We start from the raw sequence: 68461 nt of genomic DNA on the forward strand, positions 1-68461 counted from the left end.
GTGTTGAATTGGTCGTACCCCTCCCTGTCCATGTTCTAACCTCTCTTCTGTCAATTATGTCAACCGACGTGGATTTGTTTACATTTAAGTTGAGAAATCACCAATTTTCTAGTGCTTTTTCTAAGGTTTTCTAAGGTTTTAAGGACGAGAGTATTCGCTGCTTATGTTTCGGTTATTCGTCTTTCGTTTGGCAGTTTTCGCTGATATAGACGTGCAGCGATTCGCGAAGAGACAGAGCTTTCTCAAACCTCTAAATCAGCCGATTTTTCCCCCTTGCCTCTTCCATTCGGTTCTTACGAAATTAGTATTACGAGATTTTATTAGTGCTACGAGATTTTACTAGTACGAGATTAGTAGTACAAGACAATAAATAGTGCGGCAGTTTGAAAAATTTATACTATTGTCATATTCCACCCACTTTCATGAAATTTTTCGCGATGTTTTTCTATTGATGAGTGCTCTAAACTGTAAAGATTTAGTTACAAACTATTCATTCATTACAGTGGAAATATGCATAAGTTGAGATTGCACGGTGAGAACATATTACAATTTTTTGGAATAATGTTTGTTCCTTTTCTAGTGAATAATTTCTCGACTCGGTAATGTTGAAACCACGAAAAATATAACTGAAATTCAATGGATAACTGTTTCTTGAAGCAAAAGCAGATTTTCCATTTTTAATTTCCTTTTCATTGCACTATTTGGTGTCTTCAAATGTGAGGCTTTTTACGAGTAATAGAACCCATCAAAATATTAAATTTTTCCGAAAATCGTTGATTCAAAATATTCAATAGCAGACCAAATCAAATAAAACAAACAGTTTAACGCGAATGTATGAGATATCTATTCTGTATTTGACTTAATAGTAAACAAATACCAAATAATAATAAAGAACATTTGTGTTCCACTCGATTACCTCACTATTTCAGAAAGAATTTTGTTTGAATCGAGTCACTTACTGTTTTTGTTTGAGTATAGAGTTTTTTAATAGTGAAATTTATGTGGTTTTGATGAGGACGTGATTGATAAATTTTTTTGCCCGCATCCTCCCTGGATCTCAATTTCTGCTATTTATACCCGAGTTTGTACCTTTGGAATAACATATAAATATATTGTTGTAAAGAAAATAAAGTCTGTAATCAAAATCGATTGATGAATTTATTGCGGTTTTCAATTCGCCTTATTCATTCTTGAATTGAGTGGTACTCAATTGAATCAATATGAATTTAAGATGTTTCCTTAATGATAATAAACCTATCCCCAAATATTTCACTTCAATATTTCTGGTATAAAATAGTACCTACTCTTGGACAATATATACTATTCCTACGATTACGAAAAAATATCTTACCATCAGTCTCAATCGCATCTTCTGCATATCTATGTGTGTTTTCTTAACTGGATCTGGTATAACACATCTCTTCCATTTCTACATTACCACAACGAAATGAAGAAAAAAAATCAGATTTATTTCAATTTATCGAATTCTATTTCTTATATGTTTAAAGGACTAACTTACCATCACTCTATAGTAGTGTATCTTCGACATTTGACAGGTTATTTTCTCGAATGCAGATACCATTGTTATCCATTTCCAACATTGAGGAAGAGGAATTAATATTGATGAACTCTGAGCCGATAGAGAAATTGCTCATATCTAACGACAGGTTGCTTTCCTCTTTGTTGTCATTGTTGTTCTCTCCGATTGATATTCTAGGTGAAGAATATACAGCAGCATATTTTTCTAAATAGTCGTTCGATTCTGTAAACAAATATTGAATTCTGAATAACAAATTTATAACCTTTTTCGTCGATTGAAACTGTGCTATATCATGAGGTTAATTTTCCATATTGTAAACAGGGTGTCCCACGATGCGTGGCCTATTAGACGTTTACTAAGAACTGATCCTAGGATTCTTCTGAAAATTTGTGTACTCTGGTTTGGCTTTACGCTTCTGATCTATCTGAAATATTTTCATTATTGGGACGTTGCCTCTTATACGAAAAATACTACAAACTTCTTTATTTCAAATAAGACACCCTATTTATCATAACTTTTTTCCTTCTCTATCCCCATCTGAGTATTTTTGTCTGGTACTTCCCTAACCCTATTCCTGATACTTTCGGTTTTTCCCCGGGTTTTTCACAAAAAATTGCCAAACACATGGATCCAATGAAATAGGCATAGAAATATTTTAGCACGCTGAAATTCTAAAAATTGGTCACGGAGATCCTTCGGGTTTGATATATACAGGGTGTTCAAAATTCTTTGTCCCTTCACTCGATACATAAACGAAAAAAAAAGAAGCGTGAACCCAAGTGGCCTGAGACCCGAATTTCCAGAACAATCCTACAATCCATAAACGTCCCCACCTTAGATCTACATTTATACTTTTGAATGAAGAAGACTGCAGGAATGGCACCAAAAAATGTTGAGAGAATTTTCAAGGAATTGAATCTAATTTAGCACAAAATAAATCAATCGGAGGGTTGAATGACTATTATTCATGGAGGTTTTCTTCTTTTTGTAGATTTATTCCCGGTAACGGGATTCAGCAATGAATGAATGAATTAATGAATGAATTTATGGAGAATTCAACTTACCGTATGAAGGTAGCCTCATATTTTTACGGATATGTTAAGGGAAAATCTACAACTACAGCAGCATTCGAATTCATCCAAGACGCATTGAATGCTTTAGAGGACTCTAAAATCGTAATGGCTCTGATGCTAGATCTATCTAAAGCATTTGATACCTTAACACATGATTACATACTGGCAAAAATGGACTACTGTGGAATAAGAGGAATAGAGAATGAATGGTTCAGATCCTACCTATCTGACCGTAAACAACGGGTAGTTATTGAGGCTGATGGAACAAAAACTATATCGGAAGAGGTATGCATACAACTTGGTGTACCACAGGGGAGTATTTTGGGTCCTATACTCTTTATCATCTTCATCAATGACCTATCCAACAGAATACAGCAACATATGATAAATTATGCTGATGATTTCAATTTAACCTTGAGTGCAAATACCATCCCCGAAATTTTAGACCTAGTGAAAAACGCTCTAGAACAAACTATGCAATGGTTCCAATCTAACAGGCTATGTATGAATGTAGAAAAAACTTGTGCCATTCTTTTAAAGACTGCTCAGGCTTCACAGACACTATCTCACATCCAACTCGATAACAACAAAGTTACTCTACAAAATACTGGACGCTTTCTAGATTTCGTGATAGATGAAAATGTAAACTGGAGAGAACATATATCAATTCTATGTACGAAACTTACTTCCATCTGCTACTCACTAGTAGTCTTAAGAAATTTTTTGGACCTATCATCCATGAAAATGATTTATCAGGCGACATTTGAATCCAGGCTGAGGTATGGCATTTTATTCTATGGAAGTGCAAGCACCATGGGTCGTGTTCTGATGATACAGAAAAGAACTATTCGGACGATTATGCAAATGACCAGCAGAGAATCGTGTAGAGGAATATTCAGACAAAATAACTTGCTAACTGCAATTGCAATTCATATACAGGAGTGCCTTATTTTTGTATTCAATAATAAACATTACTTCCAAACTAAATCGGTAACAACGTACAACACTAGAACAACAAAGTTGAAATATCCAAAACATAGACTAACACTGACCGAAAAGGGACCAGAATACAGTTGCATTAAATATTACAACAAGGTTACAGATCACATGAGACAAACAACAGCACTTAAAATTTTCAAAAAACAAATCTTCAAACTGTTGGTACAAATAGAACCCTATACTGTTGATGAATTTCTGATGTATGAGATGGGAGATACCTCAAACTGTTAATTACATACCTTGACACTATTTCATTTCAAGAAGTAATGTATCAATTATGTTGCTACTTAATTTGAAATGAAGCTTATTATTATTATTATTATTTATTTGGCTCCTTTATGCTTCACAATACACCTATCATTCTCTTTCAATATTACACTTTTTCGTGGATAAATTTTCACAGAATTATCCTCGAATCTTACCAACACGAACATGGCGAATTTTCTAGAAATCTAACTGAGACTGAGAAATATTTCGTTGCAGCTGCAGTCCCGCACAGTGGTGTCCCCCCTCTTTCATGAACGGTCCCCAAAGTTCACATTTTTCAGATATACACTACAATCGTGTTACAAAAAATTCTGGCTTGTTCATATTACAGGAACTGTTCATATTTCTGAAGGTCAAGAAAAATAATTTTTTCACAGGTTCTCTAGGTTTTTTTCTTACTGAGCACAAAAATATCGATGATAATTATACATGAAAAGTTTACTGAAAACGAAAAACCATCAGATATTCAAAAAATAATGAATAAAAGTTAAAAATGACTTATCGTTTGTGGAGAAAAATTATGTTATTTCAGTCTTCTTCGCAGAAAATTTCGATAAAACCGCTTTTTCATGTATGTTTCTCGATCAAACTAACGATAAATCGTGAAGACAAATTCATCCCTTGAAATAAAATAGACAAGTTACAACAAGTTCATACTAGTGAGATTCTTCTTTGTTCATATTACATAGTAGTCCATACAAAAAATTTTGTGTTCATATTACGGGGTGGTTCATACGATCGCGATTGTACTGTATTAATTCATTTATTCCTGAAATATGTGGAATTTTCTTCGTCCACTAACAGATATCAAGAAATATATTCGCATAGCAACAGCAACTGAAGGGCAATTCCGAGGGAAATTCGTAGTTATATTCATAATAAGCAGTATTGTTCGAGAAATTTCATATAATGATTAAATAGTCCTCGAAGGAGTATTTGAAACACAACACAATTTATGGGATGCTTCGTGGTATTGATTTTTCCTCAGTGGATTTGTCCATTTATATCAGAAATCGTAGTTGAACTGATCTTAGAGTACAGGGTATCCTAAATTGCTTGATCGGCTGTTTCTGGTACTTCAAGATAATATGCTCGATAATATGTGAAAATAATAAAAGGCGTCATAGGCTCGATTTTTGCGAAAAATACTTCTGAGAAACTATTTCGCAATATATTTATTTGTTTTGAAGATACGAGTTCAACCAAATTCTGATGGTTTGTCCATTTCGAAAGTTCTCAATTTCCGAAGATATCCAAAAACGGTTTAAACTCTCTAGAGGCACTTCTTTACTGGAATCCTGGAGAAACGATATCATATTCAGTTTCTTTTCATCTCATCTATAAAGGGTAGAAAAAACAACTTCGTTATTTGAAATACGGAAGGTATATTATTTGACCTCATGTTATGGAAAAATAATCAATTAAAAAATAAATATATTACAACGAAGCAAAATCACTTGACGAGTGATATTAGTAATCTCTAACTGTTGAGTCTATAGTACATTATTCTATTAATGTAGCGGTCACAGAATACTTCAATACATTATAATAGCGAAGGTCATGGAAAGGATCAATTTTCAAAATTTTTTATGCTCTAGATCATTACCGAAAGCGAGCACTATCATGAATGTAGACAACTTTCAAAATCAGGACGATAAAGAGTCACAAGATTGCTTGAAATTGATTTTAAAATTTGCATCTACATTTCGAGAAATGTGGTATGTTAGTTTGCTTCATTCAAAGTGGCCGAAATGCAACACCAGGTTTGGAATTTGATTCGAGGTTGCTTCATAATCTCTCCATAATTTTCAAACCAACAAATGGAATATAAAATCAGTGGATATTTGGATATAAAAGCAAGGTCCTATTGGCCAGCCAGCAAGATCACTAGACCTCAATTCTTTACATTTTTCATGGGGATATGCGAAAGATACAATTTTCAAGACTCAAGACAATCATAAATAGTGATGATTATAGCCGAGTGTCAGGAAATCTATTACATATATTGCCTACATTACGCTGTTTTATGTAAGACTAGCTGACCCGGCAAACCTAGTTTTGCCATTTAAATTATTTCTAGGGTAGATAATAATAACTTCTAATTTACTCGATATAACTTGACTTTTCGTCCAAATGTCGAATACCTATGAGTACTCTATGATTGCTCGATTGGTGGTAAGAAAAAGGAATGCCTTTTTTTCTGTTCTGTACAATTTTTTTTGGGAATATTTTGTTATATAAACCTTGCCCTAACAATAATAAACCCAACAAAAAAAGAATTGTCCAATTTGGTGCGATCGTTTGAACAATAAAGCATTTTGAAGTAAACCATAGATCCTCTTTTATTAATATAGATATAGATGTCGAATTTGTTGATAGAATTACGGTACACTACTTGAGAACTTCTTATAAGTGAAATTGAAATTAAGCATGAAAATTTCTCTCCATATTTATTCCTTTCATGTGTAACGTGAATGACATGATTAAACTGGGGTATACAGAGTATCCCACTAGTGCAGCCGTGGCCGATATTTTCAAAGTGCTGAAATGTTAAATGGTTAATGGTTAAATTTTTTTATGGGAATGGGATTCACTATGAGAATAGCTTTCGAAAATTTTAGGTTAGGTTAGGTACCGGTGTGAACCTAGCAGATCGTTCAACGGAAACACCTGAACGCGGTGTTCAGTGGCGTACAGCCAAAATTTTATAACACGGAAAGTATTCATCGGAGCATAACCATATTTGGTGTGTAGGATGTTTATATCGATGTGATTAACTACAAAAAAATCAGCGACTCGCATAGGGATCCAGAGGTTGATTCGTCATCCCTTATATTTCGAAATTCGATAACACGGAAACTATTCTCCTGAGCATCATAGATTAAATGAACAGAGAATAGATGGACCACTCGAAAAACAAACTTCAGCGTCATCTGTTTTTACGGTACATGTACTAATTTTTTACGAAACCGAATAAAAAGGGAATCTGTAATGCTCATTTTTAATTTTCTTCCAATGAGCAAGGCAGAATATATTTGAAAATTTCTGAGTGAAACTCAGAGAAAGATTAGAAATAAATTGCTCATTAAGAAATTGCAGTGAGATAACGAAATTAGCTTTTAAATTCACTTTATTCTAATTACAAAACTTATTCATTATACAAAAACATTTCCCATAAAGTACCATAATTCCTAATCACAAAAACAATTCAATATATATACATAATATACACATATTCTATTGAATATCAGCAATACATTTTATCAAACAATAAAGCATATGTATATGTATGACATGAAAAAGTTTCAGTAGAAGTTGATGTAATGAGGTACCATACAATTTGGCGTATGATACAATAGCTCAGAGAAGAAACCTCAGTGAGAAAACCCTGCCTCCTCCAGAGTGTTGTATAAGGGCGATGCTTAATTGTACTTTGGGGACTCCTATGAACTTGTTCAATAAAGGTTTTAAGGTCTTTTGAATTCAATGTAATGTCGCATAATTACCTTTTTGCATCACGATTTTTGCACCCAAAAACACAGCAAGACTTCACTCTTGCAGACATTTCGCTTCGTCTATTGAATAATTTATTAGAAAATTATGTCAATTCGTAAATTGATAGATAATCAAAAATACATCTGTCGGTCTATAGATGTCTTGATTAGTCGTTTGAATATTCGGCGGAGATCACGGTCATTCACGAGTGATAACGATCGAAAGCTCGAAGTGCAGTGACACCTAACGATCAAATTTAGATTAATTTTTGTGATTAATGTACCATAACAATAGGTGGCGCCACTTGTCAGAGTGATCCATCTATATTTTAATTTAATCTATGCTGAGCATAACCATATTTGGAATGTAGGATCGATAAATCGATGTGATTAACCACACAAAAAATCAGCATAGGGATCCAGGGGCTGATTCGTCATCCCTTATATTTCGAAATTTGATAGCACAGAAACTATCAGCCGGAGCCTTAACCTTATTCGGTGTGTAGGCTCTTTTCATCGATGTGATAAACTTATATTCGATAACACGGAAGCACCAAATATGGTTATGCTCAGGCGAATAGTTTCCGTATTATGAAATTTTGAAATTTAGGGGATGACTAATCACCCCCTGGATTCCTATGCGAGTAGCTGATTTTTGCTGTAGTTTATCACTTCGATATAAAGATCCTAAACACCGAATAAAATTATGCTCCGGCTAATAGTTTCCGTGTTATTTTTTAGTTTCTGTTATCATAGAGTATTCAATTCTGAATTTATTTCTGCTCAAATCGATTTCTAATTTTTTAGTCGAAAAATGTGGAAATATTTCCTGAATTTTGAAAAAAAAATGTTGTGTCAAAAATTGGAATCAAGATTTGCCCATAACTTACGTTTTTCAAATGAGAACCCTATTCTTTTATGACTACGTGGAATTCTGCGAAGAAAAATAAAATAAGAGTGTTCTATCATATTACTGCTCCTAAAATGAATAATTCCTGAGTTATTCCGAATTTTCTGAATAGAAAAATAAAAATTTTTGTGCACTATCATAATCCCATCATCATCATCAGATTCCAAGTAGGTCCAGTTCTCCAGAAACGTCTAATAGGTCCTAGAACTTGGTACATCCTGTATATCATTACAAATTTCCAACAGATTTAATATGATGTTCTATGTTGAATTCTGATGAGCAGCTTGTAGAGTAATTTGGGAGAATATAAAAAAAAACAATACTGGATAGTAACTTTTGTATTCGAAATGATCACTGTTCAACGAAACAAATTGGAACAAATCCGGTATTAAATATGTATTGGCATTGAAATTTTTTCGAAACCGGAAAGTGTTGCTGCTGAGTGTGAACTGGGCACTGAAAGTTAATGGGAAGAAATAATTATCTACTTAAGATATTGAGATAGTTTCAACAGAGCAAATTGGAATATTGGCATTAAAATTTTTCCGTAATTTGAAAATGTCTATGCGAATTCCTCAAAAACTGAAATGGTGCTTGAGAAATTATTCAGAATAAATTGAATACTGAATATTAAGCTCAGGTTCAAAATTCAGAATTTGTTCTAGGAACTTTTTGTTATCCTTAGGATGGCAGAAATTATATCTTTTGTACTGCAAGAAAAAGTTTTCTTCATCACTGAATGTTTTTTTTTTCATATTCTCCAGTTGCTTCATATTTCCAATACCTAACTTACGTTGCGACAAATTGTACGAACAGAAAAAATTTGATATGGCTATGGAATTCATAATACCATTCGTGAAATCATTATTTTCCTATATGAAAGTTGAAAATTTTGAAGCACCTGTTGTTGCAGGATGTGTTTCAGGTAAGTTCTTGTTGGAACAACCTGGTCTTGCATGGCCAGGAGTGTTCCTTCCGTTTGAAGGAAAATATAGCCTTGTTTCAGATAGGTGTTGCAGGTTGTCATGTCTACCTCAGGTTGTTGAAGGCTATTGAAAAATCTGCCATGCAGCGCTTTGGATTTCCATTTTTTTCTTAATTTTTCGGCAGGGTCTTCTTCCAGTTTATTTCTGGATGTTGTGGCAATCCGGCGGTGCGCTGCTATCCATTGATGGAGAGGTAAGTTGTTTTTTTCAAAGTATTGTGTTAATTTTTTTTCCTCTTTCAGGCAGGTATGTTCCAGGCTGCTGAGTCCGCGTACGCACACTTGACGGACAGAGTGCTTCCCTAACCGTAGGGGAGAACACGGAAACGAACGGGAAAACTCAAGGAAGGGTAGCCACCCCAAAGTGCCTTATGTACCCCCCGGGTATCCACACCAGCAGGGTAGTTTATCGACAGTAGGGATGGAACTCAGACGGTGGCATAAGAGGGGTGGAGATGGAGGCTGAAGTTCCAACAATATATATATATATATATATATATATATATATATATATATATATATATATATATATATATATATATATATATATATATATATATATATATATATATATATATATATATATATATATATATATATATATATAAATATCAAAATTCACTCCAAACTATAATGATGTAATCTGACTAACGGGATTGTTGGAAATGAAAGGGCTGATTCTGAATACTACATTTATTCTTAGTCGACGTTTCGGATCTTTACAGATCCTTCATCAGGACTCTAAAAACAAAATAACGAAGTCACATTAACATTCATTGGTTGATTGAAATGGGCACACATTACCGAATAGTTGAGTTTCTCTGAAGCAGTTGGAAAGACGTACATCAGAATCAGCCCTTTCATTTCCAACAATCCCGTTAGTCAGATTACAACATATATATATATATATATATATATATATATATATATATATATATATATATATATATATGTTACGGCTAACGATAGGTGTGAGCATAAACTTAAGATTAGAAGGCTAAACTTAGGTTTATATTCGACGATCGGCTAAAGTTCGATAAAATATTCATCTACTTCAGGGCATTTCAGCTTTAGCCGGCTAATATGCACATTACCCAAAACGGAACGGCTGAAAATGTATTCGATGGACACGCGGAGAGGTGATGTGTCATGTATGGTCGGATGGGAGGGGACGAACGCACACGGCCACTTTTTTCTTTACATTTTTAGAATTGAAATATGCAAAAGAGCATCGAATGTATTGGGGTTGTATTACGTAACGCCCATGGGTTTTCAAGTTAACATTCAACGAGTTATTTTCATCAGTTTAGGAGATTAATGCTCTTCAAATCGAGCCCAATTTGTGAAAAACCATAATATGGCCCCACAAGGAAATGTGATATAAGACATAGAAATTTTTTTCTGTAAACAAAAGTATATTTTCCCTATAATTCAATAATTGGGTTTATGGAAAAATGACGAAATAGGAACTATAGTGTTTCTAACGTTGCAATTTCTTTCCAACCAATTTTTTCGCAAAAAAGAACAAAAAAAAAACCATGAACATGAACATAGATGAAAAAACTTTCTTTAGCTGATTTCGTTGAAAATTTCTTCCCGAGTCATTGAACATACGGGTTCCAAAATAAGGCCTGTCGCTACCCTTGATGAAACATCCCGGGGGATACAAGTGCATTCATCGTAAAGCTTATCAGCCAAATAGTCCGGTTAACTAAAACTAAGATTGGGTACTTCTACTCATATTTTTCTAGAATTTGACCTTTGGTGTTTTGATGATTTCTTGTCTTCATTCTCTCCTTTTGCTCATTCAGTTCCCCTCAAATTATGAATAATAACAAGATGAAAAATAATCATTAACACTACAGTTTTCCCTCACACTCAAAATAGCATGTCTCGAATTTTGTCATCAAGGGTTTAGATTTTTAGATTCGTCAATAAGAATTCGTTGAGACACAGTTGAAACAAATATGTTCATTTTCCAATTTCTCAACTGCTTGACAGAATGCTTTTCTGCTATCAAAATATGTGGAATTCATACAAAAATGCATTACTATTTCTTCACATTCTTTTAATTGCCGAAAATTTGCACCCCTCAAGCCTTCTATATTTTTAGCCGATGGGATGTGGTTACACTCCTGAATTGGAAACTGAACATATTTCTCTCAAAATTAATTCAAAAATAAAATTACTAAAATGAAACAAAAAGATTATTCTAAAATGAGGGGGTATTTTTGCCAGAAAACTACCCCTTCATTACAAAACTTCCATTATACCTCTGGAAGTTTCAAACCCGATTCCAGGTAAAATCAAAACGAATGTCATTATTCCAAATCTTAAGGATTTGAAGCATGTGCCGTATTAGAAGGAGAATTCACAATAGATAAGAAATTGTGGGCACAAATTCATGAAGATGAAATACTAGATACTTACTCATACCAATATGTTATGAAAAAATACATCAATGAATATGTTGTACACTTATAATTCGTTATAAAGAGCGTATTCTGAGGACTTCATCAAGCTATGTATATGCTGATTGCGCACATCAACACTGAAAAAAGTATAGATTAATAATTTCTACTTTGTCCGCGTTGATTAAAGTATATAGTACATCTACTAATTACCATCATGAAGGATATGTTACGGGTTAAAGGTATGGAACGAGAGAAGTTCAAACTGCAACTACTCAGGCCCAAGCCTTTAAGTTATAAAAAAGAAACATTACTAGGAGTATTCAATAAATGATAACGGGAATTTGTAATTTTCAAAAGGCTTATAATTCTAAAACATCTATAACTTGGCCAACGTTTCGGACATTATTTGTCCTTTCTCAAGGCTGCAATAATACGAATATATTAAATCAGGTACTCATTTAGACGAACAGACCTAACTCTCACCTCGTTATAACTCTTAAAAATATAATCTCGGCAATGAATTGTGGTTTTGTGTTTTCGATCAAAGGTTAATTATTGTTCATTGTTTATATCATCTGTTTTATGTCATCAACAATAATCAGTGACCTGGTGAATCTGTTCTTTTCCAACAAGTGGTCTTGGAAGTTCACAACACGTTAAAAACCATACAAAACATAACATTTTAAGAAGCAATAAAAGCTGGCGAAGCACAGAATCTGATTGATATCATTTATTGATTTATTTATTCATTATGCTTCGCATAATTTATGAACGGTACAACCCATTTGATACATAATAATATAATGAAAAATAGAACAAACTGCATACAATAAAATTTAAACTCTACAACAAACTCAAAACTAACACCTTAAACAACGATGATGATAAACCAAAAAACTGAAGAGTAGGTGACATACTGTTACAGCGTGTTAAACATCTATTAATATAAAAATGCTTGCGGTAGTTGGTACGGACAGGATCATTCAAGAGCCTGTAAAGGAACACAAGATCGAGAAGTGTCCTTCTGTCGCTGAGAGATCGCAGACTTAAACTAGTTCTGACAAACTCATAGTTAACGGAGACGCTTGGAATTCTCAACCTATAAGCCACCAGACGGAGAAATCTATTTTGAACACCTTCGACCATTCGGATGCGAGAACTATATGAAGGGCTCCATACAACCGAGGCATACTCAAGGATGGTCCTAACGAGAGAGCAATAAAGATATCTGAATATCTCAATGGAGAACTCTCTACTATTCCTCTGAACAAACCCTAACAACTTCAACGCTCTTTTCTTGGCATAGGTAACATGTTCATCGAAGATTAAGCACGAATCAAGCACCACACCCAGATCCTTGACAACGTGAACCCTTTGGAGGGTGACACCACAAAGAGAATAGCTAAAAGAAGGCTCGCTCCCTCGAGAAAAAGTGATCACATTACATTTTGACAAGTTCAGTTCCAGTCTATTGAGCTCGCACCAATCAGAAAATCTAAGCAAATCTGCTCGCAAACGCAAAACATCTTCGAAACAAGAAATAGATTTGAATATCTTCAGGTCATCGGCAAACAAGAGAAAAAAACTATAAAGAAAAACAGAGGATACATCGTAAATGAACAAAATAAAAAGGAGTGGACCCAAGTGGGAGCCTTGAGGAACACCCGAGGGGACGCCACTTGATTCTGAATAGCAACCACGGTAACGCACAGAGAAGGAGCGTCCTCGCAAAAAACTCTCTAGCCAATTCAACAGGGGACCATCGAATCCCATCTTACATAACTTCATCAGCAGAATGCTATGATTGACCCTGACGAAGGCCTTGCAAAAATCGGTGTATACTGCATCTACACGACACAGATTTTCCATTGATGAAGTCACTTCATCAAGAAACACTAACAGATTGGTCGAAGTCGACTTTCCTCTGCAAAAGCCATGTTGTTCCCCGATGATTAAATTATTACAGTGCCAGGTCAAACGAGAGCAGACGAGTTTGTCAAAAACTTTTGGAATAGCAGATGGAAAGCATATTCCCCTGTAATTAGACACATCGTGCTTGTTGCCAGATTTGAAAATAGGGACAATGAAAGTTTTCTTCCATAAATGCGGAAACACGCCAAGCCTAAGGAAGCATTGAACAAAGAGGTCAGTGGACCAGCTAGAGAAAAAACACATCTGGTTAGCAAATAGGAAGGCACACCATCAGGACCACAAGAATAGCTAGGTTTGAGACTGCCAAAAGAATCGAACACCTCAGGTGAAGTAAGCTTCAAGAAGTTGAGGTCCAGGACCTCGGGGATATCAAAATCAGGTGGCACAATGTCTTCACTTTTAAACAGTTGCCTGAAGAACTCCGTAAATAGCTGAGCTATTTCGTCTGTATTCTCACCCTGTCTCGATTCAAAAAACATGTTCCCCGGTACAGTGTTGGACTCCTTGACAGAATGCACATACTTCCAGAATTAATGTGGATCAGATGAAATCTTAGCCTGTATATTGAGCAAATAATTATTATGAAGTTCCTTGCTCAAATCCTTGCACTGTCTTCTGAGATCGCTGAAAACCTGATAATCCGCTGGCGAACCCGAAGTCCTGAACCTGGCGTGCTCGCCTCTACCGCCCAATCAATCGAATCAACCTACTGTTAAACCATGGAGGGTTGGCTTTCTACGTGGAATAAAATATTCCATACCCCGATACAAAGATGCATAAAAATAACTGACCATATCGTTTACATCGGTACAAGTCTCAAAAATACTCCAGTCAACAGAATTCAAAAAGATAGCCAGACCACCATAGTCGCCATTCCTAAAATCATAAAAGTATTCTTCACAATCATCCCAAGAAACAACAACTCTTCCAGAAAAAGGAATGACGAATTCATAGGCGCTATGATGAACCGAGTTACAGAGCAAAGACTCACTGGCATAATCAACTACAATATCCGAAATCGATGTGAAAGCAAGATCCAGATACGTGCCACGGCTGTTCGGTGAATGAATTACCTGTGAAAAGTCCAACAAATTGGCAAGGTCCATCAATGACTCACTGGCACCACCAGGTGTTGTTAATACGAATTCATTGTTGGTCCACAATGCCTCAGGTACATTATAATCACCGCAGATAAGGAACTTCGCATCCGGGTATCTCATGTAAATGTCCTCAACGACATCAGAGTGGGATTCATACATATCTCTAGGGGATCTAGGAGGAAAGTAACAGGCACCTATAACAACTTTGCTGACGGCACCATTCACAATAATGAATAAATGATCAACATTGTCCGCTGCAACATCGATAGCAGTCGGATTCAGGGAAGACCTCACCAACATCAAGACACCACCACCTATTTTCTTTTTCGATAAACTGAAATCTCGATCTTTGCGGAAAGTAAAATAGCCCGGAACACAAAGCTCACCATCGAACCACAAGTCACTAAGAGAAGACTCCGCTATAACGACAATGTCAAAGTCATGAGCCAACACTTCACTCTTGAACACATCCAGTCTAGTTCTCAATCCCCCGACGTTGTGGTAATATAGGTTCGAATGGTCTTTGATTCGTTTTTTGATCGACCAACCGGGACAACCTGTGGAATCCCCCGTGAATATCTTATGGCAACGTGTTCACCATTATCCTTGCGCCTACTCAACTCCTCTCTCAATACACCCAACTGCCGGCGCTGCGTCAATGTCAAGTCTGGGGCTATATTTATTGCAGAATATCGGGAGGAATGGCGAATTCTGGATTTTTTCTTCAGATCAGCAACGAGGGTTGTTGATGTTGTGACCACTTTAATTGGGCGAGGACCGTTCTCTGCTTTACCAACTTGTACGATATCAACCAATCCATCAGGTCTCACCCCACTAGGATACGATGAAATCTCCAATTCGACTAGGATATTATGAACGTGGTCACGGTCTCTGCACTTACGCTCCTCCAACGAACCAGATTTACTCTCCTCCAAATTGTAAATCATAAAATTAGATGACCGGGTTTGCCGTTCATTTATCTCAGCAATCATATTATCACTCGTTTGCTTCATCTCCCTCTCCATCTCGGAAATCCTCTCCTCAAGAACCTTGACCTCCCCCTTCAGCTCCTCAAAGCATCTTATAATATGAGGTACCCTCTTCAGTGCAGCCTTACAATCGTTGCAGAAAAAAACAGTGATCTTTGCTTTTTCAACTCCTACACTCGACTTTCGGTACTACCTATATCTAAACATTTGTAGTGGAATACCATGCCGCATGAGTCACAACACACGGCGCCGGGATTCTCGATATCACACTTCCTATCACACTTTGAACAGATGGAATCCATTGTTTAATTGTTGTATATTTGTACTCAACAGAATAATTATTGTGAAATAAATTTCAACAGGATACGGAATCGGAACTATTGCGATGTCAACTCAAACTCCTGGCACGTACCGAACAGTGAGATGTATTTTATTCGCTAAATTACAGGGTAAACTCCTCAATAATCGTAAAAAGAACGGAGCAACAAAGTATGTGCAATCTGTATGTTCTGTCGTATGAATGAATTAACAATGTAAGTTAAAAATTGTAGGCTAAAAGTATCACGGGGATGAAATGGTAAAATAATGGTGAAAAACGACTACAGTCTATTTTTAATGAACTCCCCTCTAAGTAACCCTATCGTTTCCTATTATTAAACTGTTATATATCACACTAAGATGTTGGGTATCTTCTCTGAAATTCACAGTATTGTGTGTTTTGATGTTAATCATTTCACTTATCAACCTTCTGTTGTAGTGTGGCTCAATGTCCAGGAGGACATTGAGGATGTCAACATTTTGGACATTGAGCCAAGACCACTCTTTGGGAAAGAACAGATTTACCTGCCCACTGATTTTATTGTTGATGACATAAGACAGATGAGAGGGTTAGTTGAACAGACGTTCTGGGTATGTAATACTCGGAACGAACTGAACCTCGCCCTCTATAAATGTTGGAATAGATGTTGAAACTTATTTTGTTCAATAAAAGACCTTTATTATTATTATTATTATTATAAACAATGAACAATTAACCTCTGATCGAAAACACAAAACCAAAATTCATTGCCGAGATTATATTTTTAAGAGTTATAAGGAGGTGAGAGTTAGGTCTGTTCGTCTAGAGTACCTGATTTAATATATTTGTATTATTGCAGCCTTGAGAAAGGACAAATAATGTCCGAAACGTTTGCAAAGTTATAGATGTTTTAGAATTATAAGCCTTTTGAAAATTCCAAATTCCCGTTATCATTTATTGAATGTAATGACTATGGATGCGATCACTCAACAAATTATGTAACGATTCATAAGGAAGACTAAAAATCTGGATAATATCGTGTCAGACCCTAAGATAAGAAAAATTAGATCAGAAAAACTGGCCCAATTCGATAGAGAAGTAGAGAATAATTGTAACTTTTAGCATTTGTTTGGGATGATGAGGGCAGCTGGAGGTTGCAATATCCTTCCCGAGTCTATTCAGGTTGGACAAATATTTCGCCTGATGTCTCTGTACTCCCTCTCAAAACCACCGAGAGGTAGTAACGTTACAGGCGGAGACATGATGAAATCTCTTATCAGGATTGGAGACCTGAAAGGAAAGAAACAAAAGTTCATGTTTGATCTATAGAAATCGAGGGAAATTTTTCGGAATTTCAAGAAGAATTTGAAGTGGAAGAAGCATTTGCGTATTTTTGCGGGTATGTGACAAAAAAAAATCAAAAATTTCACAAATTGCCAGTGTTGCATAAACACAATTATTGGAGAGGGAAATGAAAAATTCAATTTGTTCATAAAAAATATCAGCAGTGGATATTAAACTTTTCCATCTCAAAACTTAATCAATTTTCTGCAAGAAATAGAAAACCAAGTATCAGACATTTTCGAAAAAGATTTGCAATTTTGGATTTGGAAATTTTGGAACGCTTATCTTTTTTCTCGCCCAAAAGTGTCGTAGGTTGCAATGAAATTTCAAAAAATGCACTTAATGCATATTTAATATGAAGAATGAGTATTTCTTGTGAAAGGGAACATAATGAGAGAGCACAAAATAGTAAATCAAAGCATTATGCAAAATTGGCGAAATTGTATTGACTTCTCTGTACTTTTCTCTCAAATTTCATTTAAACTTTTTTTGGTTTGTTCTTCCCTTATCTGGAGAATAAGGAATGAAAATGAAAAATTGTTAATATGAAGTTACCCTGGGGTAACTTTATGAACATTCTTTTCTATTCCTTATATTTCAGATATTCGGAGAGAAAATTTCTAGAAAAATGCAAGCTCCTACCAAAATATCCTCAAATCAATATTGAAAAAAATTCACAGTTATTCCAACCAGTCACAAAGAAACCAACCAGAAAATAAAAACAGCTACAAGAGAAATATGACAAAACGATGGTATCAAAAACCTGATTCTACTAAAAAATGACAAAATAATGCTGAAATACAAGGATAAGAACCAGCAAACAAGAATTAACGAACTACTCGTAAAAGAAACAGACATAGAGGTAACTGAATTTAAAGATAGACAGCCCACGACCATGATCACAGGGGTCATGAAAGGGTACAAAGACGACGAACTCATTGATCATTTAATATATGTAAATGTTTGGGACCAAAATTGATAAATCCGAAGATACTGCTGCCTTTATTGATATAATAGTTAAATGGTGGAAAATCGTGAATGTTAAAACTCCTCTTAAAGGAAAACACTTGAACGACGAATTTCAAGAGCCTTTAACGGCAGAAACTTTTCTTTTTGATGAAAAATTTCTGTTTTTGAATCGAATGTTAGCCTGGTTAGAAAAATGGAAAGCTACACCTTTTTCTAATAAATTATCACCCCAAACTCATAGGTAGGGGAAGGTGGGGTAAGACGGGGTAGCGAGGTAAGATGGGGAACCTACCAAAATAGATAATGCAGTGCCACTAGAAAATTTATTTTAACGCTATCTGACGGTATTCATCAGTATTAGTTAGTGTTAGTAAAATTTAGGCGTAGAAGTGCGGGGACCCACTTGGTAAGTATGTTTTTCGAATTTTACGTGGTTTTATCTAATTATTGGCTCATATAAAGTGCGTGACTGTTCATAACATATGTTATACAAGGTGCGTGATATATTTTTTTATTAATGTTTGTTTATTTTACAATTCTTAACTCATTAATTCGTCCCGGTTTGCTTTGGTTTATAACCTCAAAAAATACAATACACCTCATTAGTCCAGTTTGGGAAAGATGGGGTACCTACTTTGGGGCAAGACGGGGTTGGGACCCCATCTTACCCGCTTCTTTGCTATTCTTTATGGATTTAGATTCCATTCAAAATTATAATTATAAGTTGGGTTAATTTGATTATTTCTTATAGATTATGGTCCGAAATTATAAAAGAAAAATAGAGGAGAGTAGAGTGAAGCACAAATGAAAATAGCCATTCAAGAAGTTTTGGATGGAAAAAAAGGTTACAAATCGGCTAGCAAGGCTCACAATGTTCCTCAAACAACACTCGAGCGTAAAGTTAACCAAGCAAGAAGAAGAGAAAATAGTGTACAGAATGTCAAGGTTCCCTTAGCTTCAATTACAACAGTGTTTACCGAAGGAGAAGAACAAATAAAACAACATAGGCTAACAAAAGTTAGCCTATGAGTTAGCAGTTCGTAACAACAAACAACACAAATTTAATGAACTCAAGGAAAAAGCTGGTAAGGACAGTAGGAAACCGAAACCTGATGTCTCAACCGAAAAGAAAATGAAAAAAATCAAATAAGGGATCTCGAAAAACTAAGAAAGCTGAAGAAGAAGCTCAGACATCAGAAGAAGAAGATACAGCATGTCTATAATGCCACGGCTTGTATTCCGAGTCTACCGAAGGATGGATCACTTGCCAGGTTTGTTCTAATTGAGCGCATTGTGGCTGTGCAGGAGTGGAAGACAATGATGATGAAGCTGTCCATATCTGCCCATTATGTGAAGATGACGACTGTTGAATATTCTGTACCTCATCATACCCAAGGGGGTACCCCGTCTTGCCCTATAGTTGGGTAAGACGGGGAGATTTTGTTATTTTTTAAAATAGATATTTAAATGAGAAGAATTTTTTTTTTTTGTTTTGACTGATTGTTTTTGAAAAAAGAAAGACTGATTATTTTCTTCATAAAAATTCCTACATTGTGCAATTATAAAGAAGGGTTTTATTCAAGAAATGCCCCCGAAATGTCCCCGTCATACCCCACCTTCCCCTACAGCATTAACGCACACATTGTACGGAATAACAGAACTCGTACAGTATTGTTTCAGTGAACTCGAAATGAATAATATACTTCTAGGCAAATTTCAAACAGATGATCTGGAAAATAGATTTGGTCGTTACAGGCAGCTTGCAGGTGGACAATATCATATTTCTTTGCGACAGTTATATGAATCAGAAAAGAGACTAAGAATTCAGTCATTACTCACCCTGAAATCTCGTACCTTTGGCCACATTCAAATTAAACAGTTTTGCGAAAATATTGATAACTCTGACGAAAATGTAGAAAACCATTGATTTAATCCTGAGATCATGGTAATCGAAAGTGACGTAGACAATGTCAGTGATGAAATTCCAGCAATCAACTATTTAGCAGGTTACGGTTGTTACATCACGCAAAAAAAATCAAGTGCAGTGTATGTAAGGAAAATATAACATATGATGATAATGAGTTGATTGTTGAAGATGACTTCAACCTCATCAAAAGTTTGAGCCGGGGAAAATTGCTTTATCCCCACGACGTTATCGTACGAATAGTTTTGAATGCATATATAATCTTTACGAAAACTTAGGATGATTTTGAGGAAACTTTCCTAACGGTTCATAATAAACGTGCATTTCTCACTCAATATATTATGAAATTTCTTTCAGAAAACGAGCATTTGAATATAGATCACAAATGTAATATTCATACGATTGTTGATATTGCAAAAATTGTGGTAACCTGCACAGTAAACACTCTTCTTAAAAATTACTGTGGGAAATCAAACGATCGATTAGCGTCATGTAAAGGTAGTAAATTACAAACCTTGTCAAAATAGGTCGCATTAATGCCTAATTGGTCTTTGCTTTGAAACTTCGTTTTTCCATAATTGAATCGAATGGGGTGCGAAGAAGTGCTCAGTTGACGACTGGCACCCTCTTTAAACTGGAAGCACTTCAAAAATTCCAAAATGCCTCTTTTTTGATACTTAAACAATCCAAAATCCTGATAGCTTATGAGCGAGTTTCGCGTGGTCTGATGCGAGGTCCAACGCTCTGCCTGCCTGTGGTGACGTCACACGCAAGCGCCGAGTCCTTGTGTTCTCGGTGTTGTTGACAAGTGTCGAAATGGGTAAAAATACTCTAGGTCTAGCACTTTGCTAAATCTCATAAGCGTCATCAGGTTCTATTATATTAACGGAAATGCTTAAATATTAATCAATAACAACCGTCCTGAAGATAGTCCCAATTAATTTTCGGACGAAAATTTAATTTTGAGCTGAAAACTTAACAGTATGCAGACAGAATTCTGGAAAAAGTAATGTTAATAATTGTTTACATGCCCTTAATTTTCCACTTTAATTTCATACTCTGACTGAAACGTATCTTCTATGTATATAAAATTTTGAGATCAATTGTTGTTAGAACCCGTTCCCTCTACGCCGCTGATCCAAGATCCAAGCGAGACATCGATGCGAGCGATTCGCCGAAAGGAGGGGATACGGCAGGCATCGACAAGAAGCGCGGCAATTTTATTCATTCGTCTGCGATCACAGATTACAGAGTAGAATAGATCTGACACTCACGTTCTACGATGCAAAATACAGTTTATCCCGCCCTCAGCGCCCCCATGCGGCTGCCACCCAACTAACCGGGAGTAATGTCGGTAAAACAGGAAACTGCAATTGCAAGGCGCGAAATTTAAATTGGCCCATTCACTGGTCTTTTAGACGTCGATAGAATAATATGGATTATTAGGGCGAATTTAAAGGAGAAATGAAACATCTCATGAAAAATATACATATATTGATATTTCCAGCACAGGAAAAAAAAATATGGAAATACATAAGCTATAATTATGGCAATGAATATATGAGCAGAGGTAAAATGTCAATAGGGTCACATATCTTCGTAAGACAATAATTATAATAAACAGTAATAATATTGTTCATAGGAAATGAGGTTGAAATTATTATATGTTCAGAAATCTTCAACATTATCCTAAAAGGACACAATGTTTGTTGGGAGTCGGCCATAGAAATCAAAAACAGCATGCCAAAGCTTAGAATGCATGAATAATTCGGAAAAGAAAAAATTAGTTGCCCAAAGACCTATGTGGATTTTATATTTTCCTGCAGGAAAGATTTCAAAGTCTCTAAACAACGACTCCCTGTTTTATCTTCCTCACAGTTAGATCACCAGGAATGCACTGACATGAAATTATTAATAACTAAAGTTTTGAATGATGAAATAAAGTGTTCAACATTTGGGTTAGTACTCCTTACTCCATGTGCTCTAATGTACCCAAAAAGGTTTTCTAAACAATCTTGATTGAAAGCCCCAGTTAGAATATATTTAAAGTGATAATCATTGAACAGTTTAACAGGTAAAGGAATGCTTTCAATGTTGTCACTATATTCTTCAAAGTGGCACCACAATGGATCTTTTCTTTCGAGGGCAATGAAATGAAATATGTACTGTTGAAAATTTGTATCGCCTGCTCCCAACAAACATTGTGTTCTGTTTGAATACTAACCGTCTTCTTTAAGAGTTTCGCAGTGGATGTCCAAGCCCTGGATACATTCAACGAATCAAATAACTCATCCAAGAATAGTATAAAGTCAGCAGTGTCGATAGCCTCTCTGTGAAGCTGAACCGGATGCTTGATTTCTAAAAAGGAAAATAGTAAATTTTTGTATTATTATGTTTGAAAAAAATACTTACCCCATTGAGAAATGAGCTTCATCATTGACCCCACGGAGTGGCTTAATAACTGACTACACAGTTTGACTTTCATTTCCATTAACACAATTTTTAAAGGGTTTGGTTGGATTGGTTTAAGTATAAACGATTAATGTTATAATTACGTGGTTCTTTGAATCAAATATTTCTTACAAGAAAATTGATTTCCTGATAAAACTGTCGAGTTCAATAAATGAGTATTTTTAATTTACTCTCGTATAAGATCTCGTTTGTAAACAAGAATTTGCATTAAAACATATTGACATTGACAGTGTTGGCGTTCACAAATCCAATATGTCAGAATACAGTAATCTGTGGAGAATATTTTCGTATGCAGTGCCACATAGCGACTGATTGCAGAACTAAAAACCGTATTTGGGGTGGGGGTAAGGAAGTGTCAAGCCCCTGTCTGCGATACACGCTAATGTAAACATCACGTTGAATAAACGTAATTGTTCGATATTTGTCTTTTGTTGTTTTTTACAAATAATTCAGAAAATTGGTGTCGTCTACACACAACACACATACAAAACATATGGTCCTTCGTTCCGGATAACATTTTCATTGAAAACAGTGGAAATTAGTTGAAAACACCTGCACCTGATCCATCGTAAGAGCCTGTTCAGCCGCTGCGTCCATCTTCACAGTCAAGACACGTGATCAACCCCTCGACCGGAGGCAGCTACATACACTTTCGCTTCGACAACGTCTACCATAGAAGTCGTTCACACAGCTGGTTGAAATTCTTGGAAAAAAGGTCAGTGCGCAATCCTTTTCTATACCAATCCTTTGAAAATACAAGCAAGATTTTATTTGACTCTTTGTTGTTCACATTTTTAATTTATCGCTTTACAATTCTCAATTAACTATGTCAAACCCTAAACAAAAGAGAACAGCCATTAAAGGCTCCCTTACACGTTTCACGACTTACTTCAATAGCATTAAATCGCTCACACCCGATCAAATAAATATCTGTGAACTGCAAATCAGGTTGAATGCAGCTGAAAAGTTGATACATGATTTCAATAATGCTCAGTCGGAAATAGAAATCGCGGATCAACAATATGACAATAACATAGATACATTACACGCTAAAGAACGTGAAACTTTCGAAAATCTCTTTTATACAGTCACAGCAAATGCTACAAAATTCATATTTGATTTCAATAACGATCAAAATTCAGCTAAGGCGTCTACCTCCAATCAAATTTCTACCAACGACATAAAATTACCTTCACTCAATTTACCTAGCTTTGATGGAGCATACGACCAATGGCTTTCAGAACTCTTCCTTGTCAAACATTCAAAAATTTCATTATCTGCGCCTTTCTTTGAAGGGTACTGCCGCAGAAACGATCAAAGCCTTAGAAATATCTGCTGATAACTATGATGTTGCCTGGAAACTCATCACTGAACGTTTTGAGAACAAACAAATTTTAGTAAATAATCACATAAAGCATCTTTTCAATTTGCCTAACATTTTGAAAGAATCTAATCAAGGGCTTAGACAACTTTTAGATGGATTGCAAAAACACTTAAGAGCACTTGAAGCACTAAAACTTCCCATTGATAAATGGGATGCATTAATAATTTACCTAATATCCACAAAATTAGATCACGCTTCCAGGCGTGAATGGGAGCTATCCAACAATTCGACAAAATTACCGTCACTTAGTGAATTCATTGATTTTCTAAAGGGTCGCTGTAGATTTTTGGAATCGCTTGAGTTGAATAATGAAAATATGCAGCATAAGGTCCATAACAAACAACACACTAATGTGAACGTAAAAACATCCAGGTCGTTTGTGACCACTCATAATCATTCCTGTTCATTTTGCAAAAACGATCACCTAATTTACGCTTGTCCTGAATACTTGAAAGTAGAATCCACTTCGAGATTGGATGAGGCCAAACGATTGAGATTGTGTGTAAATTGTCTACGAGTGGGGCATTTAACAAGAGAGTGCAGATCTGCTGGTTGTAGAAAATGCAACAAACCTCACCACACTCTTCTTCACTTTAACAGTGAAGCAAATACTTCCACATCATCTGCATCCACACAACGCTCTTCCAATTCTGAAATTCAATCTACTGCATCTAGTTCACAACAAAATACTTCCGTGAATAACTCGGAAATAGCTCTCACATCCATGAATACCTATATGAAACCCATTGTTCTACTTTCCACAGCACTTGTCGAAATCTTAGACAAACATGGTAATCCACATGACTGCAAGGTTCTGCTCGACTCTGGATCACAGAGTAACTTTATATCCGAAAGAGTATGCAAAATACTAGGTTTACAAATGAATAAAATTAATTTCTCTATCTCTGGAATCAACCAAGTCAAGTCCAACATCAACTACAGACATTTGCGAACATTCACTCCAAAACAAACGATTATCAAACAACACTACCATGCTTCGTTCTCTCAAATATTGCTGGTAATTTGCCTTCCTTCACATTCAATAAAAATATTGTGAAACTCCCGCAAAATATTACTTTAGCTGATCCAAATTTCCATGAATCCACCCCTGTTGATTTACTAATAGGAGCTGAAATCTTCTGGGAACTTGTCAGTATTGGTCAAATAAAACTTGGCAACGGCCAACCAATTCTCCAAAAAACCAAACTAGGTTGGATTCTTTCGGGACCAATTCACACGAAAGGGCAAACAAATCCTGAATATCAGTGTAACCTCAGTATTAATACCCTCGAATTGAACGAACAACTATGCAAGTTTTGGGAGATTGAACAATGTCCGGAGGTGAAGTACGTTTCCGAAGAGGAAAATGCTTGCGAAACTCACTTTAAACAAAACATAATTCACAGACCTGATGGACATTTTTCAGTATCTCTTCCCCTAAAAGAATCACCTGTAAAACTGGGCGATTCAAGGACATCTGCTACCAACAGATTTCTTGCCCTGGAACGAAAACTACTGAGAAATCCAGAATTACAGGCCCAATATCATGATTTTATGAAAGAATATCTTACATTGAATCACATGTCTCTAACTGACAATCAAACTGACGAATCTGGTTTTTTCCTTCCCCACCATTGTGTCTTGAAAGACACCAGCTCTACCACAAAGCTACGTGTTGTCTTCGATGGCAGTGCCAAATCCTCTTCTGGTCTGTCCCTCAATGACATCTTAATGGTAGGTCCAACAATACAGGACGACTTATTCTCAATAATTCTACGATTCAGAAAGCATAAATTCGTTCTTAGTGCTGACATAACCAAGATGTATCGGCAGGTCTACATCAATCACGAACATCGTTTTCTGCAAAAAATTCTTTGGCGTTTCAATCCAAATGAGAAAATCTCAACCTTTACCCTCAACACTGCTACTTACGGAACTGCCTGTGCAGCTTTCCTGTCTATTCGATGCCTACATGAAGTAGCATATCTTCATCAAGTTGAATTTCCGAAAATTGCTTCAATCATACTGCAGGATTTTTATGTAGATGATCTACTTACTGGAAGCGATTCACTCGAAGAACTTCTTTACATAAAACGAATTTTATCCAATCTTCTTGAACAGCGCGGTTTTACCTTGAGAAAATGGGTATCAAACTTTCAAGAAATACAATCACAAGAAGACTTTCTACTCACCATCGGCAGTAGAGAACAAAATAAAACCTTAGGCTTACTATGGAACTCTTCCTCTGATGTTTTAACCTATACTATCTCCAGTAATAATTTTACCGAAAAAATCACAAAACGTCAAATACTGTCATCCATTTGCCAAATTTTCGACCCACTCGGGCTTCTCTCACCTGCTACGATTGTTGCCAAGATCATCTTGCAACAACTGTGGAAATTGAACATCTCTTGGGATGAAAGCATTCCCATGGATCTACATTCGAAATGGCTATCTTATCGTTCACATCTCAACAAACTGAATGAGATTGAATTCCCTCGACATGTTCAATGCAGCGATTCTACTTCGATAGAACTACACGGTTTCTGTGACGCCTCAGAAGCTGCATATGGGGCATGTGTATTCATTCGTTCTATTGATGCTTTCGGCAATTATACTTGCAACATTCTTTGTGCAAAAACGAGAGTTGCACCTTTGAAACAAACCACAATACCCAAACTGGAACTTTGTGGGGCCACACTGTTGGCTGATCTCATGAACAAGGTGAAGGACTCAATCAAAATATCATTCAATAGAACATACTATTGGAGCGACTCCACAATCGTATTAGCTTGGATAAGGTCTTCTCCGAGTTTATTGAAAACCTTTGTTGCCAACAGAGTAGCTCAAATTCAGAATTTAACCGATCCCGATTGTTGGAATTACATAAACACCGCAGAAAATCCCGCAGACTTACTGTCACGAGGAGTAACCCCTACAAAACTCATTAATAACAGTCTTTGGTTCCATGGTCCCAAGTGGCTTGTCCACTCGGACAGCGATTGGCCAATGAATAAACTTTCAATCCCTACACCAAATGATCTTCCCGAAATGAAACATATCAAAACTTTTCTCAGTATCGATCACAACTTCCTGGAAAATATCGGCAGATTTTCATCCTTCTTGAAATTACAAAGGACATTCGCCTGGATAGTCCGTTTTAAAAATAACCTCAAGACTGAACCCAATTCCAGAAAACTTGGTGTTTTAACGCCTTCAGAACTCCAAGAATCCTCGAATCTATTGATACGCATTGTCCAAAGGCACGCTTTCCCTCAAGATCATAATGCTCTTTCCAAGGGACACGACGTCAATTACAAAGGTAATCTCGCAGGTCTGAACCCATTCTTGGACAGTGAGCAAATCATCAGAGTTGGTGGTAGAATACAAAATTCGAACTTCCACTTCCACAAAAAACACCCAGCCGTGCTACCAGCCAACAATCATTTCACGACTCTTTTAGCTCGACATGAACATATTCGCCTATTGCATGCCGGTCCACAGCTATTATTAGCATCTCTAAGAGAAAGATACTGGCCAATCTCTGGTCGAAATCTCGTAAGGAAGGTCGTACACGAATGTACACGATGTTTTCGCTTCCAAGTAAAATCCGAAAAATATCTTATGGGCAATCTTCCCAAAGAACGAGTTTCGCCATCGCGTCCATTCTCGACATCTGGTATTGACTATGCAGGTCCATTTTCAATCAGAGACAGAAAAACAAAAAATTATAAAACTACGAAGGCTTATATAGCTCTTTTTGTATGTCTCAGTGTTAAGGCAATTCATCTAGAGGTTGTGAGTGACCTAACCACCGAATGTTTTTTAGCTGCTTTGAGGAGATTTTTTGCGAGACGTGGAAAATCGGCTATCTTATTTTCGGATAATGGCACTACCTTTGTAGGTGCGAATAATGAAATAAAAAACTTCTTCAAACATAATAGTGAAATCATTGCAAACAATTTAACCTCTGATGGAATCTGCTGGAACTTCATTCCGGCAAAGGCACCCCACTTTGGTGGTATATGGGAGGCTGGTGTGAAATCAGTGAAGCATCATCTATACAGGGTGATGGGAGATTCAAAATTAACCTACGAAGAATTTTCTACGGTATTATGCCAAATAGAATCTTGCTTGAATTCCCGCCCGCTTTATCCTCTTTCTAATGACCCAAATGATACATTACCTCTCACTCCTGCGCATTTCTTAATTGGTGGATCTTTAAACACCATACCTGACCACAATCTGCTAGATATGAAAATGAATCGTCTCTCACGATTCCAAAGATGCCAGCAAATTCTGCAACAATTCTGGACCAAATGGAAAAGCGAATACATATCCAGCTTGCAACAGCGTACGAAATGGAAAGAGCGCTGCAATGATTTGCTGAAGATTGGTGTTCTCGTACTGTGCAAGGAAGATGGGCTTCCTCCTCTAAAATGGAGAATTGGGAGAGTCATCGAGATCCATCCGGGAAAAGACAACATCGTCCGAGCCGTCACCATCAAAACCGCCACTGGTGTCTTCAAACGACCAGCGGTGAAACTGTGTGTCCTACCAAATCAAGAATAGCCTTATTAAAAGCCTGGAGGCTTTCAAGGGGGGCGGTATATGTTAGAACCCGTTCCCTCTACGCCGCTGATCCAAGATCCAAGCGAGACATCGATGCGAGCGATTCGCCGAAAGGAGGGGATACGGCAGGCATCGACAAGAAGCGCGGCAATTTTATTCATTCGTCTGCGATACACGCTAATGTAAACATCACGTTGAATAAACGTAATTGTTCGATATTTGTCTTTTGTTGTTTTTTACAAATAATTCAGAAAATTGGTGTCGTCTACACACAACACACATACAAAACAATTGTAAACTCCACTCAGAGTCACGAATCTGTATCTGTATCAAGAAGATCGAGTCGAAAGCAGTAACAATCTTATAAAGCTCAATTTACGAGAACTCTCTTCTGAAAACTGAATTCTGGTAACCCTGTTATCGCAATAGACTTCAGATCTTAAAATATAGAATAACAGGAAGGAGCATATTTCAATTTGACCGGAATAGAGGAGAAATATGGCCGACTTATATTTCCGTTTCAACAGTGGCGTAGTTTCCAAAAATCTTACTTCAATAGTCAGTTGATTCTGATTAATCAAAAAAATTAGGAAAGCACTGACGTAAAGTCAGAAGCTTTTTCACGCTCGTTCAAATTGATAATCAAAGCGGAAATTCACCCCGCCTATCACTGTTTGGATATATACTCAATGGTATTATTATAAGGTCTAGGACTTAACATCACCTACGCCCATTGAGTGTTATTGTCATAACCTTGTTATGTCATAAAACTCAGAAACTCTGAATATTCTTATATTCAGCCTACCTATGAAGTATTCGATTAGTTTCAATTTACATTCCACAGGTGAGGGAAATAAATAAGTTGCGAGTTCGCCTTCCAACAAAGATTCATCGAAAAAATTTTTTTGTGATAAATTTATATTTCCATCTGGAATGTTCCGACAGCTCAATGTAAAAATTTTGGGCCTCAAATCCCAACCAGTTTTTTTCAAATTATGTTGGAGGTTCCTACGAGATATTTGGATATTTTTCGATTCTCTTTCCATATTCGTGTTAGGTATAAAAAGAAGTACAATCGGGTAACATTTCAACAATTTCTGGTGAATTTTTTTTCGCTATGGACATGTAAAAAAAAATTTTGTTCGATTTATGGAAAAAATTTTTCACGGAAATAATTAGAAAATTGTATTCATTCAGAAAATGAAATTCAATTTGAAAACCGAAAAAAAACACGAATATTGAAGGTTTTCCGCCATTTCGAATTTTTTTTTTCGGGGTTCTTCATCTTTTATGAATTGAACACTCCAAAATACTCCGATGAGACCAAAAACCGTTACTTCGAGGTTCATACATAACTGTCCACATTCATTAGAATATTGCTCAAATAAGATTATGCGTCGAAAACGGGGTATATGTCATAAGGCAAAAGTGATTCTCCCGGTGTCATTTACCCAACATATATGCTTGTCCAATTGATGATGAAACACCCGGTATAGGCTCCATTTTTTTCGATGAAATTTATCTTTATATAGTCATTCCCTTTGAAGAAGTCAATTCAAATTATTGAAATAATGTTAACGAATACTAGCCTTATTCAGATAATCCCTAGAACGCACGAATCTTTATATTAAATGAAGAGAAATATAAGGTACGCACGGAATATATACTTACGTAAAAAAATTAAAAAAAAATTCTTGATTATAGTTAATGTGCGATTTTTTTCACAGATGATGACTTCGCGGATACTTTTGGAGATGACACTTATGAAGATAGTGAGTACCTAGGTTCTTCTTCGAATTCTAAATTTGAGAAGAACTCTTCTACACCGAAACGTAAAGAGAATTCTACAACTGTTAGAACAACTCCCAACGATGACATCAGACGTTCCTTGGAAATATCGTTGACGGCCAATGAATATGGAAAATCGTCAAAGGATGATAATGATATGTTCGTTCGTACTAGTGAAGCTACAAGAAATCCTAAAAATAAAAAGCTCTATTGTATGTTTTGCGGAAAATTCCAAAGTAAATTCGCTAGGCATATTGAATTGGTGCATTCGAATGAGACAGAGGTTCAAAAATTTATAAATTTGAAGAAAGGTTGTACTGAGAGGAGAAATATCATCGAGACCATAAGAAAACGGTCTCAATTTTTCTACAATACAAACCACAACGTCAACGATGGTGAACTGATAGTAAGTCGAAGGCCTGGTGAGAAATTGAACAAGACAGCATCAGATTATATTGCATGTCAGAATTGTAAGGGTTTCTACACGAAGAACAATATTAGACATCATGCAAAAAAGTGTTTCAACTATGATGGCTCCAGAAGCCGAACCGTTATAGTGACGGGGCGAAAGGTAATAGGAAGAATCCATTCGGATGCATCCGATATCTTGCGAAAAGCTATATTTCCTGTTTTAAGAGAAGATAATGTTATCAAGTCTATCCGACACGATAGACTTATAATTCTGTATGGAAATAAAATGTGCTGCAAGTATCGCTTGCAACACCAACAAGACATGATAAGGGCTCAATTGAGACTCTTAGGAAGATTCCTAATAAGCTTGAAGTCCATTAATAGAGACATATTGGAACTGGAGGATTTATACGTTCCCAATCATTTTGATGATGCTATTTCGGCCATAAATATCGTAGCCGGTTTGGACCCGAACACTCTTATGTATAGGGCAAAGGAAACTGAAAAGAAACAAAATGCGGAAGATTTTCTTTAACTACTGGCTGAGGAAATAGGAGTGACGGTGAATAAAACTTTTAAGGAAACTCAGACAAGAAATGCGAGGAGGAAAGTCATTGAAATGCCTTCAACGGAAGACATTAAAACTTTCAAATACTCATTCGAGAGAAAGGGGGCAACTCGCTCTCAATGAATTACAGAAAAACTTCAGCGAAGAGTCTCGGTTGGCACTGGCAGAATCAACTTTAACTTCGGTTCATGTGTTCGACCGCCGTAGAGCAGGTGAAATAGAACGCATATTTATAGAAGATTTCAGGAGTTATGCTCAAATATGTCCTTATGAGTTAAATAGTTTGCCTTCTGATGCTCAAAAGTTAGCTAAACCTTATGTTCGGTTTGTAATTCACGGCAAACTCAACCGAACAGTACCTGTACTCTTATCTCGCGAATAAGTAAAGTGAATCGAAAGTATAATCGAACATAGAGATGAGATGAGGGTCCATCGAGAAAACAGGTACGTTTTTGGTATCCCTGGTTTCGAGAGAAGTAGACATAAGTATTTACGTGCTTGTGTTCTGATGCGGAAATTCGCAGAGGCTTCTGGGGCATGTTTTCCAAGTAGTTTTTATTATTATTATTAACGGGGGAACGAAACTGAGGAAACACATTGCCACCAACTGCATCAATCTCGATCTCTCTGAAACTGAAGTCACAGATGTGGCTAATTTCATGGGACAAAGCAGCAAAATTCACAAAGAGCACTATCGTCAACCTATAGCTAGTAGGGAGATATTAATTAAGAATATCTAGAATATTAGAATTGGCACAAGGTGGCAACGACTCTGAATCAGATAAGAAAAACTCGAATGATGAAGAAAGGGGCAACCGAGAAGGTGAGATAATTAATTCAATTATATCCATAATTTGAATCAAAGCAACTGGATGCTATAGAACTGGTGCGAATGAACACTTCTTCAGATGATTTTAGTGGAATACACAGGGTGTCCCGGGAAGAATGCGAAAAATGGATGCCATGAATTAATGTCATCAGGCTGTACTCGTATCAAAAGGTTTTAATCGCCTGAATGCCTTCGCTTGGGATATTTAGGGTCATGTTCATGTAAAATGGCGCCGAACGAAACGGACGTGTCCGATCGCGAAGCTGAAGAAAATTCTTCAAAAAGTGGTTACGAGAGAGAAAAATTGTTCTCGTGCTGCTCAACAGCATGCAAAATCTATGTGTGCAAGAACTGTTATAAATTGTACCACGATAATTGTCTCAAAAAGGTGAAAAACGAAACATGGGTGCTGTGCTGTCATGAAAACTCCACCGGGCAAACAGCCTATGCAAGAAACGATGGTGAGGCGATTTCTAAACTTGAAATGGAAGTTAAATACTTGAAGGAACTATTGGAGGAAACGCGTGATAAGAACAAAGTGTTAACCATAAATAATTCATTACTGTTAGATAAAATCCAAACAATACAAAAAAATTCCAAAAACAATGATAACAAAATTGACAATATATTACCACAAAAACAAATGCACACCACAGAACATTATCAATCAACAAACGCATTGCAAGTAAACAGTTCTATGAACTACGCGCAAACAGTGCGAAGAAACCTGCAACTTGAACAGAAAGAAGCACCGAGGCAGAAACAGTTGACATTGATGACGACAAGAAATGAAAATAACATAACCACAAAAGGTGACATGTTGTCCTCGTCGGAAAATAAACAAACTCCTACTACCTCAAATGTAAATCAACCGAAACTGAAATAACAACAGACCGTTTTCAGGAAGTAATATATCATAAAAGAAACAATAGAACAAAAATCTTGGAACAGCGAAAATCGAAGAAACCGATAAGAAAACAGGCTTCTCTGGTGTTGAAAAGAAAGTATGGCTTTATTTACATCGCATCAATAATCACGTCACATCTACTATGATAATGGAATACATTAAAAAGCAGCCAAATTTTGATTCCTGTGAGGTGGAAGTGAAAGAAATAGAAGGAAACCCCAAATTGAATAAAAGATTTTTAGTTGTAGCCCCGTTCAGCAAAAAATATGTATGACCCATCTTTCTGGCCTGAAAATGTAGGAAGGAAGCGTTTCAACTTCACGAAACATAAACAATTCCTTAGCAAGAACCAAGGAGCTACCTTTTGTGAATGAAGAAGCAAAAAAAGAATCCCTAAATATTTTACATCAGAACATAAAATGTATCAGAAACAAGCTTTTAGAATTTGAACTATTCATACACTCACTTAGGTACTGATGTTCCAGATGTAATTTGTCTTATTGAACACTGGATGGATAAAGATGAAATTCAATTCTTGAAGATTCCGAATTATTGTCTAATATCGAGCTATGCAAGGAAGATGCATATACATGGTGGAACAGCAATCTTAGTCCGTGATAATATTACTGACTTTGAGAACGTCCAATGGATCAATGACATGAGTATAGAGAAGCAAATAGAAATATCATGTGCTATTAGTAATGCCAGGAGAATACTAATCCTGTCCTGTTATAGGACCTGTTTGGGTGATGTTCAGGTATTTCTCCATAACTTAGACCTAATACTTCACGAAAAAAGTGAGAAATTCATTAAATATGTTGTAGTGCTCTGTGGTGATTTCAACATAAATATATTGGAAGATAACCATATAAAAAGATATTTTTTAGATATCCTCTCCACATATGATCTACAGCCAACAATTGATAAACAGACAAGAATTACAAAAACAACCAAATCGTTAATTGATAATATAATCACCAACAACACAACATTCAGAAATAATCATAACATAGATCCACTATTGGCAGACCATAACACAGCTCAGTTCATAACAGTTGATAGTGATGGAGTCACTGTTAAGGATACATGTGTGAGAAAGAGGATTTTCACTAATACTAAAATGGAGCAGTTTTTTTGCAGTTTGAGGGAGGTATCATGGCAAGGAGTCTTGAAGCATTTGGATCCAGATGAAGGAAATTTATCAAATAGAGGACAGAGGACAATCAGTAGAGGAAAAAACGAAAACTTAATATTATCTGATCCCAAAGAAGTATCATATGGGGTACTGCAGGGTTCAATATTGGAATCATTACTCTACATAATCTATACCACCGATCTGATACAAATTACCAAAAATGATGTCATAATGTTTGCAGATGATGCTTCAATAATATGTAAAGCTGAGAATCAAAACCAGTGCTCAAGAAGTCTTGAGAGTGACATTATGAATATGAGTGAATGGTTTCTTAAGAACAACTTAATACTGAATCTGAAAAAGACAAAACTTTTATTACTATGGGGATGGCTGTGCACACCAGAGGATAAATTATTAAATACCACACCGTAGTACTCCTGATTGATTTATTTATTAATAAAACTTTTATTATTCAGAGAAAAAAATGAAATAAACCTGAGATACCAAGGCTTAAAAATTGAATCAGTTGAAAGTCTGCCCTTTTTAGGAATAAATATTGATAAGAATCTCGACTGGAAGAGCCATGTTGAAATGATTTCACCTATGGATATGCTTTGAGAACCATACGAATGATAGAAATAGATGCTGCTCTAACCGCCTACAATGCTTACGTTCAGTCGAGAATAAAATACGGAATCATCTTCTTATGTCCCAATCGAGCGCGAGTTACATATCCCACATATCCCAGCACGTGGCAAGGATGCTGACCAAGCACCTACGGAACATTCGTCCATGAAATCTTTCCGTTATCGAATTATTTTTCATTGTCTTTATAAATAAGGTTCAGGGCCACTAATTAGTTAGTCTTGACTTAGTCTTCGCGATTTATTGTACGAATCTTCTTTATCTTCTTCTTCTTTATCAGCCACATCTTGTCCACTCCTGAACGTAGGCCTCCTTCAAATTTCTCCATGCTGTCCTATCTTGTGCTGTTTGAAACCACCCTATACCTGCTTGCTTTTTGATGTCATCGAGTCATCTTTTCTGTGGTCTTCCTGCGCTTCGCCTCGATCTTCTTGATCGCCAGTGCACTAGTCTATAAGTCCAATGTGTTCCATCTTTCCGCGCCACATGTCCTACCCACTGCCATTTCAGCTCCGCGATCCGCTCTATCACATCCATCACTCTAGTTTTCTGTCGGATATCCTCGTTCCTCTTCCTGTCTCTGAGACTAGTCCCGAGCATAACTCGTTCCATTGCTCTTTGCATCACTCTCATTTGATTCGCTGTCTTTTTGGTCATTGCCATCGTCTCCAAACCGTAGGTTGCTACTGGGAGTATACAGGTGTCAAAAGCTCTTCGTTTGAGGTTAATGGGGATGCTTTTATTTTTGAATATATAATTCATTTTCCCAAACCCTGCCCAGGCCAATCTGATTCTCCTTTTTATTTCTGCCGTCTGGTTTTTTTTTACCTATTTTAATCGCATGCCCCAAGTATACATATTCCTTCACGTTTTCCAGTTTCGTGCCATCTACATGTATCGTTTCTTCGTTGTTACTTATTATTTTAGTTTTGGCGATGTTCATCTTCAAACCGATCCTCTTCGAAGCTTCGTTTAGTTGTTTTATTATTTCGCTCAGTTCTTGCATACTACTGCTTATAATGACGATATCGTCGGCAAATCGGAGATGACTCGAATATAATCCGTCGATATTTACTCTTTTTGTTTCCCACTGTAAGGTTTTGAAAACGTTCTCTAGTGCTAGAGTAAAAAGCTTGGGGTAGATTATATCGCCCCGTTTTACTTCGATCCTATCGGTTTTCAGATCTTCGTTAATTTTGACGTGAAAAGTTGCGTTCTTATATATGGTATATATTGTACGAATCATTCGTCACAATTATCATACATTGTAATATTTGAAATAAAATAATTTTTTCTAATCACAGTCTCTTCCACAAAACTCAACTCGCGCAAGTACTGGAGTGTTAACCCTAAACTACTAACGTACTAACGTAGATATGTAAAGTTGTCACTACCTATGCGTCTCTCAGACGGCTTCATATAAATGGACATTTTTTTTTTGTTTCCATAGTTTTTACTTTATGAACTGTTTATACGTTTCCTTTGTTATTCTTCAGGTGAAAATTATGCTCAAAAATGGAAAAAAAAGGTCAATATTCAGTGAAAATCACAATTTTCCAATGTAGTCTGAAATATTCAACATTTTGGCATCGATTCTTTAAACAACTGAAATTCAATTGAAACACTATTATAATAAGTAATTTTTTTATTTTTCTTGATATAATGAGAGTTGAACTGAAATGTATGAACAAAATTTGTTTCAAAACAGGTATTCTGAAAAAACTGACAATACCTGTTTATCACGAATTTGTTACACATTCCGGACATACTTTTTTTGCACACTCTAGGCAAATTGGGTTCTGGCATTCATAACAAACATATGCCTTCCCTCTTTTCTTCTCATGAGAGCAAATAGAACAATTCTTTCGTTTTTTTAATGTTTCCACACTAGTTTTAGGTATTTTGTTTTCAGCTCCTATTTCACCTTGTATTTCCAAAATACTGAGTCATAATTTTTCCTGCCAGCTTTGGATTTTTCGACTTCTTCTGTTAATTGTGGCAATAGGTAATAGTTTTTGTGAGAGTTTTTTTTATTGAATCAGATATTTCTATCTGCGAATTTTCTGGATATCTATTATATAAAATTAACGAGTTGACATTTCCTGTCTCGAGCAGTTATGCCTGGAGCTGTGATAATGAAGACAATAATTCTGATTGTATTTTGAAGTATGTGCTGGTATTGTGTTGTGTATACCTATGTTCACTTTCTCATTCAGGTATGGTCGAGTAGACCATAAATAAAAACAAATAAAGAGTCTATGAAATATCGCGAGTAGCTACCGACGAGACCTAAGACTGGAGTCACTTCCAGCTTCATCAAACCACTGAAACAAATGTATTTCGGAATTTTTATGAGATGGTTTCACAATTTTTGACGAACTAGGTCGGCAATCTATCGTTATTTCAAATCACTAATGATACGACTCAGAGAAGGTCTCGTCTTTTTATTATTACGTTAACGCTAACTATACGTCTGAGAGACGGCAATCAATCTTTCAATAGAAATATCTAGAAAAGTAGAATATATACGACAAGCAACATTAGGCTACTAAGTAAGAGTGGAACAATGACAAATACCGTGGAAGGGCAATGGCATGAGTTGAAAGGGAGAGGTCATCATTGTAACAAAAAAATTTTCGTTTCTAACCTAACCTATGATGGGAAAATGACACCCCCAAAATGTGAAGTTAGCACCCACATTTGCGAAAATTACGAAATTATTTTCTGCATTCGTTAGTAACTATTTGTAACACCAAAATTTTTGTTTGTACTTGAAAGATACTGGTAGAATAACACCGTATTCCGCTGAGTGCTTACTTCACGGGCACCCACTGTTCGATTTTTCGTTAGTAACGACTCGTAACACACAAATTTTTGTTTGCAACCTCACCTATAACGGGAAAATGACACCCTCAAAATGCGAAGTTAGCACCCACATTTTCGAAAATAAAGATAATTTTTTTTTGCATTCGTTTGTAATTCGTTAATAACTATTTGTAACACAAAAATTTTCATTTGTAACCTAACCTATGATGGGAGAATGACAACTCCAAAATGCGAAGTTAACACCCACTTTTTCGAAAATTAAGAAAATTCGTTCTGCATTCGTTCGTAACTCGTTAGTAACTATTTGTAACAAAAAAATTTGCGTTTGTACCTCAAAGATACTGGTAGAAAAACACCGCATTTCGCTGGGTGCTAACTTCAAGGCCATCCACTGTTCGATTCTTCACGAAAAATAAAGTACGGCTGAAAAGTTCATCGTTAGTTACTATTAATTTTTTTTGCATTCGTTTGTAACTCGTTAGTACCCTGTTACTAAATGTTCGACACACATAATTTTTCATAAGTAACATACTCTTCAATTGACAACACCCCTAAAGTGGAAAATAGGCGTATACACATTTTGGAGAATTCTGAATTAGTGTATTGCTTCCGTAAAATGAGTACTTCCTCTGTAACTACATATATATTTATTGAGAAATTCTGAAAGTTTTGAGAAACTGAATGTGTGATTCAACCTATGAATGCAATGATTATACCCGAAAGTTATATCTATGATACATTACTTTAAAATTTGTTTCACGAATATTAACAGATGAAGTATTATCGAAAGCAATAAAGTAATTCAGTATGTTCCGAAATGTTTATGTGCTAACTTTGCATTTTATTGGTGCTATTTTGTTTATTGCATATATAAGGTTACAAATTAAATAATCTGTTTTACAAACACGCTCCCAGCGGAATGCGTTGTTTTTCTAGCACTATCTTTGAGTTATAATACGAACATTTTTTTTTTACAAATAGTTACTAACGAATGTGAAAAAAATTATCTTCATTTTCGAAAGAGTGGGCGCTAACTTCGAATATTGGGGGGGTGTCAATTTCTCATCATAGGTGAGGTTACAAACGAAATTGTACAAATAAAAAAAGTTACTAACGACGTTCATCTATTGGAAACAAAGAGCAAATGGAGATTCTTAAAAATGTGTATTTGCTAACTTCGCATTTTGAGGGTGTAATTTTACCAGTATATGTTAGGTTACAAACATTGTTACAGATAGTTACTAACGATGGACTTCCAACTATATTCTAATAAGTAAGTAAGCACCCAGTGGAATGCGGTGTTTTTCTGGCATTATCTTTGAGGTACAAACGTAAATTTTGGTGTTACAAATAGTTACTAACGAGTTACAAACGAATGCAAAAAAAAATTATCTTCATTTTCAAAAATGTGGGTGCTAACTTTGCATTTTGGGGGTGTCATTTTTCCATTATAGGTTAGGTTAAAAACGAAAATTTTCCTGTTACAAATAGTTACAAACGACTGCAAAAAAATTATCTTCATTTTCGAAAATGTGGGTGCTAACTTCGCATTTTGAGGGTGTCATTTTCCCGTTATAGGTGAGGTTACGAACAAAAATTTGTGTGTTACGAGTCGTAACCAACGATAAACTTCCCAACTGTACTTTATTTTTCGCAAAATTTTCGTCATTTTCGAGAAGTGGGTGCTAACTACGCCTTTTGGGGGTGTCATTCTCTAATCATAGATTAGGTTACAAACGAAAGTTTTTGTGTTACAAATAGTTACTAACGATTTACAAACGAATGCAAAAAAAATTATCTTCATTTTCGAAAATGTGGGTGCTAACTTCGCATTTTGGGGATGTCATTCTACCCATCATAGGTTAGGTTACAAACGGAAATTTTCGTGTTACAAATAGTTACTAACGATGGACTTCCCAAGTGTATTTTATTTTTCGCGAAAAATCGAACAGGGAGTGCCCGTGAAGTTAGCACCCAGCGGAATGCGGTGTTTTTCCACCAGTATCTTTAAGGTACAAACGAAAATTTTGGTGTTACAAATAGTTACTAACGAATGCAAAAAAAATTTCTTCATTTTCGAAAAAGTGGGTGCTAACTTCACGGACACCTAGAGAAAGTTTGGCGAAGTTCGAAGTGCGAACTTCACGAAGCTCATACGCTCTGAGGTGCCGATAGCGTGCGTACTTTGGAAATTGTTTGCTTGCATTCGAATACCGATCCCAAATAGCTGTCCATGAAATCAAAAGCAAACCAAACCGGCCGATACCTTTACATCGTCGACGCCGGCACCAGATTTAAAGGACGCTTGCATCTTTCTACAATAACCCCTGTATGTTGCAAATAGCCAATCCTTAATCCTTCTTTTTTTTTTCACATTACGCTGATGTTCTACAAATTCCTCGATACAATGGAGTATGGATGTAATGGAGGTGATTTCTAATGAACATGATGCTGGGAGCATCGAATCTTGGCTTCTGAAATTCAAATCTTTTTGTATTAGTCAGCACAAGAAATGGCCAATTTGAAGAAAAATAGTTAACGATTTTAAATGCCAAATCTGTATCTTTTAATAGCATGGATTTCAAAGACTAGGTACATCAATATGACCTTCGATTGTATATATAATAAACAAATTCCTGTGAATAAAATTCAGTTACATATATTATGTTGATTCCATATGTTCAAATTAATAGCGGCTGATGTAGATAATTTTTATGATTACTTTGAGGCGAAAAGACATATAAAAGAAATTTTAGGCGCGGCGTATAATATTAATAATTGGGCGCATGGGAAGTTTTTACATCATTACAAACTCAAGTAGAAGAAGTGCGATTTGATTTAGTGAATTTAACTTATTATTAAAATCATGTTGTTATTAAAAGTTGGATGTGTGTCGGAATATAAAACACGACATCGAGTATCAGGCGAATTCAATCGGGACATACGAGTCTACTTCTTATTGCAAGTTCTTCAAATAATTTTGTTCAACCTCAAAAGCCCATTTGATATTTGAAGTAGGGGAAATGAATGAATATAGAAATGCTCAATTTTTCGAAAAGTTCCTTGAAGCATATATACCTTTTGTTTCCTTATGGAGTGGTATTTTATCAACGAATAAAGAACGTTTTAGTAATGCGCCTGTCGAAAAATGGTTGGTTAGGAAAAATGAAGAACATTCTAGCAAAAAAAAATTTGCGCCAAAGGTGTTCCCACATTAGGAAACAGAAAATATGTTCTTTTCGTTTTGGAAGGATTTACCCAAAATATTCATAGGAAACGATGTTGTAAGATTCAGCCTGAAGATAAAACCGACAAAAGGCTTGCATACCAAGAAATTTTGGATAAAAAAAAGTTCAACATACCTATCAATCCATTGGAGGATCGCTCGATGGTGTAGTTGCTGATGACGGTATAGTGGAAGTTAAATGTCCATACACCTGTCAAAATTTAAATCCGAATATTGCGTCCAAAAAAGGTTCAATAAAATTTTTTAAGAAAACATCGGGAAATCTGTCAAAGACGCATAATTATCGTTATCATCAAATCCAGGGTCTTCTTGAAATTATAGATAGGGATTGGTGCGATCTCGTTATTTTCACTTTTCACGGGATTGAAGTAGAAAGAATTTATAGGGATGAACTTTGCTGGAGAAAAATGTTACCTAAAATTCAGTTTTGTCCTGCTGCCAATCCTTGCTGGTGCCGTGGCTGAGCCAACAAATCTTACATGGAAATCGGGAGGTCAATTACAAATTTTACCCAGCGGATTAGTTTCGAATACCTCTTATTATAAAGATATCGGAAGTAGATATCACATAGCATAGTTTTCTTCTTTCGATTGCGATGTCACCGAAAAAACTTCTTGCGATTTTGAAATTTTGTCAAGTAATGACTGGTTAACTAATTTTATAGTAGACATTTGTTTGAATATTTCGAAGGTCGAATAAATTTATATCAGATTATAGGTTGCATGTTGGCAACAAGAATTTTTTTATATGTTGACGGGGAAGCACATCCTTCAATAAAGTCATTCAATATTCAAGATGATGTATTAGTTTTTCCCATTATTCGAAATTATTCCGACAAGAGAGATACTCCTTAGTTACACCACTTTTGTTTCACTTGAGCTGATTCAAGAAATGAAAAATTCACATTTTTGAATCCATCTAGAAGTTCGTTATCATAAACAAAAAAGTACCTGTCAAAATTTTTTAAATTTGCGAAAAACTATTGTTTTGAAACTAACGGAAATTATATTGATTATTGATACCAGCAACTGGACCGTTGACGTAATTCTACAGGATGATCAGTATAACACTCTCAACTCATTATTTATTATTTCGAAAAAACAGCTAGTGGTCAATCTTTAAGTATTGGAGTGAATAAATAATGCAGTACAGAAATAGCCTGAAAAAGACTATTATAAGATCATCAGGTGACATGTCTGAAGAACGTTTATTTTGCGGAAATTGCAGTAGCGATAATAAGAAATACCGTTTTATTAGATGTATCTAATAATTGTTTGAGGAGTTGTCACGTTAAGTGTATTTTATTAACCAACGGAAAAAATTTGCATATTTTAGATTCGTTCGAATATCAATTTGGTATCTGCAAGTTATGCGAAAAAAACTAAAATTAAAAAAATATGAGCGTAAGGAGACACTTTTTGTGCTGATTTTTCTAAATTCTCTGTTGAAAGTATCATTCACAATTATTGAAAAACTATGTTTTTCTTAATGCTTGTTGAATTATTCTGAATTATTTTGTTTTTTTTTTGTCATTATGCACAGATATTTTCAGTCTTGTTTTGATTATCAAGGATAATTATAATTTTTGTTTTTTTATTCAGATTTATTTCTATTATCGTTTTCATCATTCACAATATATTTTATTTTGTTGTTAGTACCTATCCAGAAATATTTTCAGCTTTGTAATTTTTCTGAAATATTTCATTCTGTTGTTATTCACTTTACTATTATTATTTATCATCAGAACTCTTTTGCGGCATTTCTGACGCAAAGGTGCATGACGTTCTGGAAAGATGGCAGAGCTGCTATGTGGGACAATGGGGCTCTTGGCGAACCATAAAAAAAGTAACGAATCTATGAAATAACTCCTGAATGGCATGGAAAATTTTATGTAACTATCAATCAAATTTGAAAACAACTGATGAAACAGAAATTCAGAAATTTCAGAATATTTCTGAAAATCGGAAATGAACTAGAATTTATAATAATGGCTTTCACAGTCGGACAGAAGTAGATAGATAGATTCTTTATTTCAGATTAATTAAATTTCATGATACAAAAAAATAACAAAATGAAGTGTAGTTTTTCTCGTGCTTCTCGATATGTGGGTAGAGAAATCACGATTATTTTGCGGGAAGAGACAGCAGGTTGGCGGGTGCATTGGGTGTTATACATTTTAATATTCGGAGTCTGAGGAAGCATTTTGATGAATTGCTCGTATACTTGGAGAGAAACTTGAATAATTTGGATGTCATAGTCCTGTCGGAAACATGGAATCTTGATTCGGTAAGTGAGTTCACAATACCAAATTATACGATCTATTACAACGAATCGAAAGCAAATCAAAGTGATGGTCTTGTAGTTTATATAAGGAACTCCCTAACATCAAATGTTCAAATTATCTCTTTGGCCGAAACTAAGCTCCTGAGAATAACTTTCGATATCAATGATAGAAATAAACAGACGAAATGTGGAATTACAGCATCTTATCGCCCCCCATCAATTGATGTACGAACCTACTTAGATGATTTAGATAGATATTTCTCTACTTTGAAATGGGAACCGATGGAGTTGTTTTTAGGGGACATTAATGTAGATTTGCTAGACAAAGTTTCTATAAATACAAATGGTTATAAAAACATAATGAGCCAAAATGGGTTCGTTTCAACCATCAATAAACCAACGAGGGTAACAAAAGACTCGGCAACAACAATTGACCATATTTTTATCAGACAAGCTAACTATCTACTGAACAAGATTGAACTCGACCCACTCGTTGTACATAGTAGTATAACAGATCACTATTCGACGCTCATTATGATATCACGACTAACCACAGCTAACGTTACACCCAATATAACACACAGATACAATATAATCAATTATAATAAACTGAGATCAATTTTAGAGGTGGAAAGATGGAGCGAGATTTTATCGTGTAAAGAGACACAGAGAGGTTATAGTGTCTTTGTTGATGTGTTGGGGAAACATATCGCTGAGTCAACTGAAACAATGCTACGCAAGAAAGGTAGAAACAAGCTGAAGCCGTGGATAACAGAGGGGTTGGTGAAGTCGATTCATACCAGGGATCAGATGAAGAGGAAATTTCTGAGGTCTCCTACACCTGAACTCGAACTGGAGTTTAAAAAATATAGGAATAAACTCAATAGTCTAATAAAATTTACGAAAGATAATTATTATAAAAATAAACTGGATGCATGTGATAATTGTGGGCAATCCTGGAAAATAATTAATGAAATTTCAAATTATAAACCAAAAAAAAGTAATAATGTTGAGAATGTTTCTTTATTAGAGCATGGTGATAAAGTCATTACAGATAATGAAGAAAAAGCGAATTATTTCAATGATTACTTCATCAATGTTGGAAAAAAGATGGCCAACAGAATTGAAAAGTGTGAGTTACCTGAAAATTTAAAAAAAAAAAATCTACAGTGGCCTCATCGTTGTTCCTTCGACCTGTTGATGAGAACGAAATAATTTTGGCAATATCGAAACTCAAAAATAATTGTGCACCGGGCTCTGACGGAATCACTACAACCGTCATAAAAAGCATTCATGAATACATAGTAACACCACTAACACATATCATTAACCTATGCTACACAAATGGCAATATGCCAACACAGTGGAAAGAGTCTAATGTAACGCCTATTTACAAGGCTGGAAATCGAAATAATGTTGAAAATTATCGACCAATATCAGTGATTAACAGCTTTGCAAAAATTTTTGAACAGACCATCAAAGTGAGGTTGATCGAATTTTTTGATTAACATCATGTAATCACTCCACAGCAATTTGGATTTGTAAGCGGTTCCAGTACGGAAGATGCTGTTTTAGATTTCATAAAATATACCGTTGAGGCTTTGGATGAGTCGTCGAAGTGCTTGGCTGTATTCGTGGACCTGGCGAAGGCCTTCGACACTGTGTCACACTCTCTCCTGTTAAATAAACTTTCTGATTGTGGTGTAAGGGGCCATACATTGAAACTATTTGAAGATTATTTGTTCCAAAGAAAGCAGAGGGTAAAAATTGGAGATAAATTCAGCACATCATCTTTTGTCACTGGTGGAGTACCACAGGGGACACTTTTAGGCCCCATCTTGTTTCTGGTTTACATCAATAGCCTAACTCAGATAGTGAATTTCCAAGGACATATTGTATGTTATGCAGATGATACAGCCATAGTATTCAAGGGAAAATCTTGGAAAGAAGTACATAATAATGCTGAGACTAATATGCAGAAATTTCAATGCTGGTTGAATAATAACCTGTTAAGTATGAATATGGATAAAACAAAGTACATGGAATTTTCTCTGATATCTAGCGAACATCCTACTGAGATGAAATTTCACATACATAAAAATACTTGTAATAACAAAGATGGAAATAATTGCTCCTGTCCTTCTATAGAAAAAGCTGAAACTGTTAGGTATCTGGGAATTTTGATTGATCATCACTTGCGATGGGATAAACAGACTTCCAATGTTGCTGAAAGATTGCGACTTCTCCTCTATAAATTCTATAGGCTAAGAGATATTCTTTCTAGAAAAAACTTATTAACTGTATACAAAGCTCTGGCTGAGTCAATTCTACAATATTGCATTATGGTGTGGGGTGGTACTTTCGACAACTCATTAAGGCATTTACAAACAACCCAGAATTCAATAGTTAAAATCATATTTAGGAAAGAAAGGCTTTTTCCAACTGACCAACTGTACCTAGAGACAGGGATACTCAATGTGAGATCTATATATAGTTATCAATGCTTAAAATGGATGTTCTCGAATATGAATAAGTACAACATTATCACAGTTAAAACAACCAGATCTACTGAAAACCGAAATGTTGGTATCCCCCTCTTCAGAAAGGCACATACACAGCGTTTCCTCCTTTACTTTGGTCCAAAGCTGTATAACCTGCTTCCTGCACATCTGAGAAATGTGAGCAACTTCAGGCAGATCAAAACGGACCTCAAAAGCTATATCATAAGTAATCCTTCGATTTTTGATATTTTCTAGACGATCGTGATGAACTTTCTTTCTTTTCTCCTTTGCGCCCACCCCTCCTTTCTGCTGTCTCTTCTATTTTTCTAAGTTGTTGAAGAGTAATTGTTTTCCTTTTGTTTCTTTTATAAAAATATGCCACATGTATTGAATGCAGCTCATCCAAGGGCGAGTGAGGGGCACAATACAGGCAATATGCCTAGGTGCATTTCACCGTCCGGGATGGTGTGAACATTTATCGTTTATATTAAAAGTTTTTTCTGTACACACACGGAAACAAATAAATGTTATTATTATTATTATATTATTATTATTATTATAAACACGAGACTCCCTCGTCTATACAGCCTGAAATGTAAAAAGTTCCGATAATTTGGTTGCTCCTGACCCCCCTACGTTGGTACAAATTACGAAATTTTTTTTTCGAATACACTTGTGTTTCTCAATATTTCAAAGAAATAATCATGAACGAACACGAGACCCGCCTCCTTGATACAGCCTGAAATGTAAAAAATTCCGATAATTCGGTCTTCCCCGACCCCCCTACGGTAGTACAAATTACCGAATATTATTCTTTGGCATGCACTTGTGTTTCCAATAATTCAACGAAAAAATCATGAACGAACACGAGACCCCCGCCTTGATACAGCCTGAAATGTTAAAAATTCCGATAATTTGGTTGCTCCTGACCCCTCTACGGTGGTACAAAATTCCGAAATATTTTTTTTTCGAATGCATGTGTTTCCCAATATTGCAACGAAAAAATCATGAACGAACACGAGACCCCCTTCTGAAGTCATAGCCTGAAATGTAAAAAAGTCGGATAACTACTTTACCCTTTACCCTCTTATGGTGGTACAAATTCTGTTATAATTTTTTTTTATCCACTACTTATGGATAACAACTCGCGAAATACGGTCTAAAATGTAATGAATTCGCACGATTCAATTCTCCGAATGCAATCATAACACAGAACTATGAGTAACGAGCAATAGGTAGGCGTGTCTACGAAATATTTGGAGATCTGGCAACGGCGCACCTATATTCGCCCGTATCCCAACTTCGACAGTCTGCACGTCATAAACCGTGGCTGTCAAACTGTGGATAACTTCACACTAACCGTTAACAACAACCAATAATAATAATAATTACATGAAACTATCCAGCACATCACCGGGGGATGTCAGAAGTTCGCGGGCACGGAGTACAAAAATAGACATGATGCTGTTGCCAAGATTCTTCACCAAGAATTGGCACTAAAACACCAACTTCTAACTTCGAAAAAAGTTCCTTATTACGATTACCATCCAGATACTGTGCTGGAGAGCGAACATCGCAAGCTCTACTGGGATCGCACGGTTCTCACAGATCGGGAAATAAGCCACAATAGACAGACCTCATATTGCTCAATAAGTATGAGGACACAGCACTATTCATAGACGTGGCAATTCCAAATAATAACAATCTTCTAGATAGGCACACTGAAAAAATTTCAAAATACAGAGATCTCGAGGAACAAACCAGAAGACAGTGGAAGCTGAAAGATATAAAGACCATCCCTATTGTCATTTCATCTACAGGCCTGATACCGAAGAAACTACTAGAGAACTTGAGGAAACTTCAGTTGGACGAAAATATCTATAGAGTCATGCGGAAGGCGGTACTGCTCGGAACGGCGAGAACTGTACGCAATTACATGGGGAATGAAGAGGAACAACATCTGCCCTGACAAGAAGTGCGTGTGGAGCAGGAATCCAACCTACAGAAGGGAGGCGAGGAGCGACCCGGACCCGACCACCACCACGAGCTCAAAAACCTGGAAAGGGCTCCAACAGAGCTTAATACTTTTGATATCTCAGATACATGGGATGAGTGAATTTTCCTCTGGAGAGGAGTGTAAAAGCCTCAACGCTTAAGTCATAATTGTTTATTTCGGATAACCGAAATAAACATGGTTCAGGTTACAGAGATCATAGTATGGTAGGTATATAATATGTGTGTAACAAGGGTCTATACAGCCTACATCGATTTAAAAAGGCGTTCGACTTGGTGAATCGGACAGCGCTATGGAAAATCATGGGACGCCTTAGAGTACCCAAAAAATTCTTAGAAGTGTGTAAAAGCCTCCATACCAACGACACCGCTAGAATACCTACAGCATAATGGCTCTACAACCGACTTAACCAACTCTGGAATAAAGTAAGGCTGCGTGTGAGCGCATTTACTGTTCAATATTTTCGCCAAAGCTGTCTCGGCGATTGCTGACATGAGTATGCCTGCAAGAGGTGTTGGAATAAGATTCAGATTTGATGGAGGCCTGTTTAACCTGAAGCGCCTCAGAGTAAAAACCCGTACGAAGTTTATCAAGAAACTTATATGTATGCAGACGACTGCGCACTTATCCCTAGCAGCCCAGAGGATCTACAGATAATGTTGGACCCTATAAACATATATACGAAGTTTTAGGCCTCAGACTCAATATTGACTAAACCAAAATCAATATCAACCAGGATATACGGCATCAATCCCTAAAATCACTCAATGCCAATCATAACTGGGAACAACCAGCGTTAGACAGATCACAGTGGAGGTCTTTGGTCCACAGTTATAAAGGAGATTCGAGAATAATACAGCGGTGGCCAGATCTGGTTGGTGACTATCCATGCCCAGAGTGTTTATGGATCTGTAGGTCACGGTTGGGTCTCTACAGTTACAGGAGGGAAAACAGTCGCGAGTAGCCTTAAGAAATTATAAGTTTGATCGCACCGATAGTCTGGTTTTGATTCTTTTTGTAGATTTATTCTAGGTAACGAGATTCAGCAATGAATGAATGAATGAATGGAGCCAAAACTTTGCCAGACGACAAACGTGACTTGGCTTCCACTGGCCAAGGTTTCTCTTATTTTCTTCACTCCATACTCGCTCCTTCAGACTCTGGGGTGTAGTGTTGCACCCATGTTCCTCATCACAGGTCATAATTTGAGTGACAAATTGGTCTTCTTATTCCTGAAATCGTAAAATCAAATGACGCCCACACAATTGAAGACGATGCAATTTCTGGTCAGCTGTGAGAAGGCGAGAAACCTACCTTAGCTCCTATGTGGTATGGAGTAAGTGGTCCCATAACTTATCAGTCATCCCGACCCATAGTTGGGCGTAGTCGCGTCGACTTTTATTGTTGACCTCGACGCGTCGACAATACGTCGACCATAAAGCAAGTGTCGACAATGTCGACAATACGTCGACTATAAAGCAAGTGTCGACAATGTCGACAACGTCGACAATGTAAACAATGTCGATCACAGAGTAGCAAGTTTGAGGTTAGCTTTATGAATTTGTTGTTATTTCTTCAAATATTTCCATCCGATTTTCTCTATCCTGTTGAAGACACAAGCCGTTAACTACAGTGGATATTGAACCCATAAACAATGAGTGGCAGAAAGTGTAATAAAAACTTTTACGAACTTAAGTTTGATTTAGTGAAATTGAACGGCAAACACGCTACAAAATGCAGGCTTTGTGGAAGTGTTCTAAAAAATACTGGTGCAGGAAGATTGCAAGGCCACATGTGAGTACCTAGAGTAGAATTCAGACCAAAGAAGGGAAGTAGGTGCATACAAGAAATATTCAAAATGTGAATGTCTTGCGCACTCATTCAGATTACATTCCGTATTATTCAACTTCCGCATCTGCGCGGTTAGTTCAGCGGTATTCAATTCAATTCAAAACGTTTATTTTCCTTTTTTTAGTTACAATTATGCATACAATATACAATACATTTATAGGTAATATTGGGTCGTGTTCATGATTCCTACTTTTTAAGTAGGTATTATCCACGTTTGTGGTACTATATGTCTAGAAGTTATAAATAATTGGTAATTTCATTTTGCTTTGATATTTTACATTTTGTTTAGGCTCACAGGAAAAATAAAAAGAAAAAAACCTGTTTTTGTTAATGGGGGGGGGGGGGTTGGTGGCTATGTACAGTTATTTAATTTATATACAGTATATACATTATTTACAGTTCGTATGCTCACAGGAAAAATAAAAAGAAAAAAACCTGTTTTTGTTAATGGGGCGGGGGGTTGGTGGCTATGTACAGTCATTTAATTTACATACAGTATATACATTATTTACAGTTCGTATTTGTAAATTTGGTAGAACTTTACTTTACGGACAGTGACCGATTTTGACGGTAATTTTTTTTTATATATGCAGTTTTTCATGACAAATCGATTGGTACCAGTCTCAACTTCGGCAAGCTCTTAGTTTAGGAGATATGAATTTTTGAAAATTTGTTTATTTTCCAAATAATTTTGACAACTCGATTGAATATTTCTAGGTTATATATTAAGGAATATAGAATAAAATTCAATTTGTTGTAATGTTTCTATGGTTCATTGCCTACCCTAACCTTATTTCGATTTCCATCGATCCCTCATAATCTATGCTGATTGTTTTGAGACGACGCAGTTGGGAATTTTCGAATTTAAATTTTCAAAACGATGGAGAGAGTTTGGAGTTATTTTAACTTGCCCAGGACGGCTCAGGAAACCGTGACGATAATGAGAGATTGTGGATTATTGCCACAATCTCTTAATTGTCCGATTCATCGGAGAAGAGCCATGACGCTCTACAACGATGGGAGTTGTGGGAAATTCCGGTGCACCAAAAATAGATGCGGAAAATCTTTATCTGGTGCTACCGGATCCTTTTTTGCCGAGTGCAAATTGGAGATGCACGTTGTGTTTGCGTAAGTTTTTACTTTTTTCCTTCTTTCGATATTGGTTGATTGAAATTATATCATTACAGCTTGATGTATTTCTTCACGGAGGATATGCCATATGAGAGGGTGATGCATCACATTGGAGTTCTGAAAAATTCTTCTGACCCCAATGAGAAGATAAGTTCTAGCACCATAGCGGCATGGTATGATTTTGCAATAATAAATTAATTTTATTGTAAATTTTTTAACCTTATTTCAAAAATTAGAAAAAAAGGGCAATCAAGTGATTCAATGGGCGATATCTGTTAGATAAGTATGTACTCATGAATTTGAATGCTATGCAGGTATAAATACTGCAGAGAAATTGCTGTCGATCATTTATCTGCAATGATAGAGGACCTTCCACCTATTGGAGGACCAGGACACATTGTCCAAATAGACGAAAGTCTATTTGGACATAGAAAGTACAATAGGGGCAGAGTTTTGGAGGGCCATTGGGTGCTGGGGATGATAGACTCCAGTACCGACGATGTGAGGATGGTCGTGGTGGAGCAGAGGGATACCGAAACTCTCCAGAATGAGATCACAAAATATGTCTCTCCAGGTACAGAGATCCACACGGATTCTTGGAGAGCATATAATGGCCTGTCGACTTTACCTCATTACAATTATATCCATAAAAGGGTAAACCACAGTGACCCAGAACATAGGTTTGTTGGTAAGTTCACACATCTGCAATTTGAGTACTACTTTTTTGTGTAACTCGAAAATCATGTATATTTTGACAGAGACCTACAGGAATTACACTCTAATCAGAATCGTATATTGATAGTTTAAATATTTCAGCTGTAGATGGTACTCATACACAAAAAATTGAGGCCACCTGGAGACCTGCAAAAGATTATTTCAGAGGAAGGAGCAGGTTTTGTGACGATCACTTCGCTGATCGTCTTTGCGAGTACTTATGGCGGAGGCATTGCCGCAAAATCAACAAAGACCTGTTCCAATCTCTGTTGGAAGCCATCCAGGCTGCGTACCCCATAAACAGGCCTAGCATCAGTGAAAATTGAATCGTCTTTTTGAGACGAGGCTCTAATGATAGCTCATCGAGTTTTGAAGAGTCTGGAGAATAAGCTAACAACCTTCACGTGGTATTCTCCGGGCAACGTTCAATCAATGAACGGCAAATGTTAGCAAAAAAAATGCCTATAGGAGATTCAGTTCAAAGAACTCAACTTTTTTGTAGAAGTTTGAATGAAAATGAAATAACGATAACCTAACCTATGATAGATGATTTAACAGCGTGTTATTGCATATTATATCATATTGAGGAAAATTTTAAATTCATGTGAAAATGTTTTTTTTCTATTTAGAACTAGAGAAATAAGAAAAAGTACATTTTCTATTAATGTTATCCTAATATTCTATGGTTCTAGAGTCAACTTAACGTCAAAACATGAAAATACCCTTCATATTTGACAACTATGTCAAATTTAGTAGGAGGAATTTCAATTTTCAAAAATTCATATCTCCCAAACTAAAAGCTTGCCGGAGTTGAAACTTGTACCAATCGATTTTTCATGAAAAACTGCATATATAAAAAAATTTACGTGAAAATCGGTCACTGTCCGTAAAGTAAAGTTTACATTTTAATATTGGTTTAGCGATCCTAGTCCGCCCGGCCGCCATTGGCTAGGAGCGCTGGACCCCTCCCTCAGTGATCCCTCGCAATCCAGCTGTCGGTCTGATACCTTGTGGTTGGTCTGGTTTCGCTGGGGGAGTGGCCAGCGCGCGCCGTCTGTCATGGCCGTACCGTCGTTCTAGTTCCGTTGCCAATGGTAGGTAGGTACAGTTGTTGTTCTGTAATTTGAAGGATATTATTTGAGAGATATTTTGAGGAAGGGACTGGGGGAGGTGATTGGGCTGGGGGGTGGGGTTTGAGGAAGATGGGAAGGTTCTGATAGGGTAGGGGATGTGGGCTGTTGGGATCGATGTTATTAACTCTTATTTTTGTTATGTTTTTTACGAGATCGCTCGAACGACAATGGAATTCGTAGAAATTATTTGATATCCGATCGAAATGGTCTCTGATTGTTGGGAGATCTGTAATTTCGTGGAGGACAGAAATTCTCGTGTAGCTGTCCCTGTTCGAGATGAGACGAAGCATTTTGTTCTGGAAATTTTGAATGGGCCTGAGGGGAAACGGCCGGAGATGGCAAAATGCTGGGGCGGCGTACGTGACTAGGGGTCTAATTAGGGATGTGTAGAGGAGTTTTTTATTCTTTTGATTTAATTTGTTGTTTTTGTTGAGCAGGGGGTAGAGGTTTTTCTTCGCTGTGTATGCTTTGTTAAGCGATTTTTGGATGTGGCTATGAAAGTTCAGCCTGCTATCCAGTTCGATGCCTAGATATCTAACGGAGTTTTTGGGGGTGATTGTGTGATTGTTGATTTTAAGTGGGGGGTTGATGATTTTGTCGTTGACCCTTCTGCTAAACACGATCTGTTCTGTCTTGCTTTCGTTGAGTTTAATTTTCCATCTTTCAAAATATTTAAGTAGTATTTTGAGATGGGAATCGATTTCATTGTTTGCTTCAGTTGCGCAGCGCGAATGTGCATAGGGTAAGTCAGGGTGATATGGCGAATCGGGTGAAATGGTGAATTACTATATTTATTTTACGAGTGAACAGATGTCTCTGTATGTTTGAGTACCGACAGTTTATAACCATCTTTTTAACGTGCACCTATAACAGACCAGCTCCGTTTCAAAAACGGTAAGTATTTTGTACAAAACTGAATCCGATGCTCAATAATTTTTATTCGATGCATGCGTTTTTAGGTATTGCTTTGTGTAACGTAGACCGCGAAGAATTTCTTGATATATTCTGCCTTCTTAGTTTGTTTATGTACTACATAACCTAGAAAACGTCGCCTCTAATACTACCTACTTCTTGCTTTGCTGTTCACCGTTTCACCCATTGGAAATGGGAGAAATGGTGAATCCGGGTATGGGTGAAGAATTAAAAGCGTTTATTTAGATTGTTTTTGTAATGCATTTGCGCATAGGGCATCTCTCATTGGTCAAACGGTCATAACACTTATCCATACTTCGTCCGTTTCAGACTTCCAGGATTGGAATCGCAACGGAATGCAGATTGCAGACAGATATCATTCGAATCCAATTGTGCCAGCGTAAACGAATAGTATTTCGCATTCTTTGTTTTGTAGGAACTCGCGGTGAAAATGTCAGAAACAGATACTGCATCTGAGAGTGATGCCTGGGGCCCGCCACAAAAAAGAACAAAAAAATCACATTTTTCTCTTCCGGAAAAAGAGATGATTCTGAATATTTATAGAAAAGAAATTGAGGATCATCCTAATATGTCGAAAAGGGACTTGGTGAGCATTGTTTCGAGATCATCAGGTGTAAGTAATTCCTCCATATTCAAAATTATTCGGGAATATAAACAAAACCAGATATTAACTCCACCAAAGAAAAAATCCAATTCTTTAAAAATAATTGATAAGGTTGACGATTTGGACATGAATCTTATAAGACGAATAGTTCACGGTTTTTTTTTTCGTAATGAAATTCCTACAATTTCGAAGGTATTAGAAATTGTCAACAATGACGACAGTTTACCTAATTTCAAGAGAACCACTTTCTATAAATTATTGGAGAAAATGCAATTTGCATTCAAGAAACGTGGTCGTGATAGTCTTCTGATAGATAGGGAGGAAATAATTGTCTGGAGGAGAGATTATCTCAGAAAAATTCGAAAATATAGGGAGCAGGGTCGAACAATTTATTACCTCGACGAGACTTGGATAAACGCAGGACATACAAAAAATATCATATGGGTTGATGAGTCCATTAAGTCCTGTAGACAAGCTCGTCGGGAAGGTCTGTCCACTGGACTCAAAAATCCAAGTGGCAAGGGAAGAAGACTGATCATTTGTCATATAGGAGGGCAAAATGGTTTTGTAGAGAACGGCTTGTGGTTCTTCGAATCCAATAAGTCTGGAGATTATCACGAAGAAATGAATGGGGAATCGTTCGAAAAGTGGTTCTCTACAATTTTGCCTACCCTTGAGGATAACGCTGTTATTGTAATGGATAACGCCAGCTATCATTCAAGAAAAATTGATTCCGTACCGTCTTCTTCAACCCGAAAAGAAGATATAAAAAACTGGCTAAACAGCAGAAATATTTCATTCGACCATAATCTTCTAAAAGCTGAACTACTTGTTTTGGTGAAAGAAAATAAAGAAAAATACAACAAATGTAGAATTGATGAAATGGCAAGAGAAACAGGTAGAACTGTGCTGAGACTCCCACCATATCATTGTGAGCTAAATCCAATCGAGCTCATTTGGGCTCAAATTAAAGGGAAAGTAGCTGCACAGAACTCCTCTTTTAAAATTTCTGAGGTTCGTAAGCTGTTTCTGGAAGCGATACGAACTATTGGTCCTGACGAATGGCAGAAATGCATTAAACATGTCATAGAGGAGATTGAGGAAAAAATGTGGCAACTTAATAATATTATGGAGTCAACCATAGAGAGGGTAGTGATCAATCTCAGTGAAACTGACACCGAAGACGGGGGCGAAACGAATTCCGAATGATTTTTTTGATGATTTTTCGCCCACTTTAGATTATTTACGTTATTTTGTTTATCTTTTTTTTATATTTTGTGATATTTTTTTATTCAGAATACTTTTTTTGTGCATTATTTCAATATTATGGCATTTTTGTTTATTTATTTATTTTTTCTGAACTTTATATTTTGGTCAATATTTTCGATTCTGTGATATTTATGTTGATATTTTTTTTTAGAGTTTTTCAGTTATGTGTAAATACATATTTTATGTTGAGCTGTTGTGTATTTTTTATTTGGAGATGAATACGGAGTACCTACAAACGGTACGATTGTGTGAATTATCCTCAATTCGACTCTGGACGGCAAGTAGCGAAGATCCTCCTACCTCTGCGCGAACTTGTTTACATTGCTCCGTCTTATATTTGAATAGACGCTAGTGTTGGTTGGTCACTGTTCTAAATATCACTATTATTCCAGGCAAAGATGCCTACATTTTATAAAAGAAAAAGAGAATCCAGCCGTGCTGATTGGACCGAGGAGCAACTTAAAGATGCTGCAGAAGCTGTACAAAATGGAATGAAGCTAAATAAAGCTTCAAAGGAGTTTGGCATTCCATGGACAACGGAGGAGAATTGCCAATGGGTGCTTCGAAAAAAAAGTTTTAGGTGGTCCGCCTGTCCTAACACAAGAATGCGAGAAGAAAATAGTCAAACATATCATAAAATTACAGAAATTCGGATTTGCACCGACCAGGTCAGAAGTACGTAGCATGGCATATAAACTGGCTGAGAAATGCAACCAACATCACAAATTCAACCGAGAAAAGCAAATTGCCGGAATGGATTGGCTGCAGTTATTCTTAAAAAGAAATCCAGAACTCTCAATTCGCAAATCAGAGGGAGTTTCACAGGCACGATCAATGGGATTAAACAAGAAAAACGTTTCAGACTACTTTTCATTGTTGCAGAACATCTTGATAGAGCACAACCTCCTTGATAAGCCGGGAAACATATTTAACGTAGATGAGTCCGGACTTCAACTGAATAATAGACCAGGTTATGTGCTAGCAGCCAAAGGATCCAAGAGCGTTCCGGCAATAACATCGGGTGAAAAGGGTGAAACTATATCCGTAATCGCTTGCTGCAATGGAGAGGGCATGTTTTTACCCCCTGCCTGTGTTTTGAAGGGAAAAAATGAAAAAGCTGAGTACAAAGATGGTATGCCGCCGGGTTCCATAATTTTTATGTCACAAAAGTCGGCGTATGTAACAACTGATATCTTCCATCTATGGCTAAGGAACCATTTTGCACCCAGAAAGCCTGATGGGACAGTAGTGCTCATTTTGGATGGACATAGTTCTCACTGCAGCAGTGTGGAGACATTAGAGTTCGCCGAAGACAATAACATAGTTTTGCTGTGTCTACCCAGCCACACGACGCATTACTTACAACCACTAGATAGAGCATTTTTTAAAGCTCTAAAATCCTATTATTACAATGCTTGCAATTCCTACATTAAAATGAATGCAAATAGAAAAATCTCGAGACTAGTTTTCGGAGGACTGCTTTCGAAAGCATGGGTACAAGCAGCTACGACAGAGAACGCACTATCGGGGTTCAGGAGTACAGGAGTTTTCCCGTTTTGTCCTGATGCCATCCCCGAATACGCCTTTTTAACATCAGATTCGAATCAACAACAAGAATACAACGGGTCACGTGAAAATAGATCTAATTCACCTCAACCAGGTTGTTCGCATTGGCAGGAAAGCCGGAAATCATCAGATAAGACAATCACCAATCAAGGACTTGAACACAGACAAGCTTCACCACAATTGGGCTGTCCTCAAAAGGGGAAAAATCCACTGGAAAACATGTGTTCCTCATCAGAAGCAACGGATCTGACTTCAACAGTGGCACCAGAACAATCTGATATAACCCCTGGAAAACTCTTGGATAATATTTTGCCGATACTTCATATCCAAAATAAAGTTGCATCTGCAAGGAAAAATTCCAGAGCTTTAGCTGAGGTTTTGAATTCTCCAGAAAACATCGTTAAACTTCGAAACAGAAAGCGACAAAACAAAACAATTCCGTCAGTAAAAATTGGAGCAAATGCTATAAGGAAGCCCAGAGAAAATGCCTTAGCCAAAAAATTTAACAAAGGGAATATCAAAGACAAGCAAAATAAGAAACGAAAAGTATACACTACTGACATCGAATCCGACTCATCTCTGGATGTCGACTTGCAGGACAAGGATGACGACGTGGACGATGAAGAGAGTTGTTGTGTAGGGTGCGGTGAACTGTACAGTTGCACTAAAAAGGCCGTCGATTGGATCAAATGTGTTAGCTGCCAACATTGGCTGCACGAAGATTGCTCAACATATGAATCCATGTGTGATTTGTGTGGTAAAAAGCAAAATAAGTGAGTTCACCATTTCACCCAATGTGTATTCGCCAATTCACCCGTATGCTTGGGAGAAATGGTGAATTTGATTGAAAAATAAATAAATTTTTTCCAGAGTTTTGTTGAGCCTTAAAGAGTATATGGCACTGTTAAGTTGTTGCTTCTATGTTTTTTCAATGAAGAGGGTTTTTATTTTATTTTAATAAACAAATTTTTGTCTTCTACACTGCTCCTTTTTTTTTCTTCACCATATCACCCTGACTTACCCTATATGTATGTTGTCTTCAGGATGGTAACTGATTAAAAAGTATATTACTGTTTAAATTGACGAGGAAAGCATTGAAAAAGCCTCTCACTCAGGATGACATCCATACTTTTTTCTAGTTTAGGCTTGTTTTTTGGTTTCGGAGAGAGGTCACTATTCTCTAAGTAGCAATTTGATTTCAGAAATATTTGCAAGCAACATCGTAATATAATGAGCAATGATGAAACAGTACTAACTCAAGAAGTGGGTTTCACACCATCAGTACCAGAATGTTCAGAGGCTAAGGTTGAATAATGTTATACTTCATGATAATCAGGGTGGAAAGTCGAAGAATACTGAATACCAAGGTGAAGACATCAATGACTACTTTGTTCTACAAGACGGTCATCTCGTTCCATTTCGTGCACACAGTATGAATAAGCAACATGAAAGCTTTTCTGCGTCAGCAAATATTTCAAATGGTTTGGAAAATAAGAATGAAACAAGATCAAGCACTATTCTGAATTCTCAAAAAAGGAGCTTGTTTTCGACTTTAATGTCTAATAAAAAAACCTAATCTAGACAATCCTCAAACAGAATCTTTAAATTCATCCGTAAATCATGCCAGGAATCTAGAGCTTTTGGAAGTTAAAGACAGAACCTCTACTCCATCGGAGAAAAATCATAGTCTATTGTTTGAAAAATCTCGAAAAATTACGGATTACGTTGATATTTTAAAAGGGAAGGAAGAAGACAAAATTGATTTAGCACTGTCTAAATTTATATTTGGATGCAACCTACCATTCAGAGCAGTGGAATCACCCCTATTCAGAAATTTTATCAAAACAATACGTCCTGCGTATGTGGATAAAATACCTGGACGTAAAAAACTAAGCACAACACTAAGAAAAATGCTATCGAGAATGTATTGATGGTGCCCGCAGAAGGGTAAACTCAGATGCGGTTATTTTGTGCGATGGTTGGAAGAATTCATCAAGTAACACCAAGACTATGGTTACTATGTCGCACTCAACAGATGGTGAAAGCGGTTTTATTGATGCGTGGGATTAAACGACTGAATCAGAAACTGCAGAAAAACTTGCAGAGATTATTATGGAATCTACAACAATTGTAAAAGAAAAATACAACTTTGACGTGTACGCTGTAGTTTCTGATAATGCTAGTGCAATGGTTGAAATGGGTTCTCTAATAAAACATCGTATGTGGCACAGTACATGCAATAGTCACACAGGTAATCTTTCAGCAAAGGACATCCTAGACAAAAAGTTGTTCTTGTACTCAAGGAATTCAAACAATCTGATTTTGAAAAGATGATTGTATCCAAAGGAGGGCGTAGAATTAAGCTTCCTGTCGAGACGCGTTGGTGCTCTTATCGTGATTCATTTAAAAGTCTCATAGAGAACCTGCCTTATACAGGGTGATTCCGGAGGAGACCGTCAGATTTTAGGTGAAGTATAAACTAGTCATTATAGTTTCGGAACAATGTTGGGTTTATGGTTCGGGGCCTTCATTGAGAGCCTACAGGGTGATTTGTCCGATTGGACCTATTTTTCTTTTATTCATAACTTTGGTATGGCTTGATCAATCATGATGAAATTTTCAGTGTGGAACAATATGATTATCTTCTTTCAATAATTTCAACACTTGTTCAAAAATACAGGGTGGGAATTATGATAAGTTCAGATTAAGTATGCAGGTTGAAAAAACACCCTGTACATTCCGTTTTCAGAAATTTTCTACTTGCTTCAGATTCTACCATAAGTTTACATTACTGGAGCGTTTTTATTTTTCTTGGCACACGTTCATTTTTCCTAGAAAAATTTCTCAAAGATGAACAATATCGTTTTTTCGCTCCAAGGCATTGAAAATATTCTGAACTAGATGGTAAAGCTGTATCGTCCAATAATACAAAGATCTTCCTGAGTCCTAAAATAAATTTTCCAAATTCGAAATTCATTTTGGATCGCTCATATTCAGATGTATAAAATCATTTAATTCAAAAAATTTCTTTATTCGTACGTGAACCAAAAAATTCTACATACTACTACTGCAAATACAGAATAAACATTCGAAACATATGAAAGGCAAAATTATGGATTAACATAAAATTGAGTCATTATTCAGGTGATTTTCGGCACATGAAGCGAATATTCCTAAAATGAAACCAAAATGGAATACCATAGACGATTTCCCAACCGACGTCAACCAAATAAATGTACTTTCGGACGAGTATTCCATTATTCTAAAGAACATGGGCAATATATCCTAGTAAGGCAGAGCACATTGATAGGCCTACTCAAAATGAAATTTCGATTCAAATTGTTGAACGGGTGGAGGAGGAACCGTAAATTAGTACTCGTCAAATTAGTACCGAATTAGGAATTTCGCAGAGCAAAGTGAGCAAGACTTTGAAGAAAGAACAATTCCACCCATACCACTACCAAAAGGTGCAAGAACTGTTGCCACAAGATCTGCCCCAACGATTACAATTTTGTCGCTGGGTTATTAGTCACCAACGAACTATTTTTCGTATTCTATTCAGCGACGAGGCTATGTTCACTAAGAATGGAATTTTTAATATCCACAATCCTCACGAATGGGCAAGAGACAACCCGCATTTGAAGAAGAATCATAATACACAACACAGATTTTCTGCCAATATTTGGCTTGGAACAATAGACGGAAATTTAGTTGGCCCTCACATTTTTGCGGAAAGATTAAATGGTGAAATTTACCTAGATTTTTTTGGAAAATATTTTACCAAATTTATTGGAAAATGTATTATACATACCCGCTCTATGTACTTTCAGTATGACGGAGCACCACCTCACTTTGCATTGAATGTGAGAAATCACCTGGATGTAAATTATCAGAACAGATGGATTGGTCGTGAAGGCCTATTGCTTGGCCACAAAGATCGCCTGATTTGAACCCTTTAGACTATTTTGTGTGGGGATATCTGAAAACAAGAGTTTATAAGGTTGAAATTAGAAGTAGAGAACACCTACTTGAAAGGATTTTCGAGGAATGTAATATCTTGAAGCAAAATCAATCCCTCATTAGAAGGTCAATTGGAAATTTAATAAAAAGGTCTCGAATATGTATTCAAAAAAGGGGAAATCATTTCGAACATTCTAAGTTAATTTTGTGTTAATCCTTAGTTTTGCCGTTCATGATATGTTTCGAATGTTTATTCTGTATAATGTGATGGGCTTTTTCTCTCACCCTGGACGCTCCTTACCTTTGCTCGGGCGCCAGTGGGGCAATCAGTGGGGCAATCAGTGGAACCCCACGTCTCTCACAGAATCTCCAAAAATTAGAGAGCCCGGGTAGACTTGAATGATCAGTGGAGAAGGGTAGCAGTGAAAACTAGGGTGGTAGCGTCTTCTTGGTCTCTGCTTTCTGACGGTTTTTAATCGTTCAAAAAGAGTACCTACCTCTTCTGACGAAAATCTAGTTCTAACTGATTTAGGGAACTGTCTCTCACTGGCAAAAATAACTGGCAACAAAATAAATGTTTAGTCCTTTATTCCTACTGGATTAAATTATATACATAAATGTACAAGTCTCAACAAATATTGATGTCAACCGGCGTCCTGGTCGGTGTGGGGGCGGCTGATGAAACACGGTCTCTCCAGGAGAATACGGTTGAAATAGACGGTAAATACGGTTAAATTTTGTACGGTCACTCCAGAGGAGTACGGTGGAAATAGACGGTAGTTACGGTCTGTTGAGATCCTGGCAAGTCACTCCTTATGTCGGCGGAAATCGGTACAGTGGCTGGTCTCAGTCGAATGGCAGTGCACCCTGTCTCTCTCTCTTTGTCTCTCTCTCTCTCTGTGGTCCTCAAAATAGCTGCCAGTCAGACAGCAGGTCGGAAGAAACTGTCAACCTGTAACTTGATCGGTCGGAAGTCGGCAATATATTAACAAAATAAGCACCAAAAATACGGGGACCCCACGGCGGTCGCACGGACACAGATGGCCGGCACTCTACACAGTCTACGATCACTAGATCAAGTTTAAACGGTTAGTAAGTATTCTCAGCCAGTCCAACAGACTAAAGAAAGCGGAAAATAGCCCTCAGGTATGCACTACGTAAGGAATAATAATGCTACAAGTGACTTGCCTTAAACTTTCAAACTTCTCAACGTAATCTCCAACTCACGGCAATAACACCTTACGCACTTCCCTCGGCAGCTCGATTTCCACTCATTCGCTCTTGACCCTCAGCCGCTTCAGCGCCCTGCGCCGAAGAAGTAGGTACCCCGGAAAACTGTCCCCACCATGGGTAACTCAGTCCCCCATTGGATAAACTCAAATTGTTCGGTAAATCAACGGGCTCGGAAAGAAACAGAAACAACTGAAGAGAAGGAAAAACTGAACAAGTTGAAAGACCGCTCTCGACTCAGAAAATGTACGGTTGAACGGAAATAATTATAAAATATGCGAATTCTGAAAACAGAAGTCATATACGGTCTCCGCCACAAATATAGGACTGGTCGGTGGAAAACAATGTCAAAATATCAATCGGTAAAGACCCCCTATGATGATACAACGGTTTTCTTCAAAAATATTTCGGTTGATAGGTCGTAGTATACAAGTATAGGTGAAGAAATTTCGTTTTCGTGGCGGGGCAAAATCTGCCTCGTCACAATAAGTTGTAGATTTTTCGGTTTAAGTAGGTAAAGATATTTTCTGGATTAAATGATTTTATACATCAGAATATGAGTGATTAAATATGAATTTTGAATTTGAAAGAACTACTTTAGGACTCAGGAAGAGCTTTGTATCATTGGACGACACCGGTTTACATTCCAGTTCAGAATATTCTCAATGCCTTGGAGCGAAATAACGATATTGTTCATCCTTGAAAAAATTTTCTAGGAAAACTGGATGTGTGCCAAAAAAATTAAAAACGCTCCAGTAATGTAAACTTATGGTAGAATCTGAAGCAAGTAGAAAATTTATGAAAACGGAATGTACAGGGTGTTTGAAATTCGAATTGTGGTTCTCATAAACACAAGTGCGGACGATTCTGCGTGAATAAACTTAATTCGCCATATGTGAACTTCTTCGAACATTAAAAAAGAACAGTATGATTTTATCCGCTTCAGGCTACACATATATCAGTGAAATAAATTGACTCTTACGCTATTTTGTGCCATTAGTCGCCAGTTTTGCTTTTAACAGTTTTCTGCCCACGTCGGCATCGGTTACTTTGAAACCATAAAACAATTATAAACAGCCACGAATCGTTTGTGAATATTCGATCGCCTAGTGCGTGTAACAAAGATCAGGAAGGAAGATCATCATCGAGGATCGACCACGAGAATCCGTTAAAAGGGCCCTTTTCGCAAGAAACGGAACAACCTCAAGACAACTTCAGAACTTCCCCAGCAGAAGAAGAGTGCGGTCAGGATTCCTCTGTAAGACCTTTCTACTTTTTCTTTTCCGGTGATTTAGTGCTTTTTAAACTAGAACGGTTCGCCAAATTATATACAGTCCATTCCATCAAAACCACCAAGACTATCGAATTCAAACACAGGGTGTTTTTTCAACCTCCAAACTTAATCTGAACTTATCATAATTCCCACCCTGTATTTTTGAGAAAGTTTTAGAATTATTGAAAGAAGACAATCATATTGTTCTACACTGAAAATTTCATCAAGATTGATAAAGCCACACCAAAGTTATGAATAAAAGAAAAATCGGTCGAATCGGACAAATCACCCTGTAGACTTTCAATGAAGGCCCCCAACCATAAACCAAACATTGTTTCGAAACTGCCTTAACTAGTGTATACATCACCTAAAATCTGACGGTATCCTCCGGAATCACCCTGTATAAAACAAATTCCAGCAGCTACAAGGAAAAAAAGATAAGCCTAAAGTAATCGAATTGATATTCAATGACGACTTTATATTATCATTTCTAAAGAAGAGGAACTCTTGCTAGCAAAAGAAGTGCTCAAGTAGAAGAACATAATTGAATGCAAGACAACGAATAAAACTTCGAACGTTGAGGAAGTGAGAATTAAATATCCTATATAAAATCGAATTCGAGCAATGATTTTTCCTTCGGGAAGAAGCATGGAAGAAAGTCGAAGATGGCTTCAATACTAAAAATTTCCACTTTAGAAGTTTACAGCAGTTGAAGGCCAAATTTGACAATTTGAAGACAACGGCCCGAAAAGAGGTGGCTCAGCAAAAAAATTATTTATATGGGACTGGTGGAAACCCTTCCGTTAAAGTTTTAGACCCTAAAACGGAAATTATATTAGAAATAATGAATTTCAAAACTGTTGTGGGCTTCCCAACCCTAACAGACAGTGACGCAGCAATATGCGAGCCGATATGGGTAAAGCATCCCTTAATAATGACATTACTTATTTGTAATGCCATTACTTGCTTTGTTCGCATAATTTTAGATCATCATAACATTCAAAATCTTATACAAATGTTTTTATTTTCATTACTTGTATAGGTACATATGTTATGGACAAGATTGAATTTGACCACAAATTCTTCATCAGTGAGTCCAACTCAACCGTTTGAGGTCATTTTTGGTCAATATGGAAGAATCCGTTGGGCATTAGAGTGGCACTCAGTTCAAAATTTTAATTTCTATATAATTTACATTTCAGATACCAATTTCAGAAAAGGACGAGAATCAATTGCTGGATTCAAAATACATAGTAATTTGTACATAACTTCAATCATTTCTTCCTTATATATTCACATGTTATTTCAGAACCAGACAGAGGAAATCAAAATTCTAAGCGTATGCATTAAGCAAGCTTCCTCACATGTATGGATAACATGGACCTGAAAATATATATCACCACGTCTATGAGGAATAATGAGTTGTAAGTATGTAATATTGAAGCAGCAAATATGCATGATATTTTCGGGATGAACGAATAGCAGAAAACACAAGTAGTGCCACCTATAAATCCCCTTCTCCCGATATAGTGGTAAGCTCAATACTCTTGATTTTATGCATACCTAAAAAATTTTTTTCCATAAGTTGAATGAGCCAGAAGAAAGAAAATGGACTTCATATACACCAAAAAATTTAAGAGAGAAAACCTGTTCAAAATTAAAGAAAGGTAAGAGTAACCAAAACAGGAATGAGGAGAGTGCTGGGGAGAAATATTATGAGAAAAAGTTGGAACTTCTCATCGAGGCAGAGGAGAGGACAAAGAAGAACATCGGCGCAAGTTGTTTAAACAGTTCACTCTAGCTTTGTAGGAAAATAACATACTTCAACACATATATCTATTGCTGTCAACGTCAATATTTTATTTCTTCTGAAAACACCTCTGCAAGTCTCACTGTACCTATTTCATTCTAAACATAACTATGATTGCACACTCTTGTGTTTGAAATATTCTGTTCAAAGATGTACAATTTTCCCAGTAAACAATGCCATACGATAGGGTTGACTGAAAGTTGGAATTGTATAGGAGCTTCAGTGTATCTTGATGGTTGTGGTATTTCATTACATTGAGGGTATATATTATGGTGTTGAGTTTACTGTTCAAGTTTTCTATTTGGACGTTCCACTTCATATTTGAGTCCAGCCAGATTCCTATAATAGAAATTTCACTTTTTCTGTAGTCTTTGCGGTAGCGTTATTCAGGGATATGTGTTCAGGTATAGTATATCTACTTCTGTCAGTGTGGAATATGGCAAACTCTGTTTTGTTGATATTAATTTTGAGTTTTTTTGAGATGCACCATTTCTCCACTTCTTTCATAATGGATTCACAATTATGTGTCACGCTTTGAAGGCTTCTTGCGATTGTAATAGCACTTATATCATCAGCATAAATAGTAGTGTTAAAATTGATGTCGTGGTTATTTGTTTTTATCTCATCTGGTAGATCGTTGTTATAGGCAATAATAATAATAATAATAATCTTGCAACGCAAGTGAGCCAGAACACCAGGACGATAGGGAAGAGCTCCACCGACAAGTTGACTCTGACATGAGGAGATACTTTGCCGAACTGTATGTTGTTATGGGTGATGCTTGCTCGTCTCTTTACAATGTTGAATCGGGAGTACCCCAGGGGTCTCATTTGGGACCACTTCTCTTCAGCTTGTATATCAATGATGTCTGCCGGTATCTTGTTTATGTGAATTTTGAGCTTTACGCTGATGACATTAAAATGTACCTAGCTGTGAAAAGCTTGGAGGACGTTCAGAGGTTTCAGGATGATCTTAACAGATTTTGCGAGTTCTGTTCTTCGCTTTACCTGTCCCTGAATGTTAGTAAGTGTAAACATATAACTTTCACCAAGAACTTCAACATTGTGAGTGCACCTCTGTGCCTGTCTGGTTTGATTGTGGAGGAGGTGACAGTTGTTAAAGACCTGGGAATATTTCTGGATTCGAAGTTGTCATTTGAACATCATATTGATAATGTTGTTTCTAGAGGCTTCAGAATGCTCGGTTTTGTTCTGAGAATTACACGGAATTTCAAGAATGAAGAAACCATGAAGGTTCTGTACTTTTCTCTAGTCCGCAGTATAGTCGAGTATGCAACCCCAATATGGAACCCTTTTTATCACAAATATATCAACAGAATTGAAAGAATTCAGAAGAAGTTCACAAAAATTCTATATTACAGATTCGGTAACAGGCAGGTTGCTTGTCCATATGAGACGAGATTGAAAATGTACAAAATTATTACCCTAGAGCAAAGAAGAGTTATTCTCGATCAAATGTTTTTATTTCGATTTTCCCATTGTTCGTGAAATTTATTTCAATACTCGTGTTTTTACTGGTCGCCATAGAGATCTTTTTTATATCCCGAGAGCTCGCACATCATTGTATTACAACTCCACTTTTCTGAGAATTACACGATTTTATAACTGGCATATCTCTTTCATTGACATATTCAACTATTCACAAGCTGTTTTTAGGAGGAGACTGTGTGCTTATACGTGTAGAAATTATTAGAAAAAGAAGAAATTTTTTAAACTTTTCCTCCCTTTTTATTATTATTCTTGTAATATAAGTTCACGATTATTATTGTAGGTGTTTGTTTTCTTGTATTTTGGTGAATCCTTGTTATTGGGTTTTCCTGTTAGGATTCCTGTTTATGTTATAAATAAATAAATAAATAAATAAATAAACTGAAAGGAACAGATCCTCTTCATCGAGTAGCACTCCCACGGCTCAATACATCCAAGAAACTGTCACTTATAATCGACATCTTGAATAAGGACGTTTTACCTGAATACCTACAGAACTGAAGTTCATTGGAATATCTGCATCTAGTTTTTCACTGTGCAGCGCTAACGACAGCGAAAACCATAGGGGCGAAAATTCGCCGAACGAACAATGATGGTCCAAACTTACACAAATTACACGCGCCAGCATGGCAGAAACGTCTTCAACACAAAACAGAAAGGCTAAGAAGAGACATTGGACGACTGACGGTGTACTTGAACGGGAATCGAGGAAGAAAGGTTGTGAAAGCTGCCAAAGAGATCATGGATAGAAACAGGACACACAAAGAACGAGAGACGGAGAATGCTACAGCTCACCATTGCCTCGACACTCTGAAGCAAAAATTAAGTCTGTATGCAGAACGCCTGAGGAGATATAAGAGCAATTATAGCCGGAAAAGAGACAATAATTCATTCGAACAGTCGGAAGAATCTTTCTACCGGTCACTCACATCGTCGGATGGAGAGATTGGAAAGTTACGAAGGAAGCCATTGAACAATTCTGGACCGAACAATTATCAACGAAACCTCACTTCAATGGAGATACCGGATGGATTGAAGATGAAAAATCTGAAGCTATAAAATATGAGCCGATGCAGCATGACATGATCACAATTGAAGAAGTAAAATCAGCTATCAGAGGACTGCACAACTGGAAAGCACCTGGGCCTGATGGATTACAGAACTTCTGGATCAAGAAACTTTGGATCATGCATGACAAATTGACCTCCGCAATAAATGATGTCATTGAAAATCCTGAAAGAATGCCAGTACTCCTTACACATGGCACAACATACTTGTTACCTTAAGACCAAAGGAATACAGAAGACCCATCCAAGTACCGACCAATCACATGCCTTCCAACGATGTACAAATTAATCACATCGTGCATTTCAAACCGAATTCACAACCATTGCGAAAGGAATAACATCATCGCCATGCAACAGAAAGGATGCACCAAAGACAGCCGAGGGTGCAAAGAACAACTAATAATAGATTCAGTTATCTGCAATCAAGCGTTCTCCAAGCGAAGGAATCTTTACGCTGCGTACATAGACTACAAAAAAGCATTCGATTCTATACCTCACGAATGGCTCTTGACGATCTTGAAGATTTACAAGGTGGATCCCAATATTGTTAAGTTCCTGAAAAACGCCATGTCAACCTGGCGTACTAGTCTTC

At 36.6% G+C, this 68461-nt stretch overlaps 3 protein-coding genes across 3 annotated transcripts; all 3 read left to right on the top strand.

The window, feature by feature from the left end:
* Positions 1–50551: 50551 nt before the first annotated feature.
* On the top strand, positions 50552–51000 carry LOC123316542. Its single transcript, XM_044902670.1, has 2 exons — positions 50552–50799; positions 50859–51000. The coding sequence occupies exons 1-2, from the start codon at positions 50552–50554 to the stop codon at positions 50998–51000; spliced, it is 390 nt and encodes a 129-aa protein (XP_044758605.1).
* Positions 51001–54453: 3453 nt separating this feature from the next.
* Positions 54454–55395, top strand: LOC123317852. Its single transcript, XM_044904464.1, has one exon. It carries the CDS (start codon positions 54454–54456, stop codon positions 55393–55395), a length of 942 nt encoding a protein of 313 aa, XP_044760399.1.
* A 744-nt stretch (positions 55396–56139) lies between these two features.
* LOC123317853 lies at positions 56140–57798 on the top strand. The gene has a single exon (XM_044904465.1). It carries the CDS (start codon positions 56140–56142, stop codon positions 57796–57798), a length of 1659 nt encoding a protein of 552 aa, XP_044760400.1.
* Positions 57799–68461: the final 10663 nt, after the last annotated feature.

Source organism: Coccinella septempunctata, chromosome 7, assembly GCF_907165205.1.
Source record: "Coccinella septempunctata chromosome 7, icCocSept1.1, whole genome shotgun sequence".
In the NCBI taxonomy this organism is placed as follows: domain Eukaryota; kingdom Metazoa; phylum Arthropoda; class Insecta; order Coleoptera; family Coccinellidae; genus Coccinella; species Coccinella septempunctata.

Coding starts and splice junctions, on each gene's coding strand:
- LOC123316542 (XM_044902670.1), top strand. CDS start 50,552: ATGGAGAGAGTTTGGAGTTATTTTAACTTGCCCAGGACGGCTCAGGAA. Junction 50,800..50,858: donor GAGATGCACGTTGTGTTTGC/GTAAGTTTTTAC, acceptor ATATCATTACAG/CTTGATGTATTTCTTCACGG.
- LOC123317852 (XM_044904464.1), top strand. CDS start 54,454: ATGCAATTTGCATTCAAGAAACGTGGTCGTGATAGTCTTCTGATAGAT.
- LOC123317853 (XM_044904465.1), top strand. CDS start 56,140: ATGGCATATAAACTGGCTGAGAAATGCAACCAACATCACAAATTCAAC.